At 31.0% G+C, this 71143-nt stretch overlaps 8 protein-coding genes and 1 long non-coding RNA gene across 13 annotated transcripts in view; 2 read left to right on the forward strand and 7 right to left on the reverse strand.

The window, feature by feature from the left end:
- Window positions 1–12108: 12108 nt before the first annotated feature.
- Window positions 12109–14139, reverse strand: LOC106760335 (IRK-interacting protein). Its single transcript, XM_014643793.2, has 2 exons — window positions 13867–14139; window positions 12109–13790 (listed from the first exon to the last, which is right to left on the reverse strand). Exons 1-2 carry the CDS (start codon window positions 13900–13902, stop codon window positions 12378–12380), a joined length of 1449 nt encoding a protein of 482 aa, XP_014499279.1. The 5' UTR covers window positions 13903–14139; the 3' UTR covers window positions 12109–12377.
- Window positions 14140–17023: 2884 nt separating this feature from the next.
- Window positions 17024–21238, reverse strand: LOC106773665 (protein SUPPRESSOR OF FRI 4). Of its 3 annotated transcripts, XM_022782173.1 has the most exons (9): window positions 20890–21237; window positions 20385–20485; window positions 19234–19360; window positions 18675–19090; window positions 18344–18498; window positions 18207–18260; window positions 17793–17851; window positions 17617–17665; window positions 17024–17497 (listed from the first exon to the last, which is right to left on the reverse strand). In XM_022782173.1, the coding sequence occupies exons 1-9, from the start codon at window positions 21081–21083 to the stop codon at window positions 17426–17428; spliced, it is 1227 nt and encodes a 408-aa protein (XP_022637894.1). In that variant the 5' UTR covers window positions 21084–21237; the 3' UTR covers window positions 17024–17425. The 3 variants fall into 3 exon arrangements, with proteins under 3 accessions (XP_022637894.1, XP_022637891.1, XP_014515897.1); XM_022782170.1 differs by having other exon boundaries at window positions 17024–17665; window positions 20890–21238; XM_014660411.2 differs by lacking the exons at window positions 17617–17665; window positions 17793–17851 and having other exon boundaries at window positions 20890–21234.
- Window positions 21239–25474: 4236 nt separating this feature from the next.
- On the forward strand, window positions 25475–29066 carry LOC106774794. Its single transcript, XM_014661832.2, has 5 exons — window positions 25475–26240; window positions 27198–27347; window positions 28058–28156; window positions 28264–28410; window positions 28647–29066. Exons 1-5 carry the CDS (start codon window positions 25644–25646, stop codon window positions 28779–28781), a joined length of 1128 nt encoding a protein of 375 aa, XP_014517318.1. The 5' UTR covers window positions 25475–25643; the 3' UTR covers window positions 28782–29066.
- Window positions 29067–29300: 234 nt separating this feature from the next.
- LOC106766845 (UDP-N-acetylglucosamine--N-acetylmuramyl-(pentapeptide) pyrophosphoryl-undecaprenol N-acetylglucosamine transferase) lies at window positions 29301–33709 on the reverse strand. Its single transcript, XM_014651615.2, has 4 exons — window positions 32668–33709; window positions 31284–31392; window positions 30955–31090; window positions 29301–29950 (listed from the first exon to the last, which is right to left on the reverse strand). Exons 1-4 carry the CDS (start codon window positions 33543–33545, stop codon window positions 29805–29807), a joined length of 1269 nt encoding a protein of 422 aa, XP_014507101.1. The 5' UTR covers window positions 33546–33709; the 3' UTR covers window positions 29301–29804.
- Window positions 33710–44925: 11216 nt separating this feature from the next.
- Window positions 44926–45447, reverse strand: LOC106756146 (dirigent protein 6). Its single transcript, XM_014638440.1, has one exon. It carries the CDS (start codon window positions 45445–45447, stop codon window positions 44926–44928), a length of 522 nt encoding a protein of 173 aa, XP_014493926.1.
- Window positions 45448–54328: 8881 nt separating this feature from the next.
- On the forward strand, window positions 54329–55924 carry LOC106766592. Its single transcript, XR_001376109.2, has 2 exons — window positions 54329–54863; window positions 54967–55924. It is a non-coding gene; the product is annotated as an uncharacterized LOC106766592 (long non-coding RNA).
- A 3959-nt stretch (window positions 55925–59883) lies between these two features.
- Window positions 59884–62812, reverse strand: LOC106766149. The gene is made up of 2 exons (XM_014650904.2): window positions 62290–62812; window positions 59884–60884 (listed from the first exon to the last, which is right to left on the reverse strand). The coding sequence occupies exons 1-2, from the start codon at window positions 62449–62451 to the stop codon at window positions 60348–60350; spliced, it is 699 nt and encodes a 232-aa protein (XP_014506390.1). The 5' UTR covers window positions 62452–62812; the 3' UTR covers window positions 59884–60347.
- Window positions 62813–63819: 1007 nt separating this feature from the next.
- On the reverse strand, window positions 63820–66720 carry LOC106763837. 2 transcript variants are annotated; one of them, XM_022782181.1, is made up of 3 exons: window positions 66703–66720; window positions 66236–66436; window positions 63820–64984 (listed from the first exon to the last, which is right to left on the reverse strand). In XM_022782181.1, exons 2-3 carry the CDS (start codon window positions 66395–66397, stop codon window positions 64388–64390), a joined length of 759 nt encoding a protein of 252 aa, XP_022637902.1. In that variant the 5' UTR covers window positions 66398–66436; window positions 66703–66720; the 3' UTR covers window positions 63820–64387. The 2 variants fall into 2 exon arrangements, with proteins under 2 accessions (XP_022637902.1, XP_014503493.1); XM_014648007.2 differs by lacking the exon at window positions 66703–66720 and adding an exon at window positions 66557–66622.
- Window positions 66721–67725: 1005 nt separating this feature from the next.
- Window positions 67726–71143, reverse strand: part of LOC106765547 (nuclear poly(A) polymerase 1) — a 4574-nt gene continuing 1156 nt past the window's right edge. Inside the window, exons 4-13 of one of the 2 annotated variants that reach the window (XM_014650215.2) lie at window positions 71009–71071; window positions 70756–70917; window positions 70545–70658; window positions 70406–70468; window positions 69965–70294; window positions 69708–69872; window positions 69261–69633; window positions 68644–69122; window positions 68068–68138; window positions 67726–67866 (exon numbers count right to left, since the gene is read on the reverse strand). In XM_014650215.2, the coding sequence (XP_014505701.1) occupies window positions 67827–67866; window positions 68068–68138; window positions 68644–69122; window positions 69261–69633; window positions 69708–69872; window positions 69965–70294; window positions 70406–70468; window positions 70545–70658; window positions 70756–70917; window positions 71009–71071 (1860 nt within the window). In that variant the 3' untranslated portion in view covers window positions 67726–67826. Of the gene's footprint in view, window positions 67867–68067; window positions 68139–68370; window positions 69123–69260; window positions 69634–69707; window positions 69873–69964; window positions 70295–70405; window positions 70469–70544; window positions 70659–70755; window positions 70918–71008; window positions 71072–71143 lie in introns of those variants that run through there. The other variant, XM_022782182.1, reaches the window with a different exon arrangement.

Consider the following 71143-nt stretch of genomic DNA (forward strand, 5'->3'; position numbering starts at 1 on the left):
TAGATACGTTCAAAAGGAAAATGAAAGAAGAATATGAAATGTCTGACCTAGGTAACCTGAGCTATTTTCTTGGACTTGAATTCATTGCTACCACAGAGGGAGTCTTCCTACATCAAGCAAAATACATCAATGAGGTCCTAAAACGCTTCAACATGAGCAACTGTAATTGTGTTCCAACACCAATCATTGCAAATTTAAAACTGGTTGAACAAATTGAAGAGGAACCTGTGGATGCCTCCCTTTATAAGCAAATTGTGGGTTCTTTGAGGTATATCTGCAACAGCAGGCCCGAGATTAACTATGGAGTCGGTTTACTAAGTAGATTTATGCATGATCCTAGGACATCCCATTTGCAAGCAGCTAAACATGTTCTCAGATACTTAAAAGGAACAACAAACCTTGGTCTTCTGTTTCCCAGAGATTCCTACAGCACGAAAGGGAAAATGGAAGTCTGGTGTGACTCAGACTGGAGTGGAGACTCTATGGATAGAAGAAGCACATTTGGATATTTTGTTCAATATGGCGGAGCGCCCATATCATGGTGTTCCAAGAAACAAAGCGTTGTAGCACTTTCAACATGTGAAGCAGAATATATCTCATCTGCTGAGACAGCTTGTCAATGCATTTGGCTAGAATCACTCCTCGAAGATTTGAAACTCAGCTGCAGAAAACCCATACAGTTGATGGTTGACAATAAATCTGCGATAAGCTTGTCTAAAAATCCTGTGTTCCACGGCAGGAGTAAACACATTGATACTAAGTTTCACTTTCTAAGAGATTTAGTAAGTCAAGGTAGAATTGAACTGCTACACTGCTCAACTGAATCTCAAAAGGCTGACATCTTCACTAAAGCACTCAGACCATCCAGGTTTCATCAACTTAGAGATCTGTTAGGTGTAAAAGCTTTAGATAGATAGTTATGTTTAGGGGGGTATGTTGTTATAAACATAACTACTAAACTGACTTAAAGTCAGTCATCCTGTACTCTTTAAATACTCTGATTTGTATCACCTCTTAATAATATTACAATACTCAGTTTTCACTTTCATCTCTCTCTCTCACTCACTCTCATTCTCTGATTTACACGTTTACCCCTCTGCACCTTCTCATCACAGCTGCGCTAACATGCCTTGCTTTATAACATTTTTAAATTTTATAATTTGAGAATAAATTATTAAAACATGTTCTAAAAGATACCGATGAGTTGATTAAGAAGAAAGTTTATTCAAAAGATATAATACTGATAAAATTTGAGTCTGATTGTATAAGAAATTAATATCACTTTTTATTCAGTGTATAAGATTAAGATTAAGTCACAATTTAGTCGATTTAGATATTTTTAAAACGTTCGGTCTATTTAAGTATTATCTTTAGAAAATATTTTAACACTCAAATTACCGTTTTTTAATAGTTTCATAATGAATGTGTAGTGAAAGTAATTAATTAACTAAATATCAAATTTGTATTTATAAACTGTGGTAATGAATTATTCATTAAAGTTAGTTCAATTAGAGTTTATGTACCTATAACTTGATTTAAGGTTAATCTAAATATTTTTTATAATTAATCTTGTTAATATTTTGACTAATCAATGGAGTATCAACAAGTGTTATGTCAAACGAGATCCGAGGTTTACATCTAGGTTTTGACAAACGTTTCAGGAAGTTTTGGGTACAAAAATGAGTTTTACTTATCATCCTCAAACTGATGGACAATTGAAGAGAACAATTCAGTATTGAAAGATCGGTTGAGGACCTGCGTGTTAGATCATATAGGGAATTGGAATGAGATATTACCATTAGTGGAATTTACATACAATAAGCGTTATCATTCGAGTATTGATATGACTCCTTTCGAAGCTTTATATGGAAGGAGGTGTAGAATATCTTTGTGTTGATTCCAGGATGGAAAACAGTGTTAATAGGACCTGATTTGATTAAACAAACTACGGAAAAGATGAAGTTGATACAAGATCGTATGCGAACTACTCAAAATCAACAGAAATCTCATGTAGATAAAAGAAGGAGGCCTTTGAAATTTGAAGGAGATCATGTATTTCTGCGAATGACTCCAACCACGGGAATGGAGAATTGGGAGAGCTATAAAAACTAGAAAATTGACACCAAAATTTATCGCACGATATTTTTCGAAAGATTGAACCGATGACATATGAGTTGGCCTTACCCCAGTTTAGCCAATTTGCATGTAACTAAGCAAACCATTATATAATATACTATCCAAAAATTTGAAGACAATAAATTAATAAATTTTTAACTTATACTCTTTTTCTTTTCTTTTTTATTTCTATCCCATAAAACTGTAACCGTTGAAAAACATTATTGACGACTATAATAATATTTGGTATGCGAAATTATCCGAATCTGATATAAGAAAAGATGATGACAGAGAAGTTGGTGGGAATAACAATAATCACTCAGCGGTGATCTTTTGTAAGTGACTGTATGGTTCTGAAAAGGACAAATATAGTGGTGACATTCAGCCTTAAAAAAAAAATTGTGTCTAAGAAAGAAAGAAAGAAAAAAATAATTGATGTTATGTTTGATTGATTGAAAGGAAGCTGACTTGTTGACGTACAGAGTATTGTCTTTTATATTTTCTTCGTTGGGTGCATACACATCTCCACCATTGCTTCACATCCACTGCAACAAATAATGTGCTAAAAGGTTCAAACAAAAGGGTCAACTTTAACATAATCATGCAAAAGTAATTAATCAATAAATACTATATCCAAATTTTCAAAATTTAAGTAGGTTGAAAAATATAAAAATGAAAAAATATTTGTATATAAATAAATTAAAATTAAAATCATATAAATTTGGTCATTTTAATATTTGAAAAAACCCTTAACTTTCAATAAAAATTAAAGTTAATTTAGTTTTGAAATTTTAAATTAATTTAATCTATTATTTTTAAAATTGTGTTAATTTATTAATTTTAATCGATTTATTTGAGATTTTAAATGTATTTTCTAATTAATATTTTAAAAAAATATTAAATTACATAAACAACTGGAATGTTATAATAAAATACATAAGAAACATTAAATAAATTTAACAAAAATTTGTTAAAAAGCTAAATCTATATATTTATATAAAGTTAAAAGATTAAATTTAAATAAAGATACATAAACTTATTAGGTTGAGATTTTATATAAAAGTGATATTCTTCTGGATTTGTTCACAGATTACTAATATTAAATTTTTTGATATTCTTTTAAAAGAAAAAAACTTTGCAATGATATCATAAATAACAATACAAAGAAATATCATTATTTATCTTAAGATTTTAAATTAAAATTAATGTTATAATATTGTATATGAATTTATCACAATTTGTCAGTGTCAAATTTTCTACTATCTCTCTTACAAAACCTTCACAAACTATGTTGTTTATACAGAAAAAAATCTAATTAAGTTGTATACACAGAAAGAAGGCATGAAGGTGAAGTGAGGAAAAGAGAAAGGAGAAGAGATAAAAGGTATAAGAGTAGAAGAAGATTTTGTGTTCATTTACCTGAAGTGGAAAAGGAGGAGGAAGGACAAGTACGTAAGAGAAGAAGATGTTGAAATTGCAACAAAAGTGTCTGTCCAACAAAACCCAAACCCCTTTTAATTTGAGGAGTTTATATAATTACATGAATGCAATTAGATTTGAAATAAATAGTTTGGTACATGCAAAAAAGAATTAATATCTTGAGAGGGAAGATTGCATTGCATGGGGACCATTCTTTTTCATCCTTAAAAACTAAATTATTAGAAGTATATTGATTTAAGCATCAAGCATGTGTTTTTCTAATACAATGAATGAATAGTTTTGACGTTCATGTTAAAATTTCAAGCACGGTTTAAAATTTATATTGAATAGAAATGAAAAAGTATAATGAATTAGATGAACTATTCGATCAATGTTCACTGATCAGTTAGTTGTATAAGAAAATAACATTAAGAAAACATATAAATGTATATATTGAATGATTGAAATACTTATTTTTGAGACTGTTTAATGCATTTTTCTCATTGCGGTAAATTAGGCATATAAAAACGTCTTTAAACGATATTAGATTATAATTGGATCAGTTTTGGTCAAACATCCATTACGAAACTTATAAATACAAAAATAAAATAAAAAGATAAATAATTATATTTATTGAATTTAAGATTTAATTGTAATAATCAATCAATAATCTACACCTGAATTGAACTGACAGAATCCAAAAAGAAAAAATATTAGATAAAATTGCAAAAAGTATTTCTCAACTCTATATAATAAAACATAAAACATTATATAAAATTAAAGATCTATTAATTTATTATCTAATTCCTTTATATATAATTAGATTGATGTTATATTTCTGAATTCATTGATATATATTTGTAATGTGTTTTAGTTATTTATAAAGTTTAGTAATGTGAAAGAAAGCAGAAGGTATCTGAAAAGGAAGATAGAAGAGAAGGAAAGAGTGGAAAGGTACGATAATTTGTTTGGTTTGGATGGTTGTCCTGTAGTAAAAATGGGCTATATAGTTTTGGTGGCAGTGAAAGTGTGTGAAATGTGGGGTTGTCGGCCATGTGGTGTGCTATTAAAATAGGCAAACTTAGGAGCACTTTCCCAAACAAAAGTCTATGTTTTGTGAGTTAATAAATGAAGATGATGATGTTGTGTGGGACAGGTGTCTCTGTGTCTATCACCTTATTATTATTATTATTATTATTATTATTATTATTATTATTATTATTATTATTATTATTGATGAGTTTTAGGAGTTCTTTTGTAGGTAGCTAGATTAGGTTCCCTCCGTAAAAAGGGCACTGCCCTTACATTTTTGCATGCGTGATGCCCTCCAAATGCCTTCCTTCTCCCTCTCTTTTCTGTGGTCCCATCACTCTCCTGTCCTTCGCTCTTTCGTTCACCTTCTTTTTTCTTCTCTTCTAATTCAAATCTATATACATCAATAATCACTCACATCTTATCACACATTGCCTTCGTGTTGGATCATCTTTCATTCCACGAAATTTACTGTGTTTAAGATATCACTTTTATATTAATAACACATATTTTCTATATCTTTATAATTTTCTTGGAGGATGATTGTATTTTCCATGTATGCCTTATTTTTAATTTTTATATCGTTTTTCTTAATCATGATAATTTTTATTGTATAATGAACTAGAAAAAAGTTAAGACCAATAATAGTAGTTTTAAAATATTATATTATAGTCAAACTAAAAATACAATTTTTGTATTAATCAGATTTTAATTTATAAGAATAATTATCATTTTTCTATATTTTTTATATATTTGACTTTTATTACTAACCTATTTGAATATCGTATGTCATAATATTTTATATGACTTTTGGTGTCAATAGCTTATGACATAAAAGAATTTTTGTTCGATTCAGATTGTTATGATATATTTTGATTGTGGATCAAAACTTACTGTATATAGGTAATGTTAGGAAAATCTCCCTTTCACACCCACACAAATGATTTCACTCTTCGATGCATTGTGGGTTTAACCCACACAAATAATACTTTCAATTCATGATGGGTTATTTTCATTAAACTTTGGCAATGTGCAAATAGGACATTGGACCAATTACAAATAATAAAAACTGACAATAAAATATCAACTTACCTAAAAATAAAATCTCCTTATTTTATCACAAAATAATATTCTACCTAGATAAACCAAAATCATAGCTACCCATCCTATTTTATTTCAATCAAAATCAAACCCAATATTACTAGACTCAAAACTAACAAAATAATAAATCTCTAAATTTAAGTTTATCCCAACAGGTAAAACAATTTATGGAAGTCAGAGTTTGTAAAACTTGTAAAAGTTTAGCTTGTGTATGAGTGTTTGCCAATATGAGGAGAATTGGATTAAGTTTAAATAATTGTATTAAACTGTAATTTGATTGTGAAAATTATGATTGATATAGTAAGATTGAACTGTTTATATTTTCTTTGCTTTGTTGAAGATGAATTTTAAAGTATTATTTGACATTTATAAGAAAAGAAAGATGAAATCATCCAAAGAGTCAAATTCAATTTGCTTTATTGATGAATTTTTAACTATTGTCTAACATTCATTCGAAGGAAAGATGAAAATCATTTAGAGAATTAAATTAATTAATCTGTTATATAGAAAGACTTGGTGAGTCTTTTTATCCCAATTTTGGTTAATAGATTTGAAGTAGATTCTTATTTTATGTTTCAATTTTTTAGAAACTAATTCAATTATATCCTTGTTAGTAATCTACCAATTATTGATATTACAAAAATGTAATGTGTTTGTTTGTTTTTTTTTTTGGTTTTAAATATCCACATGTCAAATCCAATATGTGCCACGTGTCACATTTAGCACCATATGTAAGTATTAATACTAAGTGTCATTTATTTTAATTTAGTTTTTTATATTTATTTTTTAATTCAATTTTCTCAATTTTTTAAATAAAACAATGTTGTCCTTCTTCCATCTGAGTCCAATTTTTCTTATATATATATTTTAAATATTAATTATATCAATATTTTAACTTTTAGATTTTTAATATATTAATGAAATAAAATAAAATAATTATATATTAAATTATTTTATTGCTATATAAATAAAGTAATAGTAAAGTACAACAAGAGCTTAATGTTCATGACTCAATGTTTAAAATAAGTTAAGAATGTTTTTAGTATTTCAACTTTAATATGAGATTGAAATTTATCTATTTCAAAACTTTGATATATTTTTGTTTTTAAATTAAAAAAATTATTAAATACAGTCATTAATATTGAAATAAAAACGTGTTTTTAAACTTAAAAAATAATAGATATAGTCAGTGATATTGAAATAAAAACGTATCAATAACGTGTATAAACAATTTAAATATTATCATGTTTATTACGTTCAAAAAAATAATTAATATAATAACTATATTCATTTATTATTTAATTGGATTAAAAATACAAAAACACACTTAAAAAAAGTCATTCGTAAAAACTTCAGAGTTTTATTTTATTTTTTTGTCGTTGTTGTCTTTTTTAACTGTTTTTTCTTGGAGTTTTTAGTTCTTTAACAACAAAGATTTAAATATTATATTACTAATTCAGGAAATTATGATAAAAAAAGCGAACTTGAATTTTTTTACTTAAATTGAATGATATTAAGATTTGTTTCGTGAAATTAATTTAATTGACTAAATAGTTTGGTTAATTGTTCAAAATTATATTAGTGCGATAAGAGATTTGTACATATAAAAAATACCAAATACTAAATATAATTTGATAATCAACTTAAACTTTGTTTTATATTGCAAAATTTAAAATACCTTATTATTTTTTATTTTATTAATGAAAAGTCAAAATCACGTTAAGACATCTCTTTCAACACAAAGTTTTAAAACTTAATGTTTGTAAGTTTTATTTTTTATACGATATCAACTTTATTTTATTTAATCCAAAATTTGTAAGATAATAAATTGATATTTTTTTTCTTACATGTGTATCTAATTTTCTTATTCTTACTCAAACTCACACCTGATTCTCTAACCAAACATCCCCTAATGTAAGTCTTAGTTTCTTCTCAAATATTTAACAGAAATAAAATATAAATATCAAGGACACTGGTTTGGGACAAAATATTCTATAGGTGGAATGAAATCATTATGATGAGATTAAAACATAGTATGATAACTCAAGTGGATAAATCACTTTGAATTTGTATATATAATTAGAGAGACATGCAAAATGTTTATTTTTAAAAGTTGTTGACATTATTCTTTTCAATTATAGGCAATGTTTTAATTTCTTTTTTAATCTCATAAAAGTCCGTGATGGCAGTTGTGTATATTTAGGGTTCATTTAGAACTTTCAACCAATTAAGTCCTAATCATATCTTCAATGCAATCTAAATCAACTGTTTTAATATTGCAAATTTTAATGATGTTTTTCTTTATCTTAAAACTATGAAAAAAATAAAGTATTCCAATGATCGATCCATTGAATTTATATATACGAATATGGTTATGATGTATTCCATTTCCATATGTCCGCGAGAAGACCTTCACCAATGCTAAATCTATTTTGGAAAAGTTTATTTAGATAAATTTTCTATAGATAAGTATATTTTTATCGTTGTTAAAATACTTAAAAAAAATTTATACCGTAATTTTTGAAACGTGTACTAAGAATTTATCCGTGACATATTGTGCAAGTCTCCCAAAATATAACATAAACGTCTTAAAATGTTATTTTCTTTTGAATAAAATTAATATTAAAGAAAATCCTTATATTTTAGAAAGTAAATCCTAACCCATGAGAAAAAAAAAGTGTATGGTTTAATTGATTAGGTTGAGAAAGAAATTATTGGAGTGATAATGATTACATGAAAGAGAAAATGTGACCTTCCAAGTTCCAATTGGGTCATATTCTCTAATGCCTAAGTCAAGATTCATTCTAACACTATCCTTCCAACATATCTTCTCACACCACCCAAAAAGCAAAAAGATATACTTACATTTAATATATTATTTTCCAATAAATATCTACCTATGCTGCTTTTCATCACTTTATTTTTAATTCTTTTCTCTTTTTAATAATCCAAAGTCACTAAAATTAGGGTAAATCTCTCAAATTAAGTTTCAACAATTTTTGAAAAGGGTCAATCTTCCAGTTGGATAGGGTTAATGCTTAAAACATAATGAGTTTGAATGATAGATTGAGTAAACCACTAAAAGACTAATTATTATGACATAAAAGTAATAAAGATGTTTAGAAAATGTTATCATAAAAGAAAGCAAAAGTCTAAATGGTGATGGTTTTGTAAAATGACATTTAGATTATGTTGACTGCTCATATCATACCCATGCCACTCACTTTATTCTTCTTTTAATACATTTAATGTTTATAGATTTAAACAAATATAATCCACTTTTAATTCATCCAACAAATCACAACAATATTAAAATTTTATGGTTTTTAATAATTTCTTTCGAATATATCTTGATTTTCATACTTAAAAGATCAATATTCATTATTCAAATCCAAGTTAGCAGTAGTTGAGTTTCATAATATTTATAATCTTAATATTTTATTTTGATATTCAGAACTTTAAAGTATTATGATTGTGATATTATAATATATTAGTATAATCACTTTTGATTTTAAGAAAGATAAAGATGGATAAGAACTACAAAAACAACTCTTGTGAAAAAAAAATAAAATATAAAATTAGAGTTTACGATTAAGATTATAATTTCAAAAGTTAAATAATGTTATAAAATTTTCTTCACTACTACAATAATAATATTATATATATTTTAAAAGTGCTTGTTTAGTTCAAAGATTTCATTTATATGAGTGATAATTACAAATAGTTTGTGAGACCCACTTTGATATCGAATTCCTATAGTCAAATACCTAATTACATATTGTTTTACAATGTTTAGAGAGTGGCAAAAGATAAAATAAAATAAAAATATATAAAATAAAAGCCAAATTTTGAAAAATAAAATAAAAAATAAATTTAAAATTTAAGAAGCAAAAGATATATTTAATATCAAAATATAAATATATTGATAGTGAGGTGTAAGCTGTGAGTAGGGTATCAAAATGACTCTCTGAGCTAAAAGGCAGTGGGCCCATTATAGAATTGACGAGTTCAGATACCACTCTCAATTTTACTTTTCATTTTTCAACGTTCTTTCTAAATTAAATAAATTTAAAATTTTTATATAGATTATATATATATATATATATATATATATACATATAAATAAATTTTGATTACGAAATAGGGATCTTGTGATACATAAACATATTATTACAACAATTGTCTTTAATTTAATACATTTATTTTAAATAAAATAAATTTTAGTAGTTTTGAAAATTAAGATAAAATTGGTGTAAAGTTGTGATCCAAACGCGGCTTTAGCGTTGAGATTTATTAGTAGCGTATTGCCATAATATATGTAAGACAGAAAGTGAGTTGAAAAGAAAACGATAAAGAGTGAGAATCCGAATTATGGTTTGAAACTTGAAACTACATAAAGTGTTGGCAATAGAGATTATATGCTTAATTCCACAAGGTACCAATATAGATTGAAAGATTCCATAACATACCAAATTTGTCGCCAAACAAAACCATTCTTGGCATCATCTTTTTCATCTATACTTCATAAAAAGCATTTTAATTTTTCGTGTCAAGAATCAGAATATTTTGCAGAGATTATCTACTGTGTTTTTGTTGATTCCAATCCAAACACCTCTAAAAAAAAATTGATAATTAAGTGAATCAGGTTAATCTACTAACTTATAGTGAGTCGGGTTAGATTTAAATTTTTTTGACTTGCTGATAAGTGAGTCATGTTAAATTGACTTAATGAATAACGAATCTGTGATGAGTCAAGTCGAGTTTAGTCGAATAGTTCGTTTCCACCGTACTAAAGTAATGTTTATTTTGACAAGATGACAAAACTTAAAGTAGTTTAATTTGGAAGAATGATTTAACAATAGTGTTGTGTTTAATGCACTAATCTCACACCTAAAGTTACTTATATTCCCTAACAAGAACAAAAATAAATCACTTGGGATTAGTTAGAAACAAACAAAACTAGAATGAAAAAGTTCCGCAGTTGTAGGCAAAATTAAGTTATGCACTTAACTTTTTAAACTCCTCAAACAAACACTTTTTGTTTCATAATTAAAGACATAATTCACTAGCTAAAGTTATGTGCTTTAACTGTCTTTACAAGTTACTAAACAAGTGGGTCCTTGCTCTACATGGAAAATGAGTCATAATTTTTTATTATTAATTAAAATTTAAAAGTAATTGAATAATTGATTATATTTAATTAGTCCATTCTCGGAAAAATAGTCAAAACTGCTGGTATTTGTAAAGGTTTAACCCATAACTTCAGTTTTAACATTTTTTTAATATTTATAAGTGCGTGAAAGTGAAGTAAGCGTGGAACAAAAATTGACTCAGAAAAGAATTAGATGATTGATGAAAACGAAGTTTCATAGGTGAAAAGTGAATCGTACTCAAAAGGATTATCCAAAAAAAAAAAAGTGTTTGAACTTTTTAATTTCTGCAGTAAGCCCAGTTATGTAGCCCAGTTGTATGGCCCATTACGAGTGCAGAGTAAGTTTCAACCACAAACAAAGTCCAATAGTCCGATTAGTTACGAGAAATAATGATGGGCTCGTTTCGGTAAATTGGGCCCGACATCGTTTGCTAAGAGAACACCCATGCATGCGAAATTCCATTGGAGGAAATTTGCTTTCGTATTAGGTATGATTCACAATAATTTCTGCGAGGAATTAATTTGATTTGTTGTTGAAATGTCATTCTTTGTAAAGGATGGCTTCAATAATTGAACAGCGGTATTGTTGGCATTGATGTTTTTCATTGATATGATTGGAAAAGTCAAAATTAAAAGACACGGTTGAAATAACAACAAAATGCACATTAAAAGCAATTAACATGCCTATAAATACGATTTCAAAAATTCCGACCAACACCAATAAAACAGGTGAATACCATCACGTTAACTTTTTTTCAAGTAATCATCATCTTGTAGAGAGTCATTCAAATCATTTGAAAAGCAGGCAATAAGAAACATTAGCGTTGATATGGATATAGTTTTTGCAAGCATCACCTTCGCTATTTTGGACATTTATACTTTTGTACGATTCCCGATGACGTTGTGCCCGTGAGCACAGTATTCGGTTTAAAATTTGTTCACAAGAGATATAATATGAGCATCGTGTTCTTCTAGTTTAATCGTGTTTTATATACGAAAGAACTTATGTTGTTGTGGATTTGACTGTCACAGCAACACAGCCACACGTGATTGAATCGATTCCATGATTGTGAAAACTGATCCCTTCTTTCGAAGAAGTTGATAATTATCTGTGAGCAGAATCCACATGGTAAGGACCCATTGGAACGTGAAAATCAAAACACTTATCTATCCCAATCCCATCAAAGTATAAAGTTCTCAAAAGGTTAAATTTTCAGACAGATATGTTAGAAACAAAAACAAAATGATAAAAAAGTCCGAATGGACTAGACAGAGGATAAAACAAAGGAAAACCAGAAAATGCCAAAGTTGTTCATTTTGACCCAAAAATCTGCATATTCATTCCACCATTCCAACCCACCACAAACCATCATCAGCAGCAGCAGACACTGGCTAACCCCAATTGAATGATAGTACTAATAATAATATAATATACATAATCTTTAACAGTATAGGGTAGCAGAAAAAAAAAAGAAAGAAAACTGATGGATCGAAATTCCAGCACCAAAGTTACAAAAGAGAACAAAGCATTGATTGATTGTTTGTTTGTGTCTAAAAGTCAAGAGGTTTGTGTTAAACCTTTGTCTTCCTCCTTGTTACTATTATTACCGTGGAAGATGTGGTTGGTGTCGTTGTTGGTGTTGTTACTAATACTACTACTACTCAAGTACCTGCAGAGGACCTTACATTTCACTGCACTGCCATAGACATAAAACCCTGGCGTAACCATTATTCTGACCACACTAGGGACCAACTTTGAAGCCTTGTCCCCACCCATATCTTCCATGTAAACGGAATCAAAGGTAACCCCTTTGTCCACTCTGAAGATTGGCAGACTAGGGTGCACCGAGTTTGCCAGCAAGTGCACCATCCACACGCTCTTCGAGGCCCCAAAGAAGGCCTGCAACAGGGGTTCGGGCCAGGCACGGTTCCAACCCAACATCGCAACAATCTCGCTCATTTTCCTATCACAGAACCTGCTGAACTCTTCGCTGAAGTGCCTCGTTCCCTTGCTCAGAACCTCCTCCCACGTCAACCCCTGAAGCATGTTGAAGCACCGGAAACTCTCCTCGCACCGTTCCACCGGGTTCAGCACCGCGTTGCAGGCGTTCTTCTGGAACCCTATGGTTTCGAAGTCCTCGAAGAACGTTCTGTTGAGGAGGGCCTCCAGGTAGAAAAGCAGGCTTCTGGGGTTCTTTGAGAAGGAGATTTTCACGTCGTAAGGTTGGAGCAAAAACGAGACTTTCTCGTACACCTTGCTTCCCATGTGCCTCAGTTGCATGGTCAATGAACGAGAGAGAAGCTTAACGGACGATCTCGCTTCGGAAATCGCCACCAAGAAGTGTTGAATCACCGCGTCCTGGTGAAGGGTTTGACTCTGTTTGAAGGGCGTGGGAGAAGAGACGGCGTTGGCGTTGGCGTTGGCGCATTGTTCGAGACCGGATTTCAAGCTGTGGCAATAGAGTTCGAGCTTGTTGAGCTTCTTCTCGAGCTCCCCCATGGAATGCATGAGTCTGGAAGCTTCGAGAAGGGCCTCGTCCCGTTTCCTGGTGGCGTGGAGGAGCTTGTGAGAGAGTTCGGCCACCGCCATTTTCCACTGTTCCTCTCTGGAAGCCGGAAGAGGGTTGTGGTGCGACGACGACATGGGGCTCTTGCGGGTGAGTTTGGAGACGAGGGACCTGAAAATGCCATTTGGGCTGGCGAGGAGAGAGGAGGATTGTTTCGTGTGGGAGGCATTGTTGTTGGCGGCGTGATCGAAGGGAAGTATGAAGATTTTGTCTCTGGAGTGTGGCCTGCACTTGTTGCAAGACACGGAGGAATCTTCCTCGGATTCGGATCTCTTTTTCTTGTGGGTGTTGGATTTAGTGTTGATAATGGGCGTGGGAGGATGGTGGTGGTGAGATGGTGTGCTTCTGGTGTGCCTTGTTGTTTCTTCTCCGGCGAGTTCGTCGAATTCACGGTCCTCTTGTATCTGCAAGAAGAAAAAGGAATTTAGAAAATGAGAAGAAGAAGGAAGAAGGAGGAAGAAGAGAGAAGAAGGCACAGACGGGAGTGAAATGAGGTGATTTGGAGGTGGAAGCCATTAGAGTTTGTAAGAGAAAGAAAAGAGTGAGAGATTGAGCTAAGGTTGAAGAAGAAGAAGAAGAAGAATGTGGTGGTCCATGATATGAGAAACGAGTGAGAGATTAAAGATAACAATAATAAATAAGGGGTAATGAATGGAGTGAAGAGATTCAACTACTGCTATTTATTGAGAGTGCGGTGGATCACGAAACCACCAACCACGTCTCTGTCTTCATGAGAGAGATAGCCTCAGTGCATGTGAACCTATTTATGACCTTCTTCTTCGTATCAAAATTCTACTATATAACTAAACTAAAAATAAAAGAATATATATATATGTATGGTGAAAATGTGAGGTATATTTAATGAGAGTGTGAGTGATGGCTCTCTCAAATAAATTCCATTACCAAATTCACTCTGCTCACTATAAATACTTACACTGTTCATTTATTTCTGAAATTCTCATTCACTTCTCTTGATTCATGTGAGATATGTATATCACTCAATATGAAACAAAAACTCTTAATCTCAGTAACAATGGAGTCTCTGCAGGGAGGGAAGTACACAACATTTTTGCATTTAATATTCCTACAGCAATCCTTAAATCAACAACCATGTCCCATGAAAAACATAAAGCAATTACAAAAACACTGCATGGTTTTGTATTTCATTGTTCGTCTAATTAATACCATTTTAATTGAAGATAAAGTTCTTGTTAAAGATAAAAGAGTATGACTTCTAGTTTTTATTTTATTTTTTCTGCTATTTTGAGTCAAGCAAATCTTGCTTCTACCTTTGTATTTTCTCTTTTCTTTTGTACTGAGAATTTGGTACGAAACAAACGCACCATAAAAGAAGGATAGTTAAGATTGTTGGTGGTGAAGTGTGTGTACAGATATTTTCACGAATCCATTTTTATTTTATTTTTTGAACATTTTTTTTTTGTTTCTATTTATTATGTTCTCTCACAAAAAGCAGAAAAACATGTCTGTCCCAATAGAGACAAATGACAACCATTAGAAGAAGGCAAGGGCATCATATATTAAGCACTGTAGCCAAAAACCCAAGCCAACCAATTTCAAATCCCAAGACTTCACCTTTTGGTTTCAACACTGCTTTCAAACCAACCCAAAACAACTTCAATCAAAAGGGTAACAGTATGGAGGAGATTGGATGCCATTGCCATATCATGGGAGCATTTTTTTGTACTTTTACAAACACTTATATTTTAGGTAACCATTCATCACGTGAGCTAAGAATTTGAATTTCTCTTCCGACAAAAACTAATGTATATATTAACGTCAAAATCACGACCCTTTATGGTTTCTACACAGAAAGTTTGAGCTTTTTTATCTAATTAATCGGAGATTTACTTGCCCATATGAAATGAAAAAGAAAATACAAGTGTAATGAATCATACTAAACTCAAGTATAAAACTCAGAGCCATTGGTACTGTAAAAGGGATCTTACTTGTACAGTCTGGTAGAAGTTTAATGAGCAGGAAAAGCTTAGCAAGGACTCTATATATCTCTATGTAGCTAATCTACATTAGTGAGATATAGTGTATGTGTAACGAACATGTAGCTAGGTATTGGTGATATATCACTCGCTGCATGTACATGCCTAATTCAATAATCAGCCTACGGTTTAACAATAAGGATGAAAGTGATGGTTAGGATTTAGGAGTAATGTGTAGATACTACTAAAAGAGAAACTAGTTGAAGTTGTGAACATGTAAGACTTTTCCCGTTGTGGTCGTAATATAAAGTATTATATTTGGATGTGATGGAGTGAAGGGCAAATTCCAAAGTTAAGGCATATAATAGATTCATAGGTTCACAGAAGCTACCTTCAACTGAAAGAAAAGGTACTAAAAGCCAAAGGAAAGTGGCATTAAGTTGATAACTGTGACTTCGGTGTGTCGTTTTTACACGAGGATAGACAACTGTGCATGAAAGCAATAGATTGTGTCGTGACTACTTCTATCCTTATTATCACCATCAAGTGTAAGCATATCTAACACCCTCACCTTTTTTTTTTTGGATTTTTATTTTACACACTCAATCAGCTTTACACAGCTGTATTTGTTCTAAATATCTATATAAAGTCGTATCCTTCATTTTACGCCAAAAATGGATCAGCTTTCTAATATGCACAAATATATCTTCTACTTTGTATCATATTGTAGTACATTAATTGAAAGTAAACGATGTTTTCCCATTGGTTAGTCTGTTTGCCTCACTACAAAAACTCCCTACAATCTGAAATCTTTCTTTTGATTGTTGTGAAACCCTGAAAACTTTCGTCAAAGAAATCTGTAACAGACAAAAAAGCCGACATTCCCTTTTGCATATTTTTTCTCCAATGATGTGTAAGATGGTTTAAATGTATATCAATGGTCATAATCAGTAGTCTTTTTCCTTATATTAGACTTGCGATATACATCCAGTTACAAGCTAATAGTAGTATTTCTTTTATGCATCTTGTTAATGACAGCATCTTCAGAATTCAAACATTACACACGGCAAAGGGTATTATAGTAAAGTTTGAATCATTCCAGTGTTCGACCAGAAGTGTTGATGCACATAAAAAAGCATACAAACAGGACACGAGTCTCCTTATGGCGTGCATTGACCTGCAGCAACGGGAACGGAAAATCGTGACTCGGGAACTCATGCTTCAGTACCATCCAAAATTCTCAATTTTGACTTTTTATTTTATTTTAAGGCGGATTTCTGATGCTTTTATTTATTTTGTCCATTTTTGAAATCAATTCCATCTACTCTTAACCAGAGAAGTTGAGACCAGAGGTCATGGTTATTTAACTTTTATTTAGTTTAGATGGACAGTTTTTGTAAGACCTCTTTGTTTTAAATCAGTGACATTAACTTCAATAGAATTACTTTTAGATCCTTCGGCGGTTATCAAAACTATTTTCAACAAAAGCACCAGGAACACGATCTACATTGTTTTGAGATCATTTCAGCACTGATGGATGTCGAATACTTGGAAATCTACTCTCTTTTTTTTCTCTCCACTAAAGTATGCGTCTTGTTGTCTTGCTATGAATGGTACGTTATGGGTTTTTCTCTCCTTAGAGATTGTTTCTTTTAAACACAATAATAGAGAGAAAAGCTAAATTTGAAGCATATAACCAATATAATAACCAATAATTACCGTCAAATTTCCACCCAGCACATTTAATCTAGATTACACAAATATGCAGTACTCTTTTAAGTATCATGTCCTACAGGTTGACTACAAATATCAAAGGGAGAAAAAGGTGTGAAATAAGAAACAAACAAAAGTTTTGCAACTTCCTAAGAAGTTAGAAATGAGACCAATTTCAATCTTTTCCTTTGATTCCACTGTGACAGCAGGGCCCATTCCCCTTTTTGGCAAAAGAATCGCACCGATAACAGTATTACTTGTTGGATCTTAAGGAAAGGAATCTTGAACACACGCTTTCGAGCTTATTAAAATGCCGTTTTGAGCCCATATCACTGAAGAAAATTGACAAGAATTTATGTATCAGGATTGACCTAAAATGCCATTCGACCAGCCAGCCTGCTTTCTAGTATCCTCTTGTCTATAGCTGCGTCAATTGAGCTCATCTGAAAAAAAATGATAATAATGATCAGCATGTAATCATAGACCCCAAATACAACAATAAACTGAATATTCTACAGCATGGTCTTATGCAAGAGATCCAAACTCTGCGAAAGAAGCTGACCTGTGCCAAGTCTGAATTCACTTGTTCCATAAAATAAATTGTAATGATGCTACGAATGGGCAAAAATCTGATGGGTAAGACCATTTTCCACCCAAAACCCCAAACTTTGGAATCAAGCAGGGAGGAGAAAGAATAGCATTGGTAAAACTAAACCCAATAAAATCATATATACATACTCTTTTATGGTGTACATATGCTGGGATGAAAGATCACGAAGTTGAGTGTTTGCAGCAAGCTTCACAAATTATTTGGTGGTAATTATAATTAATTACGAAAAGAAAATAATACAGCACCTACTTGAATATTTAGATGCCCACAAGAATTGGAGCATAGCTTGTATTGCAGCCATTCAAAATAAAACAGCATGCACTACCCATTCAGTTTGGAAACAAGCGAGGACTGTCAAAACGATCCTATTTACTTTTCCATTTATTTTACTTTTAAAAAGGATTATAAATTTATTCAGAATGTACCTTTTTAAATAGGAAACAATGTCTAAACAACTGAATCTGAAAACAGGAAGCATAAAGCCTACTCATCTGGTTAGATGTGAAAGCAACTCCGTCTATTACAGAGGTAGTATGACTTACCTGGCTACTTTCATCATGCACCTGATATTTTGGCAAAGACATTCTTCTTTCCTCCTACAGTAACCAAACGTCACATCATTACCAACCAAGAAAATATTAAAACGAAACACAAAGATTTTATCAAGAACATAGCTTACCATGGACATTGCCTCGTCATCCCAAACTAAGTAGACTTCGTTGGTGGCAGGTTGAGAAGCAGGAGCTTTGTTTGCAATTACTGGGGGAGGCCCAATTGAAGGACCACCAGTATTTGGACCAGAAGCATAAGAGTGTGAATTACTTGCTGCTGCACCTATATAAGAAACAAATAGTGAGAAGGAAATGAAATCACTAGAATCACATAGGATTGATTAATCTCTAGAGAGAAAAACTAAATCTCAATAAAAAAAATTGTCATAAAACCCCCCTGCAGTTCTGAATCAAGGTATCGGTCATAATTGTTCAAAGGAGAGAAAATACAAAGGTTACCTGGAACTCCTATAGGCTGGTAACTACTTGTTACAGAAGAGTGGGTACTCAAATGTGTATCAACAGGGACATTTGTAGACATCACTGGAGTAACTGATGGAACACTTGAGGGCAGAGGTGGAGCAGAATATGTTGAACCTTGAGTCGTTGTATGGTTGTTTCCAACAACAGGGAACAAAGGTTGTGAAACTGGGACCGGTGCAGATGTAAGCAATCCAGGAGGAGCAATCTGAGTTTGCAGTGCTGCTGGAGCAGTTGCTGGCAGTGGAGGCCTGACATTCTGCACAGGAAATAATGGCTGCTGTGTGTATGGGGCAGGAGGAGGAACTGAAACAGCTGGAGGTTGTGAAAACCATGGCTGTGGTCGAGGCGGAACCACCCAAGCATTTGGTGGCAGGGGTACAGCTGGATTATAACTATATCACAGGAATTAAGCGTGTGAGCAATTTTTGTGCCTCTGATAATTTTAAATAAGTAAAATATGTAAGATTTACAACTTCCTCCTTGCGTCAAAGAGGATGAATACAAATAGAGACATTGACATAAAGTAGTAACATACACTGGTGGAATTGCAGGCATGGCTGATCGTGGAGGATATCCTGTACCCAGAGGAGGTGGCCTCATTCCACCTACAAGCTGAGTTGGTGGAATATCAACCTTGGCTGCCTTTGATGGAACATCATCCTCTGCATTAAAACCAAAATACAAACAATTGTGAGAAAGGAGATTAAACATTTTTTGTTTCTTCCTGCTAACACTAACAATATTCATAGAATGTTGTGGCCTGAGTCTAGGAGAAATACTCCCATGACAGCAAAACACAATCAAGAAACAAGAGATAGATACAGCAGTCACAATATATATCTGGCATGATCTTACAACAAATTAAGCAAAACACGCTTTTATAAAAAATAGGGGTATCAAAGTGAGTGAACCTGGCTCACAAATTTTGACTCATTACATTTTGGGCTAAAAGTGAGTCAACGTATCTAGTGAGCCAGAAATTTTGTAACCTGACTTAATTCACCATGAGTCGACTTACTTAAACATATGTTCTCACAACTAAATTAGGTTCATTTTTTGGTGAGCTAAAACTTTCATAACACAGCTCAATCCACCTTAGGTTGGTAAGTCGACTCATATTATGTTGTCTCAAGTTATTTTATATAGTTATAGTTATTGCAATACAATCAAATGGATTGACTCGACTAATCTATTTCTAATAGTAGATTTAAAGTGTTCACCTATTTTAGCCAGCATCGGCATCATTATAAAGATAGTAAGGGAAAATAAAAGTGTCAACCTATATAATTGGGCAAACAAACAAATTAAGCTTCCAAACCATTCAAACATTATTGAATATCATTCTAGTCTTCAAAAATATCAAAATGACAATCTACGTAATTAGAAGTAGTAAATAAAAAGGTGATTGAAAAATAACAGAAGGTTGTTGCTGGTGACTTCCGGGTCAACCATAAAAAATAGTATTTATTTTTTCCAACCAAACCCAGCTCGATCCACGGCTGAGGGTTTTTGACAGCTCTAATCCAAAAGGATTAGTGGAAAAATAACACCCACTTCTCCGGCAAACACAAAAGGATTTGGCAGAACTGGTAGCTAATAAGTCATATCGTAAGCCAGGTATGAGTGAAAAATACAAAAACCAAAAACAGCTATTCGCTGATGACAGAAGCCATCAGACGATATTACCTTCTTCACCATAATGTGCAGCCAGAATATCTGGTGGAATCCCTTGCATTCCATATATTTCAATATCTGTACTCTCTCTGCCAGGTTTTGCATTGGGCACCCTGAGAAAGAATAAAAAAGGAAAATCAAAACAACAAATAACAACGAGCAGAACAGCAGTATTTTCTGAAAGCGCATAAAATTTACCATCACCCACACTTTAAGAAGCAAATCCTCTTGGCTAAAGTACCCCCCTATCTTACCACCAAAAAATCTATTCAGGGATAGATCATTAGAATTCAGCCGAAATCAAACCACCATACAGCCAATTAATCCCTCACATTCCTTAAACATAATCACAATCATAACACCTACTGCATTTCTAGCAACGCATAGGATGTAACAACAAGGCGACTGTTAGGGACACAAATTACATTAACTCTCTTTCTTCCTTAAAGTTTCACTTACGTTGTTATTAAAAAAAAATGCAAAGCGGGAAAGAAAAAAGAGGGAAATAGGGATATACTTGGTGACGGATTCCTTGTGGACCTGGAGAACGTGGATGGCCATGCCGCTGGCGGTTGAGAGCTTCTTGTGGCAGACGTGACACTTAAAGTGCTTCGCTTTCTGATGCTGCACCAGGATCTTCTCGTCGTCGAATTCGCGATCGCAGTAGTAACACCACACCTTGGAGGAAACCCTCTTCTTCTTCTTCCCCATGATAGTGATTCCGATCACTCGATAATTGAGTTTGTGGCGAAGGTTGCAGCCCGAGGTCTGTGCCCTGCAATGGCAGGGAAGAGGAAGAAGAAGCTAGGGCACGGATTCACAAGCCTAAACTTTCAATTGCGGCCCGGTTTGAAGATGGAAGCTCACATAAGAAACAATCAAAATCAATGTGAGAGAGTCTTCAGTGGCCCAATGGCAAGTGGCCCAAAAGTAATCTTATTCATTCACCACCTTTTCTTATTCCACCCCATACTACTATGTGTACCATCATACTAATAAAAAATAGGTTTAATACCCATCTTTGTCTCTAGTTTGGTTGACAAATCTCAATTTAGTCTCTCTTTAGAAAAGTGTTTGAAATTGGTCCTTACTTTTAAATTTTTGAGTCAAAATAGTCCATTCCATTAAATAATGACAAACGGTGTTAAATTCTTTTTCTCTCTCTTCTCATTTTCTATGCATTGCAGGTTTTTGTCAGCATTTGCAGTATTTAATGATTATTGTACTTTTTCCAATAAAATTTAATATGATTAAATAAAAAATTTAATTTTTTAATGATTTTTTTGTTTTTGTTTAAATTTTATGATGTATAACTAAATAATATTTTGTTTTTATGATGTATATAACTAAATAAAAAATAAAATTTAAACAAAAACAAAAAAATCAAAAAAATTTAGTTGGAATGCCTTTCTACTTCTTTATAAATGTGATTCTCTTTAAAAAAGTATTTTTATTTAGTTATTATTTTTACGGTACATTTTTTTTTAATTTTGAAAAATTGATTAAAAATAAATCTAAATATATATTTTTAATTCCTGTAAAATAAGTGAGTTTATAATTTTTTTAAAAGTATTTATTTCTTAATTACTCTAAAATTAAAAATAAAAAATTTAATTTTTTAATGATTTTTTTGTTTTTGTTTAAATTTTATTTTTTATTTAGTTATATACATCATAAAAACAAAATATTATTTAGTTATATACATCATAAAATTTAAACAAAAACAAAAAAATCATTAAAAAATTAAATTTTTTATTTAATCATATTAATTTTTTTATGGGGAAAAGTACAATAATCATTAATACTGTAAATGTTGACAAAAACCTGCAATACACAGAAAATGAGGAGAGAGAAAAAAAAAATTTAACACCGTTTGTCATTATTTAACGGAAGGGACTATTTTGACTCAAAAATTTAAAAGTAAGGACCAATTTCAAACACTTTTCTAAAGAGGGACTAAATTGAGATTTGCCAACCAAACTAGAGACAAAATTGGGTATTAAACCTAAAAAATATATAACTTTAATAGCTTGTTCTACTTGCAAACCCAATGTAGACAATCTACTTGGGCAGTTTCTTTTTACACCCCATACTTTTGTTTTCTGCACCTTCATAAGTGTGAAGAAATTCAAATCGTTTATGGTTTAGAAAGATTGTAGATTACATAAATTTAAGTTTGGAAAATACTTTTGAATCTAAAAATATAACTATTAAGAAAGAAAACATTGATTAATATCGATTGATAATTAATATTAACCTATATTAATAAGTAAATAGCGTTGTTGATATTGTTAAAAAAAATAATCGATTTTGGCTGAAAAGGAAGACCATCAATGGTTGAAAAAAAGTGCATCGACATCTAATGATATTGTTCTGTCTTTAATAGTTCTCATCATAAAAGATATGAAGATCATTCTCCAACTTTCGGCACAATTAATGGCCACCATAATCTTATTAGAGCTTATGATTAATCATTAATCAGATTTTGTGTGCTAAACCATCATGTTCACTAATTTCCCTATTTTTTTTTTAGAAAATGTTATCAAGATAGTTGAGTCAAACTAATGCAAAGGCAAAAATTAAATTTTGGTTTAAATTTGTCTTTATTCTTTGAATCTTGAGTTCTGCTATTATTTCTTAAAATTTAAAATTATTTTAAAAAGGATTATAGAAATGATTTGTTTTCTGATATGATAGAACATTCTGGTTTTAGTTTTGTTTAATAAGGGAGTACAGTTAAACATTAACAGGAATCATCACGTGACTCCTACATATGATGAAGAGATAAAGCAAATTCATTGTCAATAAATACTGATTAGAAACCTCTAACCATGCTGACAGCAAGGCCTAAATGCTAATTATTCTTTTTCTGTGCCATTGATTATTGTTTGCCATCACTTTCTGATTCGTCCAAAATGGAAATTGCTTAGATGTAGAGTTTGTTAATTTAGAAATTTATCCGAATGTTAAACATGTTTTTAATCTATAAATTTAGATATAAGATTGTAACTTCCCGGCAACTTACAGGGATTGTTGACTGCCCCTACAAATCATCACAAGAGTTTCCAGTGTGCTTTGTCCTCACTCGCACACTTTCTGAGAAAACTTCCCGGAAGGTTACCCATCCCAGAATTACTCCAGTCTAAGCACGTTTAACCATGAAGTTTTTAAGGGTTAGACTACAGAAAAGTAAATGCATTTTGGTGATATGGGTAGCCAAATCAATTCCTTTAAGCTATCTTTCAACTGTATAGTCCCATACCTATACAGTCTCCAGATCTCTCTCATTCCGGTGTATGTTCGATTCGTCCATGTGCCCCTTCCACTCGAAGCTTGCCAGGAGCCGCTCCTTGTCCGTGCCCCTGCACCATGCCTCTTGCACCGGCGATCACTCCCCATCCTCGTCAGTGCCCGGGTGTCACAAGATTCATTTTCTTAAACTTAATATATGGTATTTGAACTTATACTTATGAAATGATGAAAAAGAAAAGTCAAATTCTGAAATACTAATTGATTCGAGTTTCAAGTGAAACGATAATGATACTTAGACAATATTTTTTTATCATTTATGTGTCATTCTGTGATTGATCCAAAATTATTCTATAATCAATAATAATAATCATAAACACCTATCATGAACCAATTACAGAATGACACGTAAACGATATTCAAATATTGTGAAAATAATATTGTTAAAATATCATTGTTTCAAGTGAAAAGATATGTAACTCCTCTTTCGGTTAATGAAAAAGAAGTGACTGTAGTTTGTAAGAGAGAGGTTGAATTTGGTGTAAAAGTTCTTATTGTGCTGTGCAGACAATTAATGATAATCTTAAAAATATGTTTTTTTTTACATCACAAGGCAATCAAGCATATAGAAATAGCAAGCGGAGCCTAGGCATTAATAACAAAAATTACATATCCAGGGAAATTTATGTCACTGTGTAGCTGTATGGCCCAGATATTCTTTTGTTTTGCATAACCCAAGACGTGGTCCAAAACAGGGGAGAGAGTGAAAAAATGTCTAAGAATCATTTTCATTTGTCTCTTAGCTTTTGTTCATTCCCTCTTTCAAATCCCATTTTCTCATGCATTTTGCATATTTCAAGGTCATTTATAATCTCTACATCGCCTTTTGGAAACTTTTCACAGATAATAAAGTAATACAAGGTCTTTCGTTCGAAGGAGAACACACCATCATGTGGGTCAAAGGTCATTTTTTTGGAACTAACATGGGTCGTTTTATTTTAAGACATAGAGGTTTAGTCTAATACACTCATGAAAGGGGAAAAAAATACCAAAGAGGAAAGTGGCTGCAATATCATGTTGTTTGCACCAAGAATGGTGATGTATCACAGATACCAAGTTTTAGTTTCCTTCAAACATAATACAGAGCCATTTGCTGTCATTTTGAAATTCTGCACAGAACATTTCACAATGAATAGAAAATAAGAAAGACTCTTAGCTCAAATTATTGGTATATTCTCCACTGAAGTTTTTCTAGGAACAAACAAACAAACAATTTCTCTGACCTTGAGAATTTGAAAAACTATAAAAACAAGAATGCAGTACTGATCTGCAGGGACTTACAGCTAGGAAGCTTTACAAGGAAGACATTCTTTGGGTCAAAATTCAAGACTCCTCACATGATCAATCAGAATGCCTACACATCTATATGAAAGGCAAACAAACATATGCATGCTATAATCCCAATACACCTATGGTTTTGGACCTGTTGATTTTTGTGTTGGGGAGTGGGAACCTATTTAATGGTAATGAAAATTCATTTATTAATTAATAAAATAAATTTAACTTTTGTGTCAGTAGTACTGTAGACTAGTCTGACTTTGTGTAGCATGAAAGATATTTCATATTTGATTAAACTAAAGCATGGTAATCTGATTAGTAACATTTTCCCATTTGGCCCCAACTAGACTCCAAATGGAGTGAGAGAGAGGGGAAAGGATTTTCAACTTTTCTTTTGATAAGTAGCATCAGTTTAGCTTGAAAAGCACAAAAAGAAACAAAAGCAGGTCACAGATTCCATTGTGTGGCATGAGGGCTGAGGCTACTGATTGAAAAATGTAGCATATGCCCACAATTGCAGCAAGACAAAGCAGAGCCCACCTAACAACCCAAGAAGAAAAGGGCACCCCACAAATTAAAATTCATTATTTCAAACCAATAAATAATAATCATTCAAAACACATTCTCACACAACCCCCCTTCAAGTTTCATTCTATTCCCTCTTTCTCTCTCTCTCTCTGAACCATGCCTGTTGTTACAAACAGAACAACACCTACAGTAGCAGAGCACATCAAATGGAGAAGACCCAGAAACCAATTCAACCATCATCACCATCACCCCATTCCAGAATCAGATCCAAACCCTCAAATCCCTTCCATAATCCAATCAACTAGGGGCAAGTCCACCATATCCTCCCTGCTCCTCTCCACTTTCTCCAACAATACTCCCTCCTCCAATAATGACACCCCCATCATCAATGCCACTGCCCAAAGCAAGAAAAAAAACAACTTTTCCGCTGCAACCTTCAGAGGGTTGGGGTGCACCGCCGGCGCGTCACAGCAGGTGTCGGTGCCGGCGGTGATTCGCTCCTCCGCCGATTGGCAAGGGAAGAAAACAAGAAAGAAGAAGCACAAGAGAACCACCAGCGGCGGCAAGAACAAGACTTTCCATGGCGGGATTCTGGAAGGTTCCAATCCTGGGTGTGTGGATTTTCAAGATGTTTGGTGTGGCCCTGGCATTGGGTTCTCAGCAGATACTGCTGCCTCCGTTGATTGTGTTGTGGCCCGGAAGAATGTATCTGCCAGAGGGAAAATTGATGTGGATAAGATTACTCACAGGGAGGTATTCTCCGCAATGTCTGATTTTTTTTCAGTGATTTGGTGCCTAAATCTGTTGAAAACTTTAGCCTTTTCTTTCATCTGCCCCTTCTTGATGTTGCTCTTCAACTCAGAACAATGTTTGTTTTCTATGAACAACCTGCATTAATGTTTATTTTTCCGTTTTTAACCCCAACAAAATGATCTTTTGCAAGCATTAACAATTTCTTTCTTGATTGGTAATTTCTTTAGGTTCTGTTTATCAATGAAATAATAGCAAGAAAGTAGAAAAAAAAAAATCATTGCTTTGTGCATTGATGAACATCTTTCTACCAGCCCTTCGAAATCCCGTGCCACTTTTTTTTGTTGCTATGTTTAAATTTCCATGAAATATATACAAGACAGTATAAAAAAAGTATTTTGTGTATGGGCCTGAAGTCTTTGATCGTTTTCATGTAGGGCTGTTTTTTTGTTTTCTTTTTGCAGTGCATGTGATCTCTGATCATCTTATCTATACTTTTATTCCTTCAATATTAAAACAATTCTTTATAGTACAAACTAACTCATTTAAAGCTTTTAAAATTATGAAATTATACATAACTATCCTTTGACCCTATTATTAATCCATTAATGTTTCTTTCCTTACATGTTTCATGCGGAGATAACAAGAAATAATGATCATGGGCAACCAAGAAAATGGCTTCTTATTTTTACAAATAATTATTTTGGTTATTAATAGGTATTGGTACCCTTTGAGAACGCGTGGTAGTTAAGTTACAGATGGAAGAAAGAGCAGTGGATTGATTATTGGATTGGTGTTGAGTGGGAAACAACGATCCGTAATTTATGCGTTTAGATAGACACGTGAATATTAGTTGGGATTTTCCTTTGAGTTCTGTTTCGTCATAATTTTTGTTTCACAATGTTTTGACGTGATTTCGAACTAACGAACACTGCCTCATCATTAAATATATTTTGACAGCGATCATCGTATGTGGGAAGGCGCACAGAAACCTTCACTTTTCTGGACACTGATTCTGACATTTTCACGCCACGCTCTGCCTCTGACTCTTATGGAACTGCAACATACTATCGTCATGTTAGAGATCCTTCCTCTGATGGTTTTGCTGAGGTTGCCTCTAATATATACATATACCATTTTTCCTATCTTTCTGTCACTAATCATGAGTTCATGCTTAGTATGGTTGAATGTGTTCCATACCATTTATATAATTTGTTCTTGTAAAAAGATCGTGATTTATTCTTTTCTTTTAATAACCTGTTTAAATATGAAAGTAGTAATTCAAATTGTTTACTCTGTGGATAGGACTTGCATGTGCTGGCTGGCTGCAAAGTTATAAAACTGAATTTTGACTTACCTTGAAGTGAGCGTGTCATGCTTTTAACTGTAAATAAATAAATAAACTTGTTGTTTTTGCTGCCAAGAATGAAGTTCTTTTGTATTTAATCTGGGGACTTAGAATCTGATGGTATTTTTTGTGTTAGGCTGCTTGATTATTTCGAGTACAGTGAGATGGTGAAAAATTGCTCTTTAAATGGTATGGTGTGCATAGTGATTGTTTTGTGTTGGTAGAAAGTTAAGACAGCACATTTCACTCAAATTAAACGATAAATGATTATACATGCATTTGTGACACTTGTTTTAATGTCTATCACTCTTTTATGTTTGTATTATCAGATAGTTAGGGGAAGTCGTTATTTTATAAAGAATGCATGTGTGTAGGAGCCTTGTGTTATACCCAGTCATGTCTTTGCATAGATTTTTACTTTTTTGTAGTCGAGCTAATATTGAATATCTTGATTTTTACTGGCAATTTGAAGATAATGATGCTTCAAGGGAGTCTACTAATGGGTGGACAACTAAATTCACACGATCAATTTAGAGACTGGAGACTTGATGTTGATAATATGTCATATGAGGTTAGTTATTTCTCAATCATAGCTGTCCATTTCCTTTTGCAATATTCTATTTTCAAGCTATGGACATTGTTTTATGTTGGTCAATACATGCTGTTTGTGTTTGATAGCAATTGCTTGAGCTTGGTGAGAGAATTGGTCATGTGAACACTGGACTTAAGGAAGATGAGATGGGACGGAACATAAGGAAGGCCAGACTTCAATTTTGGAATGATACATCAAAGCATCAAATAGATAAAGAGTGCAGCATTTGTCAGGTAAGTTTGTGAAATTGAGTTAAATTTCTGATTGTGTGCAAAATAGATATCTTTTTAAGTTTTGTTTGAATGAAGTAATGGATTGAATATTTTACTGTTGTCCAATCACAACAAATTGTCATGTATGATAGAGTTGTTGACTTTTGTAATAACTGTTTTAGTAATCATACCAACAATGACTTCTGATTAGTTGATAACATAAATTTTTTACATTGAGAGTGTGCATTCTTGTTCAGGAGGAGTATGAAGCAGGTGATGAGCTGGGGAGGCTAAATTGTGAACACAGTTATCACTTTCAGTGTATAAAACAATGGGTTTCACAGAAAAACTTCTGCCCAGTATGTAAGCAGCAAGTTGCAGCACGACATTGAGTGACACAATCCTACTGTTTTTTTTGGAAAGCTTCCATCTATAGATTTGTGTATAGTTTTTCATATCCAATACAAGCAAGAATTTTCATTCTTTGCTGTCATTTATCATTTCATATTTCAAAACTTAAGCATATCTTATCCTCTGTGAGGAGGCGGCGATTATATGTTATTGAGTAAAGGTTTTTTAATTGGGTTGAGAGTTGAGACCTTTGCATATTAGAGGCAAGAGTGGCCTTGCCTAAGTGCACTTTTCTTTTGGTTTTCAATGGAGTTGTGTCTGTTACAAATTAGGATGTTTCTATTTCGAATGCTTGTCCTCAACTATACCCCTTTGGATCATGTGGTGATAGATTTTGTTGTTAGTGGTTGTATCTTTAATCTCTATTAAAATTTTTAAAAAGTGTTCAATCTCTATAAACATTTTTACATGTTTACTTTGCATGAAATAATATTCTCCACCCCCTAACTAAGCAAAAGATGTTAACATTGTTAGTATGAAAAAGAAAAAAAAATGCATAGAAGTGAGCCAGAAATGTTGTGAAAAGATTTGTTTTTCATTTTCTTCTGAGAGTTTCGAGAACCTTGGACAGTTGAATGTTACTTTGCATTACGTTATTCACCATCAAGAAGGACAAGGGCATCATGAAAACTCAAACACTTTTCTTAGTGACAAGGATGTCTCCCATGTGAACCACCAAAAGTAGACCACTCCATGAATCACGGTTCACAAAAGGAAATAAATAAAACAATAATAAATGGACCACTCCCACGTCAGATCACAATCCTGCATGAGCAATTAAAGCCTCCATGCTTGGTCTCTTACTCGTCAAAGTGCCAGTGATATGTGAGCTCTCAAACTTGTTACCTTTATCATATATCACATTCCTAACACTATGCTGTCACGTCTCAAGAACAGTGGAATACTTCTTCTTGGAGTTGGAGTTTCCATCGGTGTTATTGGCCCACAAGACAAACTTACAGTTGTATTGTAAGCATGAATTTATTTCAATTTCTATCGCCATGCTAAGATTCTACTCTGTAGCCATCTCTTTTCTTTTTGGTTGATTCATTTACAAGAGAGAGAATGTGCTTTGCAATCTCAGCTGAGGCATTGGGGTTTGCAGCTTTCAGAGCCCTCTCAGACATGTCCTCCATCTTCTTCTGGTCCCCTGTCATGCATATTTTCAATGCCCAAAATTCAAATCAACAAACATGCAAGAGAAAAAAAAGAAAAGAAAAGAAAAGGAGATGCATGTTGCTTAACTCAAACAGGTAAGTCCTGAATTTTGAAAATACAACAAACATGGTGAATTCATCATACAACAGCAACCAGTCAAAGTGTTGATCAGTGACAGATTATATTAATGGGAGAATTTGTAATTTCAAAATTAAGGGTGTACTATAGTAGTCATTGCTACCTGTGATGCAGATCTGAAAGTGGAGGGAAAAAGGACAGACAACAAAAAATGAAATTACTAGTGCAGCTTTTTAGGTTACTAAAATTTGGAGTAAGAAACAAGGAATGTCAGAAGATTGTTAGGTTTCACTTTACAGAAACGGTGAGACAGAAGGTTGGGACTTGGGGGCAAAGAATGCTTGAACTTGCTCTGAAAGATAAAAGATAGTGAATTATTATTTACTCTTTAAGGCTTTAACCCTTTCCCAAACTTCAAGTTTCGATTCTGGTAGCCAGTTATTGCACTATGCTCAGAGTCTACAATTTAAAAGGCCATCATTAGTTGAAATATTGCCCCAACTCTGAGAACCTTAAACCTTTTAGAAATATAGTCATAGAACAAGAATTTTTCTAAGCACAAGTCTTACAAGATTATTACCATTGGTATTGTTGTTTTTTGACATCAGTACAAGACTTAAGGAATAAGCTTGTTTACCCTTGAATATGTTCAACACTGAGCAATATAACAGGTCGTTGTTGAAGATACTAACAAATATTACCAGTTAAACCTTTAATTCTCTTGTGTTTGCACTCCAAACTTGGGTTGAGATCTTCTATATTACTAATGTAAATGCATCTTTATCTTTCTGATTTCCCATAAAAAAGGATCTGATTTCTTGATTTGTGGTTTTTTTATTAAAGATTGATGAAAAATTGTGGCATGATTTTCAAACCAGAAAATTTTCAAGACAAGTTTTGAAGATGAAGGTTACATACTTAAAATCTTTTCAATTGCAATGGCGAGTGTACTCGAGTCTAGCTCATCCTCAGTTATAACAGTCACACCAGCTAAGTCTGCCATCAAGGACGCGTTTCTGAATTGATTCCCCTCAGAGAAATATGGCGAAGGTATCTGCAAATAATCATTCAGCAAAAATGTCATCGTTTTCCTTTGTTATGAGCTGCAGATCCAACTTAAAAGGACAAGTATATATGCTTTTGCACAGTATAATTGTTCCGCACAATGCTGCTGAACTATTATTACATTCATTTTTAAATAAGAATTGGAATGAATAAAACAAACGAGTAAAACAAAATTTAACTACCAGGATTGATGGTTTTCCAGTTGCCAATATTTCATAGCAAGTCATTGCACCAGCTCTAGAAACAATCAAGTCTGCTGCTGCATATGCCAAATCCATACAATGCATGAACCTTCATAAAAGGGGATATGTTAAATAAGTTATCACTAAACCAAACCTCAGTTGCAAGTGAGATATAAAAGAATGCAGAAAAAAATAGTGCTTACTTTTCATTTGAAAATGATGTCCATGATGACGACTAATTTTAAGGACTTTCATTGATACTTTGTAAAATGTGGATCCTAATAACAGAAATCCTATATAAAGTATCCATTATATTGAATCAAGGAATTTTGAACTGTTCTACATAAACACATTAAAACAGAAATCCCATTCATGTCAATTTCAAAATGCACTATGCACTGAGCAGAGTGGTCTCGCACCAGGAAGCGCACTAACGATAATTGATTGGACTTTTTGATCATGAAGTGGGTTTCAGTTTTGTAAAGTATTCAAGCAAAGAAACGATTTTCACATCATCACCTCCAAAAAAATCCTTTTTCCCTGTATTTCCGCAGCCATAGTCACAACACTTGAAAAAGAACAATTCCATGTAAAGATGTCACTTTAGAAAATTTAATAATCAATTTTCGCGGAATTGTTATATAATATGTCAGATCACGTTCAATATTACCACACAATGGAATAGGGTAATCATGATTAGTTTCTCTATGCAGAAGATAGTTTGGCGGGAATTGGTCTCTCCTTTCATTTCTTTCTTTGCTCTTGTACTAATACAATATTGACCGATCAGTGTGATTGGATATTTTCTGAGTTTTCTATAGACAGTTTTATTGAACTCAAAGGTAGTGATTGTTGGAAGTCCATGAGAGAAAAAAAGGAGGAAGTAACATAACTGAGAAAGCTAAAATCGATGTGTAGTCACAAAAGAAAGGATAAGGTATGAAACAAATGTGCTATGTGAGAAGATGTAGGTGAAGTAGTGATTGAGACAGATGACATAAATTTGGTTAACACAGTAAAGTGCAACATGATTGCTAGTACAAAAAGGATAATTGGGAAAGTTGTTAGATTTCATGAATCAATTGGCAGTATGTGATTCATAAAACCAGTGGACCTCACTAACAGGTTTATCATACTCCAAGATTGGTGAGTATGTCACCAAAGTAAAGGAGCAAGTGAGCAATTTGATAAGTTCTACCCGTATTGCAACTAAACAGGGTCTGTTGCATGATCAAATAATGCTACTGTGATCTATCAAAAAAATAAAACCATCCAATGCAATGTAAAATAGAAAATCAATCTCCCTCTTGTGAATAAATCTGCATAGTTCCATGCAGTATTACAGAAAAGGCAAACGCAGTTACGAGTTTTGAGAAGCACTCACGGTGTCATATACAAGCGTGGATGACTCTTGACAAGGCTATCCATTTCATCAAAGGCTTCAACCCCAGTTTGCCATATAATACGCAAACCGCTATCCCGTCTCAGCATCTGATAGTACAAATTCAGCATCGCAATGTTAACTGAATTGGCGCCATAGGAGCCAGCAAGCACCAACAAAACCCTGCCCCCACAATCCAAACCCGGAAAAAAATGACAGGTAGCGGTTTCCTTGGAGACGAGGTTCCTAACAGAGAACCTAACGGGGTTGCCACACACGAAACACTTGTTCCTGGGAAAACTGTCGAGGGTGGAGTTGAAAGCAACGAAGATGGCGTCCGCGAGGGGGGAGAGGAGGGTGTTGGAGAAGCCGGGGACGGAGTTGGGCTCGTGGATGACAACGTTGGTGCCTCGGAGCTTGGCAGCGAGGCAGGCGGGGAAAGAGACGTAGCCGCCAGTGCTGACGAGGACGTGGGGTTGGAAGCCTCGGAGGTGGCAGAGGCATTGGAGAAGAGAGTTGAAGAAACGGTGAGGGAAGAAGAAAGGGTTGGTGTCGGGCGGTGCGGGGACAGAGGCGAAGTCGTAGCCGGCGGAGGAGATTGCGGCGCTTTCCACGCTGTTGGGGGCGCCGAGGAAGAGAAACTGGCCCGTGGGGTTCAGGGATTTGAGCTCCTCCGCGATTGCCACAGCAGGGTAGATGTTGCTGCCGGTGCCGCCGCCGGCGAAGGCCACACGGAGAGGGTCGTTGGAGGTAGGTGATGAAGAGTGGCATGTGATGGAGAGCCTTGTGGGGTGGGGTGATGGTGGTGTTTGGAATCGGAAACTGCGAAAGGGCGTGGAGAAGAAGGAGAAGGAGAAGGAAACAGTGGTGGTGGCAGCCATTGACGCATGTGCTTGATCAAGTTGAAGATGACAGCACTACATCCATTCTACCATGTTTCAACTCTTTGTACTAGGAAAGTTTCAACTACTTTTTCTTTTAAGGAAAAGTTTTAACTACCTAGTCATTATTTACATGGTTAGAAGTTACAGTTATGTACCGTTATATGGAGTGAAGATTATTATAGTATAATTTTGACTTATAATATTACATGTTTATGATTAGGAAAATGTTATTTTCTCTAAACAATAATAAGATATTGAATTAAGTTATTTATTATAAAATTAATAAAATGAGTTATGATATAAGTTAGTGGTATGACATTATAAGATTATCAATCACATGGGTTGGGGAGGAAACTAATATTTTAGTTAAATGTTTAGGAAGATGTGGTAGATATACATTTTGTCATATACTAATTAAAAAAATTGTCGGCGCATTATCGATAACATTATTTTAATTTTAAAGTATTATTCAAACAAATATTAGCAATTTTTTTTTTTGAAAAAGATTAAATAATTTATAAGGTAAGATATAATAAATTTAATTTCTTTAATAATAACTATAATTCTTTAAATGTAACTAAAATACGTGGAACTTCACAATATTAATTAAATTTAAATACATTATCATTTACAAATAATTTTTAATTTTCCTTAAAATGTTGAAAAAATATTAAAACTACGTGTACATGAATTGCAATGGTAATTTAGTCAACGAAAGGTGACGTATGCAGTGTTTTTTAATGTGTGTGACTTTGACTTGTGAAAACGACACTTCTGAATAATGTGTTTTGGGTTTAATTTATTAAAACTTATGAAATGACTATTATGTTTGTTTATTGAATAATTGAAGTTAGAAAAAAAAAAGTAATTCAAAGAAATCAAAGTGATGATGGAAACGATACCAATGAAATATATCAATATATATCGTTATTCTAAAACTTTAAAATAATAAATTTATAAAAATAAAATAAAATTTATTTAAAGTGAAAATATTATAGATTTATATTTGAATTCTCAATAAAAATACATCAATTTTAATGAGTGTGTATAGTGTGTTTGTTTTTATGTTGAAATCTACATTAAAACTGATTCTTACTACAATTTGTTTCAATTATAAGTTGTCAAAAATGTCATTCTTTATATGGATTTGAAATTTTATATTTTTTTAAACATTTAAATATATTAAATTTATATTTTTCTCATCTCGAATTATTTTATATCTTATTTAAGTAAGGTAATTACTTTTTATTTGATAAAGTATTTAAATTGTTATTAAATGTAAAAAGTTATCAAATATAAAGAATGTTAATAGTTAAAAAAATATCTATATTTGATAATATTTTATAGTGAATATTAATTGATATTATTTTTGAGTCAAAGTTTGTCAAGTTAATCATAAATGATATTGACTAAACTTTTCTCCATTAATGTCAGTCAATATTATTTTCAGTTAATGGTGAAAATAATTTTAAGTTGACATGAATTAAGTATTTTTTTATTATATTGTTAATAGTGAATTTTTACCAACTTTTGTTTTATCAAGGTTAGGTTGAATTTTTTTTCTAATCAATATTATAAAAATGAAATTCTAACAAACTATTGATAAATAAATTAACGGTGAAAAAGATCTAATTGATATGTAAATTAGGTTCTCTAAATTAACGGTGAAAACAGTAATTAACAACGAGAGAAAACCAATATTAAATCTACAACAAAAATAAAATCCTAACAATTAAAAAAAAAAACTCCTATCAACTTAATAATATAAAAAACTCAGTCAACATTAAAAGAAAGTAATATAGTCATTCCAATGTTTCAATTTTAGTCAAAATGATAAGGTTCCAATTAAAATTAAGTTAAAAAAATAAAACATAAAAACAGAAGTTAAAAAAATATAAACTATATAAAAAATTCTTATTTATTAGTCAAAATTTAAAACAATTTAATTTAAATAATTAAATTACTCATAAAATTATGAATTTTAAATTTCTTAGGGTTAAATATGTTTTTAATCCCTATACTTTGGGGCGATTTTGGTTTTAGTCCCTCTTTCAAACTATGGTACAATTTAGTCCTTCAACTTTAGAAAACTCTGGTTTTAGTCCTTTTTACCAAATTTTTTTAACTTTATTTTTTGTTTCAAGCACGTTTCATTGTAGCATTTAGATTGTTTACACTGTTTGACACATTTTTGCTTCAATGTTAACTGAGAAACGCGTTTGAAACAAAAAAATAAAGTTAAAAAAATTTGGTAAAAAGGACTAAAACCAGAGTTTTCTAAAGTTGAAGGACTAAATTGTAACCTAGTTTGAAAGAGGGACTAAAACCAAAATCGCTCCAAAGTACAGGGACTAAAAACATATTTAACCCAATTTCTTAAATATGTCTTTTGTTCTAATTAATGAAAATCTATAAAAACGTATTATTATTATTTTTAAAAATTTATCATCGAAATGTACTGAGTAGGTAGTCAAAATAAATGTTAAATATAAAAAATTATAAAATATTAATTTATTTTTTAAGTGGCAAATAAATGGTAAGATAAAGTCGTACCAAAGTCAACGCAAATGTTAATGTTTCTGCTTATAAATTTCACAGCATGCATTGTTTTGAAATCTGGCTTTTAAAAATGGGTTTGCGTTCTTTCTATTATCTTCTCATTTTTCTTGCTTTAATCACATCCTTTTCCTTCACTCAAGTCAATGCAGGTTCGTCTTCATTCCTTATTTTCATACTGTTTTTCTTTTTTATAAAAGTAAATCTAAATAAAATTTGTTTAATAATAATTTGCAAAAACGTTAAAATATTGGAAATGTCACATATTTGAGCAATAACAAGCAAAATCATTAACAATAAAGAAATGATATTTTAACACTATTTTTTGACACCATTTTGACACTGCACACGTGTTAAAATGTGATTGAACGATTTCAAATTAAAAAAAGGTGTGTTTGAGAAAAAAAACAAAAGTTTTCTTTTTTAATTTGAAATCGTCCAACCACATTTTCACGTGTCAAAATGGTGTTAAAATATCATTTTCCTTAACAATATTAATGATTTGGCACATTTAATAATTCTTACAGTTTATAAATCGAGATCGATAATAATTTAAATATTTTTTAAACATTTAAGATATTTTTTAAAAATAAATTATTGTTTCTATTAATAGTTTTATATAGTTTAAAAGGATTTTTAGATAAAGTTTAAATATTTATTTCTTCTTTATTTTTGATACGTGTTTTATTTTTTTATTTTTTAACAGAGTTGAAAATTAAAAGAAAGCTTGAGAAGTTACCACCAAGGCCACCTCCACCTCCGATTGCAGCTTTGGGTCCCGGCCCCTTCTCTATTTCCCGACGACACTTCTTCAAAGCACAAGATCAATTTTGATAAATAAGGATTATATTTTATTTATATATTATGATAATTTATATATGGAATTTAAATATTTTTTCATAGAATAAAATTTATATATTATAATAATTCATAGAGTAAAATATCCATTTCTTCCGTAAGTTTCACCGTTTCTCCTAAAAACTTCTTAAAATAACAAGTTCATGTTATATATTATTTTTTATATTGTTCCTATAACGTACTTTTAAAGTATAATGATTTTAATATGTTTTAGAACATAAAAATCAATACATATCAGTATATTTTAACGGCATTTAATCAGTTTAACTTATTTTAACAAAATAAATAAGTCATGGTTTTAATAAACAAACAATATAGTTTTATTTTAATTTTAAATGTTCTCAGAAGATGAAGAAATTGTCTACTTAACAATTATTTGTTTTTTTTTTTCAAGAGTGCGATGAAATTTTTTCTAATTAACTTGCAAATAGGGCTATAAATATAATTGAAATTTTTCATTTTTATAAACCATACATGTTAATCCAATTGATCTTTAATAACTAATGAAAAACAAGTGTTCATCTTGACTTTAATTTTTCATTGGTTTTCTCCAAGTTTGACTTTGCTGAATGCAAATTTTCTTTGTTTTTCGACAGAGTCAGAGGTTTCAAGGAAGCTTGTGAAATTACTATTCTCACCTCCTCCACCTTGCCAAATGTAGGGCAATTGATAAAAAAAAAAAAAAAAAAAAAACTTATTTGGTTCTTCGGAATGCTATGGTTGCATTATGATACAACTATAAATCAGTATTATCAATTGATATAAGCAATTTTTTTTCTTAATTTTTTTATAAGTGAAATTATGTTGTTTCAAACGTGGATTTAGCAATTTAAGTAGAGGTGTTAATATTAGTTAATCCCAATGTGTTTGCAAGTTCAGATTGTAAAAATTATGGTTTGAATGAATCGATTTGGTTTGATTGCCAAATAATACATACCAGACGAGTAATTTTCTGGTTCAAACATATACAATCTAATTGAGTTGATATATATATATATATATATATATATATATATATATATATATATATATATATATATATATATATATATATATATATATTTTATATTTTTCTTTTAAAATTAATATAGATTAAAAATGAGTTAATTTTACGTTGGACTAACAAATTAAGTCCGAAAAAATGACATCAAATCCATTTAATTAACAACATCCGATTTAAAAGATTGAAAAAGATATATTTCGTTTTCAACATAAAATAATAATAATAATAAAATGATGACGAGAATGATAATAAAGTGTTGTTACTTGTTATTTTAGTTCAAAAATACCAATTGACTAGGTCGAAGACTTAAATTTGTTGAAATTGAATCGTAATAATTGTTTTTCAAGGATTTAAATTCAATATTTACTAATTTAATAATATTTTTTAGTTTGATTAAAAGTGTTTAAGTGTTTTATGCATTTATATATACTGAAAATAAAATTTTATAAATAATTAGCTTATGTCGTGAATCAGGTCTCAAAGATTTTTAATTTACTGTATTCTTGTTGACTATAAGCAATATATTATGCATTTCTTTTGTTCTGGGTCGTCGGAAAACTGAAACAGATCACATATATAGTTTGATTTCTTTGCAAAAGTTTATAAAATTTTCAAAATTGTCATAATTGTGTTTTTTTTTTCTTAAAATCCGTGTGGACGTGATACTCGTAACCTTGACACGCTAATTTGAATATATATATATATTAATAATTTTTTCATAGTAGACTATATTTTACTTATTTTATTAGTTGATATATTTTTAAAGGATTAATTACGAACTATTACATATGTTAAATTTTTTTTTTCCTGTATATATATATGCCACGCGTATTCGTAGTTGCTGTGAAATTCAAAGCTTTCGAGTGAAACTAAGAAGATGTGTGATGTTCCAATGAAAACGGTACGAAAAGTTTGACAGAAATAATAAAAAATAAATGTTAGATATATTTTTGTGGATATAAATATCTGCGAGGCTGGATCATTTTCTATATCTGGCTTTTAAAGATAGAGATGGGTCTGCATTACTTGTTCTACTACCTTCTCATTGTGCTTGCTTTGATAGCATCCTTTTCGTCCACTCATATCAATGCAGGTTTGTCTTCATTCCTCTTTTTCATATCAGTGTTTTTCTTTTCTTCAAAGTGAAAACCTTAAAATCCATATGTTACACACCAACCATGTAACACAACATCATTAATGCAAAAACTCACCATAACCTTCTTTTTCTGTTGTTGTTGTGAACAGAGTTGGAGATTAAGAGAAAGCTTGGCTTCCTACCAACTCCACCAAAATCTCCTATGGTCGCTCCTCCTCACGGCATTAATGAATTTTAATTTATCTCAATTCTAAGTGTTAGAAAAATGTGTTAAGTTTGTGATGCATTTTATTTAGTGGCTTATTTATAGGAATACATTGTTAGTGGATGATTTTTTTTTTAAGTTTTATAAATTATAATGTTTTCTGATTTAATAAAATAAGTTTTCATTATTCTCTTTTAATATTTTTTTTTCTTTTGTTTCTGTTCATTTTTATTTTCGTTTTCTTATAAAATATGAACAACTGGTATTTAGATCTTTTTTTACGAGATATGAATTTTGAAACAAGTTTTTTCCAAACAGTTCTTCTAATTTTTTCCAAGAACAACGAAGATTGATGAGAGAATAGATTATACTACCGAAGGTGTTTTACTAGCTAAGAGCCAATAAGCAAAGAACTACAAGAAGAATCATACGACCAATTGTCAAAGCAGTGCAAATAATTACAACAAAGGAAAGGGTTAAAAGAAAAATTACCCTCCTTGAGATGTTGGAAGAGACCAATGCATAAAGTGCAAAGGAGGAGGAAGATCAACTATTTGTGGCCACCTGTTTTGCAAGCAGTGAAGAAAATGAGAGTTGATTGATTGACAGTGGTTGCGCAAACCATATGACCAATGACAAGTAGCTTTTCAAAGATTTAAAACCAACCAACATCACCAAAGTCAAAATAGGAAATGGTGATTATATTTCAGTCAAATGAAAGGGAATTTTTGCAATAACAAGTTGCTCAGGTACAAAGTTCATTTATGTCCTTTTTGTACCAGAAATTCAACGAAATTTGTTGAGTGTTGGCCAATTTATTGAAAGAGGCTTCAAAGCTGCTTTTGAAAACAATTTTTGTTTGATTAGAGACATAACTAGTTAAAAAATTTTCAAAATCCAAATGAATATCCATTGGAAGAAGAGCAAGCTGCCTTTCCCGTCAAGGAGAACATCACAAAAGTTTGGCACAAGAGGATTGGGCATTATCATGACCAAGAACTGTTGAAAATGCAGTCTAAGAAAATGGCAGTTGATCTTTCAGAACTTGATGATCAAATACCAACATGCAAGACTTGTTTATTTGGAAAGCAAAATAGGAAGCCATTTTCAAAGTCAGCAAGAGGAGCCACTTGTAAATTGTAGTTAGTCCACACAGATATATCTGGACCTCAAAGAACTCCTTCATTAACAGGTAATCGATATTATGCTGCCTTTATTGATGACTTCACAAGAATGTGTTGGATTTTTTTTCTTAAAATTCAAGTCAAAAGTAACCGGTGTTTTTTTGAAGTTCAAAAAATTAGTAGAAAATCAGAGTCGCAAGCAAATTCAGATTCTAAGATTTGATAATGGCAAGGAATACACATAAGAAAACTTTAATAGTTTTTGTGAGGAAGCTGGCATTGAGAATCAATTAATCATACCCTATACTCACAACAAAATGGAGTAAGTGAAAGAAAAAACAAATACATCTTAGAGATGACTTGATGCATGTTGCATGAAAAAAATCTACTCAAAATGTTTTGGGCAAGAGTCACTTATAGCGTTGTTTTCTTGTAAAGTAGACTCTTTACAAAAGCAGTCAATGATCAAACACCTTATAAGGCTTGGTATGACTATAAACCATCTCTACATTTTCTCAAAGTATTTGGATGTTTGTGTTTCACTCATGTTCCACAAAATAAGCGTGACAAGCTTTCAACCACAAACATGAAGCATTGTTGTTAGTAGAGATGTCCACTCCCTAGAAGATGAAGAGTGGAACTAGGATAAAAGAAAAAAAAGGAGTATCAAACTGTAGCAGACCTACAATTTAAAGGTCTCTTGCTTCAAGAATAGAGGAGGAAGAAGAGGATTGACAAAATGAATTGATAGATGATGCTTCTGTGAGAGGTACAAGATCACTCTCTGATATTTATGAGAGGTGTAATATTGTTGTTTGGAAACCTGAAAATTTTGGAGCAACAAAAGAAAATCAAAATTGGTTAATACAATGAAAGTGAAAATTCTATGATTGAAAAAAAAAATAAAACATGGGAGTTGGTTGATCGACCTCAAGATAGGAAAATCATTGAAGTTAAATAGGTGTACAAAAAATAAATTACTGAGAATCCTTTTGTTTGTTTGGACACCATAAGGATTTTGTCTTATAAATTTTATCAATTATCTTATATTTACTCCTAAGATAGAATTTTACCATTCATGATAAAAGGAAGAGTGTAAAAAAAAAAAGCAAAGACGTGGACAAAGAAAGACTAAGGAAATGATTTGATTAATTTCCATATATTATATTATATAATATGACAGCGATTTTATATTGATTAAAAATAAAATAAATTTATGATATATAAATAAATATAAATATTATATTTTAAGTGAACTCTTTATCATAGTATGAGAATAATGTCGAATCTATATCTAAAGAAATTTATTATTTGTTAAATATGATGTTTGATATGTTGATTTCTATATTAAATAAATAATAATAAATATAATATTAAATAGGAAAGAGGTATTAAAGATTCTACATTAAATAAATATAGGAAAATGATATTTTAACACCAATTTTTTGACACCATTTTGACATTTCATACGTGTCAAAATGTGGTTGGATGATTTCAAATTAAAAAAAGCTGAGGTAAGGGCATATTTGGAAAGAAAAAACCAAAGTTTTTTTTTTTTTAATTTGAAATCATCCAACCACATTATTTTGATAGGTGTGAAATGTTAAAATGGTGTCAAAATTTTGGTGATAAAATATCATTTTTCATAAATATAAGATAAATATTAAAGTTGATTTCTATGTTATAAGCACTTGCTTGTGTTTAAAAAGAAAAAGATTAAAATAGTAAACAAGTTGAAACGGAAGAACAAAAGGAGCATCAGATTTATCAGTCAATAGTAAGATCAGAGAATCACTAAGCGGTAATGCAGGGTCTGCCAGCTTTTATCAGTTGAAGATTTTATTTTAAGTTTATCAGATTTTATTTTTGAAAATTGATGAGTTTTCACACGAGTTTTCCAGTCTAATTTTACGAAACGTTGGTCTCCGTTATTATGCCATTACAGACATAGCCACGCGTTTTTGTAGTTACTGTGAAATTCAAACCTTTCCTATGAAACTAAGAAGAAGATGTGTGGAATGGTCCAACCAAAACGGTATGATAAAAAATCTAGTGTTCATATTATTTTTGTGGTTATAAATATATTTGAGCATGGATCATTTTCTATATCTGGCTTTTAAAGATAAAGATGGGTCTGAATTCCTTCTTCTATTACCTTCTCATTCTTCTTGCTGTAATAGCATCCTTTTCTTCCACTCAAATTAATGGAGGTTTGTCTTCTTCATTCCTCTTTTTCATATCAGTGTTTTTCTTTTTTTGGAAAATGATATTTTAACACCATTTTTTACACCATTTTGACACTGCACACGTGTCAAAATGTGGTTGGACGATTTCAAATTAAAAAAACAAACTTTGGTTTTTNTCTTCCAAATATACTCCTGCCTCAACTTTTTTAATTTGAAATCGTTCAATCACATCTTGACACGTGTGCAGTGTCAAAATGGTGTAAAAAATGGTGTTAAAAATATCATTTTCCTTTTCTTTTCTTCAAAGTGAAAACCTTAAAATCCATATGTTACACATCAACCATGTAATACAACATCATTAATGCAAAAACTACCACAAAATCACCATAACCTTTTTGTTGTTGTTCTTGTGAACAGAGCTGGAGATTAAGAGAAAGCTTGGCATCCAAACAACTGGACCACCATCTCCCATGGCCGCTTCTAATCCAGGTGCCGGTCATTAAATTTTAAATTTACCTCACTACTTAATTTATTTGAAAAATAAAATTTAAATTTTATTGGTAGATTAGCTTTAAACTCGTACCAATGAATGTTGTTGACGCTCGTACAACGTGCATTGATAAATTCGTGTAAGTGTATTGTAAGAGTTATTTAAATAATTAGTGAACAAATAAATTAGAGTTGTTTAATCAATCTATGTTTAGTCTTTTAAAGTGTTTTATAAAACTTATCTAAGAGTTATACTCGTTTAATAAGTGTATGGATAAACTCATTTAATTAGTATTTTTAAACTCGTCTAATCAATGCATGAAATGATTCGTATAATCTTTTTTCTATACTCATCTAGTCAATGTATGAATAGATTAATCTAATATATATTACTAGACTTGTCTAATTGATATATTGACAAACATGTTTAATATTTTTTTGTTATGCTCGCTTAATCAACATATTTTTAGACCGGTATAATCAACTTATAAAATAACTCATTATCTAATATTTTTTGGTGCATTCAAATAGTTAGTGTATGGACATGTATTATTATATTTTTTTTCTATAATTGTCTAACCATTCTGTCACCAAATTTGTTTAATGTGTATTATTAGACTTAATCTATTAGTTTTCTTATACTAGGTCAACAATGATGATAGTTTTGTCTAATTAATTATTTGTTATTTTACCCTTTATTTTGATATTAGCAAAGCACAAGCTCGTACATTTAGAAACTAAAAATAGTAAAATATGAATTAAAAGGTTATAAAACAAAACGAAATTTACAATATTAAAAATTATGATTTTCTTTTTGCTAAAAATGTATATTTTAAAAATTGAAATGAAGTACAATATTTCAATTTAATTTTTTACAAATATAATTATTTAAAATCTTATATAAACATCTATGTACATATGATTAATATTAATATTTTGTTAAATAATCTCATTTTACTTTCACATCCTAAATATATTCAAAAGTAAGAATATCTATAATATAATTTAATATAAAAATTATATAGTTTTGTATTAATAATTTTTTTGTAAGACAAAATTATTATATCACATCTTTTTCTATATGGCACCGTAAAAAAGTTGTATTATCAATAAATATGTATAATTTTTTACATATTATTATGGTAAGAAATAAAAGTACAATATATATTTTTAATTAATATAAGAAATGATTAGTCTAATTTTTTTTTTAATATTAATCTAATTAATATACGAAAAAACTTATTAAATATGATTTTATATAATTGTTTAATTATGTGTCGATAAATTTATTTAATGTAGATGACTTAACTTGTCTAATATTTTTTATTATATTTTTATATTGATAATGTAAATCTAATATATATTCTTAAACCTGTTTAATAATAATATAAATATATTTGAGATATATTTTAAAATAATTAATTTATTAAATTGTATCTTTTCTATTTCGATCTTAATAAAGTTATAAATTTTGATGTTTATAGAAGCTTATGAATAGTAAACTTTTGACAGTAAAATATTTCAATTTATTATAGTACTAATATAATTATTTAAACAAAAGTTTTAAGTCGATATAATTAATGCTAAATTTTTATTAAATAATATCATTTTAACTTTTAATTTTATTAAATTTATAAGAAATCATAAACGGATATTATAGAATTATTAAGATATTTATTGTATCTAATATGGGAATGTTTTATATTTATGATAGTGATTTCAAAATCCTTAAAAATATCATAAGACATCCTAAGATTAGAGTATAAGCGTGAATGAGCAGAATGAAAGTAACGATGTAGTTTTGAGTTTGATGGAAGAAAAAGGGAATGAGCAGAACGAAAGTAGAAGTGCGTGCGTGCATCATGGTGGTAATGAGTTTGGGTAATGGTTGGGGAATTGAAGCTGAAGTTTGAGATGGTAAGTAGCAGCAGCTTCATCAGCTATGGTGAAAAAAGCAAGACCACGAGCAAAGGCAAAAGAACCAGTGCCTCCGATGACCTTGAGCTGTTGTTTGTCTTCATCAGCCTGCACGCTCAGCGTACCCTTATGATCTGGGGTGTCGATGCTCAGATACATCACGTTAAACGCCGATTGCTGAAACATGTCGCCGAGAATCACGAACCCCTGTGCTTTTCCAACCTCACGTGAACTCTTCTCCGGTCCCTCTGTCAGGACGCGCGGAAAGATCAAAGCGCCGCCATCTTCCCTTGGTACGAGGTCACTCTTTAAGGTTGGTATCTGAGGCTGTTGGATGTACAAGGATAGATCCAACCACGGTCTTCCATGGTTCTTATTGTGCGACACAGGTGATAGCACAGCCAAAACAATAACTGCTATTGTTGCAAGGGAAACCGCAACGCAGAATATGATTCCTGCTGACATTTTGCTCCTTCTTCTGATCAGATTATATGGCTACTCCGTTTTCCTTTTAAATTGAACTATCATTATGCTTGAAAAGCAAAAATATTATTGTTCTTGGTAACCTAACCCATTTGCATTTGCTACCTAAACCAATATGAAAAATCCTTCATGCTTGTCTTTTTGCTTCCTGGCTTGCATGGGAATATTTAGGAAAATATTTTTTTAATAATTTTTTTTAGATAATTTTTTTACAATGGTGATTGGTTTGTTTTAAATATTCGGACCAATAAAATATTAATACATAATCTATTATCATAAGATTGTTAAAAAAAGTTGTTCACATATCATAGTCCGAATATTTATGATAGATTATTGATTCTTATAAATAAGAATCATGATATTTTAATAATTTTTTTATAATATAGTATTGTTTTATTAGTTCGTATATTACATAGACGATCGTAAAAAAGTGGAAAAAAAAATTGTTCAAAAGATTTTTTTTTAGACAATAATTTGAAGTTGTTATTTTTTGAAAACAGATCCACGACTGCAAAGTACACAACTTTGTTGTTTATTATGGCTATAGTTCGTTCTATTACAACAATTCCTCCTCGCATTTTCATTACTATACCAGCACATCAAACTTGGCATCGACTACTATTATATACAGTAATATATTGATATTAGTTTCTCTAACATTTTTTCCGCTTGTTTTGTAGTCCCTCTCATTAAAATAATTTCTCAAAATTAAAACTAACATAATTTATATCATTATCTTACACTCATATATTCAAGTTTTTTTTTTCCAAAAAACTTATTTTAACTAACATATAATTTATTAATTAATTAAAAATTAAAACTCTTTTGTTCAACCTTTTTCTTTTTGCTTTTGCTATTTTATCTTTTCAAAATACCAAAACATATAATTAACTTGTTCAAATTGTTTGGGATGTTTGAAAGTCTAATTAATTCCACTATACATATTATTTCTTTCAAGACGATTTATTGGAATAGATAACTATGGATGAAATTTATCCAAAGATAAATAATGCTGGATGAAATTCAACCAAATAAATAATGCTTATTTAGATAGAGCACGAAAATAATTTTGTTTCACTGTTAAATATGTTTAATTCTTAAATTTTAATGTAAAATTAGAATTAGCTTATATTTTAAATTTTGATAAAGTTTGGTTATGAAACTTTAAAAATAAATAAATGCACTCATCATAACCTAATTATGTTAAATTTTTTAATGTTTCAAACAAGTTTCAAAATGACATTTTAATAGTTTTGATGAAATATTAATTCAAAAGTCAATCTATAACTCCAAATTAATATTGTTTTTTTAAAATAACTATATTTATTCACTTTTAAAAATTGGGAATCAGCAAAATTTAAAACAAAAACAAATTTTAATTTTTTATTTAAACTTAAAAATTAAAAATATATTTAACCTCTTTTTTTATTAATAGTTTTGAAATCAAATAGTCTCTTTCAAAAATTAAGTTTACACTTATGTAAATTAATCTTTACGTGAGATTTGAAGTACTAATTAATGAAAAATGATATTTTGATAGACATAAATTTTTTACATTCATTTGAAATTATTATTTTTTACTTTTTATTTTCTTTTTTCTTAAAAAAAATATAAAACTTTATATTTTAATGACCATTTTATCCTTATTATTATGTATTACATGAATGTAAAAAGTGTGTTAATCTTAATAAATCACGTAGCTGAATGTTAGCCATTAGTTGAGAAAGCATGGAAGCCATATAAACCAAAAACAGAAGGAGAATTTGATGAAGGAATGAGGCAGTCAAAGATCATATAAAGAAGTGAAAGCAGAAAGCAAATTGGAGAGAAGAATCTGGTAAACTAATCTTAAACCATATCTCTTTTTCTTCCTGAATATGGGTAGATTTACGGTTGTGATGAGGGTAAAGTCAGAAGTAGATATGTTTGCAGAAGGATGATTGATTGCATGTTGTTTTAAAAATGGAACCATATTCTACCTGGCATATATATATTGAATACACTGATCATCAATGCAATGTAAGATGATTTGCCATGACAGAAGTGGTCTGAGTCAGTTCATCATAGAATCAATTCCCTTATCTCTCTTCTACAATATACCAATAGTTACCTATACCTAGCTTTGTTTCTCAATTAATTCACCCCACATGCATATATATTATACTTATATTCACTTCCCACTGCACAACTGCATATGCATATGTTCTGTTATCTGCTAGCTAGCTATATCATTATTGCATGCATGCTTCGTGCTCTAAACGCTACCCCTTTTCAATTTCAAAGATACCATTATACCAACCATAATTCAAAGATATATGAAATTCTTCATTCTTCATTCTTCATTGACCATTTAGCAGTAAGCACGTAGGCTTCCAGAATGGTTCTAAACCCAAAAAGGGAAAATGGAAAAGGTTGGAATTACAGAGAGCATGGTGTCAATGTTCTGAGGTGGGCCTGCTGAGGCCAAATGAGGAAAGAAGGTATGGGGTTTTGACAGGTGTTCCACATAAACCTACCTTTCCTTCTTCCTTTAATCACCACTAAATTTCTTTCTACTTCTTTCCACACACATTTATTACTTCCTCCCATCAAACTTATTTACCATTTATTACTTCTACTTATAGTTACTTCTATCAATTTCCACACATTTTTTAATATATCATCATACCAAAACCAAATAAAATGAGTTTAATCTACTTATAAGTTAAGAGTTTAACTTCATATACTCTCCAAATTTGATTTTTTGAAAATAATAATTTTAGAATGATAAAAAAAATTGTATAAAAATAAAATAAGTTGTTTCGAGTACGAGGTCGAGATCAACTGTGTAAGATTTTATAGATTGCGAAGAAGTCCGAATGTTAAGTCTAACAGTTGGTCTTTATTATATCGTTGATTTATATTGTTCGTCCGTTATGTTTGGAGGTTATCTGTATAATATATTCCGATATTAAAATAATAAAGATTCGACAACTCAAGCATTGATGGTGCAATAAATACAAAATCACTTGCCTCCTTACTTTATATTTATATTTATAGATTTGAACCTTTGATTAGTCCTAGTTTAATTACAGTTTAATTAGAAATAGTCATATTTTACTTTAAATTGTTCACATTAGAAATAATTTATGTTCAATAGAATAACTCGCTTGAAACATCTGATTAACCATTGACCGGTCGATCGATCACAATCATACAAGATAAGAGTAAAATATATTTTGATATTAAATGTTTCTACAAGTAAAATTTCATAATAAACTAAAATATAACCTTCATATCATTTATTGAAAATAATATTTTATGTCAACTTTTATAAATTACGATAAAACTAAGTATTTTATAATTTAATTTATAAACTATACATAATTTTTCATAAGAAAATATATTTACTTTATAAAAAAATTATTAATTTATTTTTAAAATATAAAGAAAAGGAAAAAAAAACAAAAGGTGTATAGATAAGAAATGTGTGTCGTTGAGGGATGTTCTCTCGTTTCCATGCTTTGGGGGCAAGATGCCGCATTCTTGACTCGTTGCCATCCATGCACTTACGTCTTTTTCACACTCCTCAACCGCACATCTCTAACTTCAAATTATTATACCTATTAAACAAATATACTTTCTTTCTTCTCCTCCACAAAAATATCACAAATAATCATTCACATAACTCAAAAGTATAAATTCTTCTAAATTTTATAATTAACTTGGAAAATATTTGTAATGTTGTGTTGGGTATATTTCGAAAATAGATAATGATACTATGATAACATTTTAACATCATCTACATGTCATTATGTGATTGGTCCAAAATTACTCATAATTAATAATAATAATCATAAACACCAACATGAACCAATGGCAGAATGATAGTAAATAGTGTTACAATGTTGTCAAAAAAAATGTTCTCAAAAATATCATTATCCTTCAAAAATTTAACTATTTTAAAAGGAATAATTTCCTAAAACATTTTAGAAGATCGCCTTTTCTTTTTTTAAATTTGGAGGCCAAAGTGTTCACTTTATATTTATAATGAACTTGACAAAACAATTGTTATAGTAAGTGAAATCCTCACCGTCCACTCTCACATTTTTCGTAGCCAATAATAATATTCTACAGACGATACTTTTTATCCCTATCTAATCACCATTCTTGGATAAGTTTAGATAAGTAAGTATATAGTTTATTGATTTTTATAATCCAAAATTTATTCTATTCATTAATTTTTCATCTTTTGCAACCAATGGTATTTCATATCTAATAAATAAATTGCTCAAACAGATTAAAAATATTTTAAAGGTTAATTAGATAACATCAATTCAATCCACATAAGAAATTATAATCCATTTTTAACTTAAAACTTCAAGACTTTAGGTTTATATGTTTTTTTTCTTATATGATATTTAACTTTATTATTTTTGTCTAATGTGAGACTTACACTTATAATTATATTATAATTATTATATTATTTCTAACAATAAAACAAGTTTTTTTAATATATATTATTAACGTCTTCTTAGTATTTTCAAACTTAGTTAACATATACATGAGTAATTATAAAAACATTGTTAAATTATACACTCATATATATTAATAATAAATAAGCAATTGAACAATTTAATTCATTGAGAAATACTCAATATCCCATAAAATAGTAAGCGAAAGCAATTCTAGAGATTGGAATAAGTTTTTTAGACTAACTAATAAATTATAAATCTTTTAGCAGTTATAAAGAGGCATATGAGCACGTAGTGAATATATACATTCTTATCAATCATAGTCATTAAAAAATCAAATATTATTTATTTTCAGTAGAAATTTTCTGATAAAATCGTGATGTGCTGAGATGTTACATGCAAATATAGATTCATTCTTGACACGTATATAAATATAAATGAAGACTAATATTAATTTTAAGGGTTAAATATATATTTTTTTCTTAAATTTGAACACAAAACTAAAATTTATCCATATTCGAAACTTTCAAACCATTTCGATCCCAATTTTAAAAATAAATAAATATAATCTTTTAAATCCAACAATGTAATATATTTTTTTCATGTTAAATGATTTTTCGAATACAGCTTAATAATTCAAACAATGACCTAAGTATGGCTTAACACGTCAAAAAGATTAATACAATTATATTAGAAGAAATATATATATATATACACTTCATAACCAAATTATATCAAAATTTTGGATCAAAAGCAAATTCTAATGTTGTTTTATAGTTTAGGAAGTAACAACATATTTAATTTTAAGTTTAATTCAAAAGTAAAATAATTGTAAAAAAAAAAGACGGAGATAATTTATCATTAAAACTCAAAATAAGAGGTTTGAAAGTAAAATGTTTAATATATAATTGAAGATATCACCACAAATATTTTTAATTTATTTAAAATATAAAACATTTGAAAGAAATATAAAAAGATGTATTGATAAGAGCAACTTCTCCCGTGTATGTTCAAAATACAATCGATTAAAAATTACATATAACAAAAATACATGTAGCAGCCTACATATTTTTTACTGTTATTTTTTTAATTATTTTTTATCAATTGATGTCATTCTTAATCTATTGTAGCAAGTAAAAAACAAATGTAACACAAAATATGTTTATTTTGTTCCTCCATTTATATTTGACATGCAAAAATCAGATGTGAAAAATGCAAAATAACATTTTTGTAATTTGTTAAAGTCTTCGTCTGTTTACTTAAAAATTGTTTTTACGTCCAACCTTATATATAGGCTTCATGTATAATGATTAAATGTAAATTATATAATTTATCATACCTTAGAAATTTATTTGATATACTTATACTGTTTAAAAAATTTCTTTTAAGTTTTTGTAGTGTTTTTTTGTTGTAGAGATTTTTCATGTTTTCATATCTTAGGTTTTTCAAACATTTATGTGTACAAATTTTCTCTATATATCTCTTACAATTGGATAACTCTAGAGTTCAGTGGATGACATGATGCCAAATCGATGAACAGTATATAGCAGAATAAGAATTTATATGCCTAGTTTAATTTAACTTTGTATAATTTTCTAGCAAATATTTTAAAAAAGTCTGTTTAACTAAATAATTAATTTATAAAAAGAGATAAAGAAAAATTAATATCATGTAATTTTATCGTAATTTAAATCGTTATCATATCTATATATTTATTAAGATGGATTATTTGGGTGCATTATAGAAATGACTTTATTTTAGTACTGTTAAATATTTTTTTTATTGTGCTAATTAAACTTAAAACATAGGGTAGAGAAATCAATCAAACGACTCGATGGAGTAGCCCAAATCATGGCAAGACATGTTTTTACAGAACTTGTTTAATAAATAAAAATAATTATATAATTAATTTATCAAATTATTTTAAAACAAATACACTCTTATTTATTTGCGTATACTATTTATCCTTTACTTGATGCCATCCATCCAGAACCAAGATGCATTTGTTCGTAGAATAGAGTTCTAAAAGTTAAAGCTAAACTTTCCCGTTACAAAAATATTTAATAACAAATTATATATATATATATATGATCTTATTTCAATAATAATTTAAAATTAACTATTTTTAAACTTGTCTAATTAACATGATTTTATATAATTAATAATATATTATTTTGTTTATGAATTAAGAGTTCAATTTTTAGGACTGTATATATTTTAAAAAATTATTTATTAACGAAATCAAGAAATTAAAATATGTTGTTTTTCACATCCATAAATCTCTGCGATAAGAAAAACTAAATATATAAGAAATAAGATACATAAATCTATTTTAAATTTATAAATTCATTATATTAAGATTTTTTAGCTTAGTTTCATGTATGGGTTTTACTCATTCTTGAATTTCTCTTAAAGATTCAAATAATTATATCAAAGTCAATCTTTCATACAAAAGATATAATCACAATAGACGTTAATCATTTTAAAAAATGAGTTTATATAGTAAATTATGATGTGGCTAAATAAAAGTATTACAGCAACAACTTGGGTGGACATGGAAGTTTTGCACAAAAAGATATCAAATCCCTTTCTTCATTTGTCATGGTGCACTTCTGCATTCGCAATTCGTCATCATTCAATTAAAGATGACTTTGATTTAGACCTTTATAAAAATTAGTTAAGAACACTGATAAAAACTCTACCTTTTTCCTCATCATACAAAATATTGTTTAATACAAGTATGAAGCAAAATTATATACGTCTTATCCTTAAGAGTAGCATGATTTGTAAGTTTTATTTTACTTATTTGTATCTTTTTCCTTTAGAAACTTAACTAAAATAAATTTAAAAGAGATTTTTTATACCGATTCTAAAAATAATATAAAATCGGTATAAAAGTGAGACTGTTTATATCTCGATTTCTCTAATAATCAAGACTGTGTTTCTGTTTCAGAAAATGTGTCAAGTAGGGATGGCAAAAAATCCGCGTCCGCGGATATCCGCAGATAAAATTCGCAATGGATAGTTAGTATCTGCGGATATTTACTACCCGCTATCCACGGGTAGTGGATATTTTAATACCCGCTTATAATCGGGTCGGGTTCGGGTATTACACTATCCGACCCATGGATACCCGTTACCCGCTAAAAAAGTTGAAAATACATTTTTATCCTTCCTTATGTTATTTTTAAGAAGGTTGGTTTTAATTTTTATTAATTTGAATTTATGTTTTAACTTTTATTTACTTATCCATTGAATTTATTTGGATATATGTTTTAAATATTATTTGTATTTTTTTTTTACAATTTAATTTGGATTTCATTTAAAAACTTAAAAAATATCCAACGGATATTCGCGGGTTGAAAAAAATCCACGGATTTTTTTTAGATGGATATCCGGCGGGTAACTGGTCGGGTTTCGGATATAGTTTTATCTGGTAGGTCGGGTTCGGGTATCACACTATCCGATCCGAACCCGACCCGTTGTCATCCCTAGTGTCAAGTTGATTGTGCAGGATATTATGTCTCGGTTGTCTATATAACCGAGACAATAGAACTTTTATACCTCAGTTCTCAAAACAACCGAGACATATAACTTTGTTTTACTTACGAAATTGTCACCGAGTTTTTATATGTTTTGATTTTTACGAAATCGAATTGTACATGACACGTTAAAATAAAATACCTTTTTTATTAGTGAAAATCAATATAAAAAATCAAATATTTTATATTTTTATTTTTATACTTATTCCAAAAAACTAGTATAAAAAACCTATTTTTAAACAGAAGTTTTTTGTCATAGCAAACAGTGATGAGTTCCACTACACTGTATTTTGATAGTGACTTCCCAACCATGCAATGCTGAAGTGAGTTTTCACCATGTTTCTCATTAGTATGGTTTTATACGTATCCCTCTAAATATGGTAAGGTAATCCTCACATATTAGAATTGCTAGCTTTCACATTTCTAATTAAAGAAACAGAAAACAGATTTTAACATTAATTTGTGTGAGTGTATTGGAAATTAGCAAGAGTTTCTGAAGCAGCATGAAACTAAAGGTCCCTACTATCCAGTGGATGGACCCCACATACCACTCACAGTAAGTGATGGAAGAAGATAGATGAGAATCACAACAACTATGTGTAGTAGCATCACAGAACTATTAACATTAGGAAATAATATGATGATCTCACACGATTTACTCAAATCCTATTGCACATGGGTGCAAATCAATACCATATCAGTGACTGTTGCATGAGGGATCTTGTAGTTAGTGCATGCTAGCTGCACTGTATGTTTTTGAATTAATTCATGTATATATATAAATTAAGTATGGGAGTTTGGATTATATTATTAGCATGCATGGTTTTACAGCAAGTACGTACGTGAATGGTTGTTAGGATGTTACATAAGCTGTGTGTCCTTTTGAGGATGTTTTAATTATCTCGTGAGAAGCGGTTAGAAAATGGAGAGTGTCACTGCATTGTGGTACCACCACTAGCTATAGCTTACTAATCCAGTGGAATATTTTGAGGCCCTTTTACCCATTCTTTTACATTTTTTCCTATAAATAGCTGCTACTGGCTGGAGAGCAATCTAACATCCCACACGATTCTCTTCTTCTCTCTTTCATTATCATTATCATTATCATCATCCCCTTCCCTTTCTTATACTCTCTTTTTTCTTTCAGGCTGAGGTAGAACAAGAGCCTGAGAAGGAGGCACTGGTTTTCTAAGGTTGTTGACAGAAGATAGAGAGCACTGATGATGATATGCATATATATATTATACTATATATATATATATATAGAGAGAGAGAGAGAGAGAGAGAGAGAGAGAGAGAAGGAACTGATCAATTGTGCATCTCACTCCTTTGTGCTCTCTATACTTCTGTCATCACCTTCAGCCTCCATTTCTCATTCCTCCTCTCTCTACACCAACTGTTGGTATATATATATATATACACCTCCTTTTATCAACCACCAAGTTCATATATAATTTGAAGTTCTTCCTGGAATCTAACTAGCCACTTTTCTCTACTGATTGCAGATGTTACAATTACACAATACAAGGTTTTGGCCGCATCAATGGATAGTGATTCTAGTGATGGCATCAACTGTATTATTTATCTTTAATTTCTTGCAATATCATAAAATGATGAAATGAATATAGATATCTAGGCCAACATACGATTGCTGTATTAATTAACCTTTATGTTTTTGCAGTTAGACGCGTGTGGCTGTTGGACACTAGGAATTATCTGTCTGTTGATGGCATGAGAGAGTAAGAATGAGAAACTGATAAAGGATTTAGCTTTTTTTGTAATTTTCTACACCCTTTTGTTCTTTTTCCTGCTGATTTCCTTCAGTGTGCTAGTGTGTATAAACATTTGATTTGGGCATAGTAGATCTGTATTTTGTGCTTCAAAGAAAAATCTGACTTCCTTTCAACAAGAAGAATGTAGTACAAGTTGCTTTATGGAAGAAGGACCACATGCAATTGGAATTTGTGGCAAGGGATTGCGAAGAAAATGTATGGGGTCCAATTCAAAACTGACTATGACATATTGTAGGGCACATACATACTTGATTTCTCAGGATTCTTCCAGTCAGTACCCCACACTCTTGTCAATGATTTCCAAGGTGATCTAGCCAATAACAAAGGGTCAAGAACAAAACCAAGATCAAATAACTTTATATATACTGTAAATAATATCTGGTTATGGTGAATGAACAAAAGGTTAAAACTAAAAAGATAAAAAGGAGAAAGGCACTTTTGACTTGGATGAAGATGACCCCACTATTACTATTCATGTGACGTATTTGAAGTGAGAAAGTGATAGGAAATTGATGTATAGTAGTAGTATTAGTGAGAAAGTGGTATTGCAATCCAAGATAGAACCCTTATATCTGATAAACAATGTGAAGAAGATACAGTGAAATATCACTTGTCTTGCCTGCAATGCAAGAAACATGAAATTAATGAAAGTATTCTTCCATTTTCTAGACCTACTGCTTTAAAGCCATAGCTCATTACGAAGGAAATTTGTTATTTTCAGATGACAGAGACCCTTTCCAAATTTGTAGATGCATACTCATTCTGATGTGACTTACATGCTCATTACTATTTAAAGACCACTTTCATATCATCAAATATAAAACCAGTAATTCAAAACCATAATTATAACTAATAATAATTTTCTTCTTCTTCATTGATTCTATACAAGTTAATTACGTGCATATATAGTTTTCACCAGTTTTTCCTCCTGTCATGCATATAAACCAGTATTTTTGAAATCAAAAGCTACTGCCAAAACATACTAAGATTGCATAGTTCAACAGAAATCAAAGGGGTTTTAATAAATTTCTTTTAATGACTGAAAATATATAATAAAATAATTTTAAAAGGTATATATAATATCATACTTTTGTAATATCACAAATAAAAATAGATTTATAGGCTTTTAATATTTAAAATATAAATATAGAAGTTTAACTAATTTTTTTTATCACATTTAAATTCAAAGTTCAATCACACACATTAATGTTTATTAACGTAGAATAAAAAAATACTAATATTTTAAGCTATGTTTATATTTTTTAAGAAAAGTATTAAAATTTAATTTCTTAATATTTTTTTTTTGTTAAATTGACTTTTATCGATCAAATTGATATAAACACAAAAAAAATTAATTTCATAAAATTAAATTAAAAGATGAAATTTATACTTATTTTTATATTATGTCTATATAATTCTACCATCAAGGATATACCTTACCTTTTTACTATTTTTTTAGTAGGCAAAGAAAATTATGGAGATGATGTATTATTATCATAATTAGTACACCATAATACACACATATGTATACCACACAAAATAATTAATTGGTATATCGTATAATGTTTGTCAAGGAATTAGTCTTTCTATTTGGTTAACACACTTTAACTACTATTTTCCAATGACAAATTCTCAAAAAAAATCATTTAATTTATTGCATAACTATTTTTAACTTATGCAAAAGGGTAAAAATTAAAATACAAAATTAAGTTTTCAAATAATAGAGCATATATAATTAATTAAAATATGATTTTACTTTTTTAAAATAGTTGTGGCTAAGATTTTTTTCTTTAAATTTTGCCAATATAGAAAAGATTAAAATGTCAGAAATCCAAAATAAGTTAAAATTTTCACATTAATTAAAAATAAGTAAAATAAATAATATTTATAGATAGAAAGATATATAAATCTATTGTTTTAATGTATTTTTTTTCGTTGAACGTAGTTTGATGTTGTCTTATATGATTTGTTCGTATTTTATGAAACAAAATCCTACAATTAAAGAGAAAAAATCCCACAAACCTTTAAAACATAAAAATATAATGATAATTAGAAAATATAAAAGTATATAATAAGATTTAATAATATAAGTGTTGGGAAAATCTTCCGATACACACTCAAATATTTTTTCAAAAATTGAGTCTTGTTGAAATCTAAGTATGTATCGGAAGATTTTTCCAACTATAAGAAGGTGGTCTAGATCTTCTATGATGTTGTTTTGTAGTCTATTATTATCATTCTTGAGATCAAATCCCACCATAACAAAAAGTGGAGTGGCGTTTTACTTTGTTGCATTCGAGTAATGAGCTAGAATCTAGTGTCGTAATATGCTTTGCATGTTTAGTCGAATCGCATGCAGTTTTTGGTCTAAAGAATATTTAGTTTCTGATGGCTGATAAGGACCAAGATTCCTTTTGACATTGTTCCATATGTAACTATACATCGCTCACCAACGTTGCTTAGACCAATATTATTATAAACAAAACTGTGTCTGAAAAGTTTAAATCTAAAACACTTTCGTAGGTTTCATAGACACCTAATCTAATGTTCAAACTTTTATGTTGATTTCAATGACAGAAAGAAAAATCACATGTCGATTAAAATTAAAACTAATTTAAAATATATATCGTTAATTAACGTGATTGAAACCAATGTTAAGATAAACAAAACTATGTTTGAAAAGTTTAAATTTAAAATAATTTCGTAGGTTTCATTGATACTTAATTTAGTGTTTCATTTAGTATAATTTGTATTCTCACACCGATTAGAAATAAGATATATAAGTAAATATAAATTTTTTTTACAAATTGCGTAAGATTCAAGACAATTCAATAGATGTTTAGACAATAAGAATTTGTCCCTCCACATTGCACACAATTAGTGTTTAAACATTCTTTGATACGTCTGACATGTTTATGTCAAAACGAACGTAGAATCTCATACCAAATCAATGTCGGATAATACTACTGTATTAGAAAAATTAGCATCAATAAGAATAAATTAATACTAAAATATAAAATTACTTTCTTAACTTTACGGATTTCATGTAACTTTTATCATAATTATTATAGTCAATCATTCAATGTAAATAAACAATCGCTAAAAAAAGAAAAGCAACGATCATTCGCAACAAGGTTCACATAATGAAGCATCATTTTGAAAATTCGTTTGAAAAATTGACACAAGAACAAAACATGGTTCGTTCTTTTCTATATGAGTAGAAAGTCACTAAAAAGTACAAAACAAACACAGAAACATGCATCTTACTGTGGAATTTGCAAGCTTTCGGCTACGGATTGGCTGGTCCATGTTATCATCTGCATGCTTGCCAACCCAAGTTGCTATTAATTGATATATGATGTTCAGGGTAATCTTCTTCACAGTAACTAGTTATCCAACCATTCTCAAAGTTTTGAATATCCATGCAGGAATATGTCCTTTTTCATGTAACCATATCCACCACCGGTAATTTGCTCTAATATTCTAACAGCTACTCAGGTTTATCACATCAAATAATGCTAAAAAACATTTACGTGTTGAAAACATTCTACTTAAATTCTTAAAGTTATTCAATTTTGAATATAATCATTGTTTGAGGTAGCAGTTTCCTGCTAAACGAATCGACTCACACACTTCTTTAATCCTAAAAAGTAATTTGAAATATACCCTTTTACATTTTGGAATTTTGGGAATGAAAAAAAGTGAGCAGATTTTTTAAAAGTGGATGAAAAAAGAATACCTTTCAAAAGAAGGTTAGTCTTAGTATGGTAAGAAAGATTTGGCATACCATAGTGTTGATAAGGGTATCTGATATGTTGAAATTCCCACTACCAGAATTGGTAGCAGATATTTTTCTGCCATTATGTTCATCATCTACTGCTTCTGTTATGCATGTCCCATCCTACAGAAAAATGAAGTGATTAATGAGTCTTTTTCGAGAGAGAATTTAATTAACAGACTAAATAAAAACCAATAAAACGTAAGTCCAACGTATATAGTGATTGATATCACTTTCAACTTAAAATTTGAATAGATTTATGAATCTTCTATTTTATACAGTGTTCAACTTTCTTCTTTTTACACAGTGTTTAACTTTGTTATCTCTACTCGATATGGAACTCAAACTCATACTTCGACTTCCAACCATGATTTACTTAGAAGCCAATCAAACAAGATAAAATATATGATTTTGATCCTGCTTGTCCAAATATTATCACTTCCTCCGATCATTGACCTCCCTTGCATATATATATTTCTCATCAATCTTTTCACATTTTGACAATTAATTAAGCTAGCCCCACGTTGCTTGGAGAGCATGTTATGTTCGTTTCATTGACCTGACATGACATACCATGCCTTAATCTGATGTAAACAACCAAATATATACTCCAATCAAATCTGATTTGGTTTTTCAAAGCTATGCCATCCATTTATACATGTTTGGTCATGCAATGAAAGGACATTTCTGAAATGATTCGAGGGAGTAATAATAACGGTATTATGGGTAAACCAGCACCATCCATTACATGCTTGCCACTAATAAAGTTCATGTTCTTTATTCACCCAGCATAAGATTGATATTAGGTGTTCAAACACGAACTAGATCATTGTAAAAGTTGTTAGACCGAAACAAATGAACAGGGGGAAAATTACTTCAAGATACAACACATACTTCTCAGTCAATAGTATAAATAATTCACCAGTAACAATAATAAAACAGAGATGGTTTTAGGAAATATACAATTGAACTTCAGTTTTGTTGTCATTAACTAGTTTGGTATCTGAGTCACTGTTTACAAAAACGCCTATAAGTGAACTAAGAGTGATTGCTGTTGCATCAAGAAGAGTCGATGGCATGATATTGTTGCTGATTTTTGAACTCCCACAACCCCAATTATTTTCACTTTCTCCAATCATTGAATCATTCACTCAAAAAACAACTTTTCTCTTCAATATACTACAAATACTTTTCAATGAAGATTGTACTATAATTAACCAATAATGGTATCATTACATGAATATAGAAAGCCTACTATTGAACTTTACCAAGAGCTAAAAGACTATCAAGTTCAAGGACAGTTAGAATTATGAAACTAGGATGCTTCTGTGTCCCCCCCAGTTTCCCTCTTATTGAATGACTTAGTGTGAAGATCTCGTGTTATTTGAGTGGTTGTGTCCAAGAAGTACAATATAAATGATGTGAAGCAGGAACAGGCAAGCATAGGTATTGGCCCATAAATCCAAAGGACAAGAGGAAATGAAAAGTAGAAGGCACGCAGCCCCAGAGACCAAGCATAACTCCCCCGGTTTAAGGATCTTGCAGCATATTCTATAAAATCCCTCTGGCCTTTCAGTGCATGTGTGGTGATCAAGAAGCTCACTTGTGCATAGTATCTGATAGATTGCACATTACATAGAAACGCAACGAGGAAGCATAGTGAGATGGAGAGGCGTTTGATTGAAGAATTAAGGGAAGTTTTGTTGCCATAAACTAGTTTGGTATCTGATTCATTGCTTGCAAAAACGCCAATAAGTGAACTAAGAGTTATTGCTGTTGTAGCTAGAAGGGTAGATGCCATGATATTGTTGCGGATTGTTTGAACTCCCAAAATCCCATTTTTCAGAGGATCCTGAAAACAATGCAAAGGTAGTTTGTTGAGAAAACTATTGTCTCAGTGAATAAAATTATACTAACCAAAAAGACTAACAAGTAAGCTTTAAATCTAACTCAATTCAACAAAATCTATTTGTAAGATAAGGTTTACATTCAGTTATATACTATATATTGATCTTATATCTAGTCGAGGTGAGACTTCTATCATCATTTTATAACAATTTCATTGGTTTATGTTTTTATATAAGGGGTGTCATTAGGGGGAGTAAATGACAAAAAGTTCCAAACTAAAATTCTATTAACAGTTAGATACCAAAAGACAAATATTTAAAATTGTTTTTCTACAGTATTTATGAATAAGAACAACACATGCACAATTGCACATATCAGAGTGAGAGACAACATCTTAGTAGTTGGGTTTTAACACAACTCTATTCTAAAGGTAGATACCCAGAAATTCTATTAACAGGTAGTTTCCTAAAGACAAATATTCAAAACTGATATTGCACAAGATAAACAGTCTATATGAGTAAGAACAACACATGTGCGTCTGCACATCTCAGTAAGAGACAACATCATAGAATTTAGGCTTGGACCTAACTCAATTCAAAAGTTAGCTGAAGTTCTATTTACAGGTAGTTTCCTAAAGACAAATGTTCAAAACTGTTATTGTACAAGATAATAGACAGTCTTTGAGAAATAACACGTGAAGTTGCACATCTCGGTAAGAGAGACAACATCTTAGCACTTAGCCTTGGACCTAACTCAATTTCAAAAGTTAGCCTAAAGTTCTATCCACAGGTAGTTTCCTAAAGACATTCAAAAATGTTATTTTACAAGACAAACTATCTTTATGAACAAAAACAACACATTCACAGTTTCACATCTCCGAGTGAGAAACAGCCTCTTCATATTTGTGTTTGAGTCTAATTCAACACCAAAAGCTAGTAAACAATTCTATTGACAGATAGTTATGCAGAGAAAAATATTCAAAATGGTTATTGTAGAATATAAATGATCTTCATGAAAAAGAATAGCAAATGTCCAGTAACACATCTGAGAGACAATATACAGTACTTTTGTCAAAAGGTAATAGTTACCTCTACTTTATATACACTACTTTTGTCATATTACTGAATAATAAGAGATTTTTAACAGACTCTCTCAGATCCATAATTGAATGTCTATAAATATACCAGGTAACTAGATAAGTCTAGTAACGACTATTAAGATATGTTTTCTGATGCCATCTTGGAATCTAAGTTCGGTTCTAACTCAGTCCTAAAACTAGCTAAAGAATTCAAGGTTATTCACCATTTATATAAACTATTTAGTAATATCAGTTAGTGAATGGAAAATCTCAGCATATGTGCCAAGTGTAAAGTGAAAAATAGAGAAAATGAGAGAAACAGAGTACTGACTGCCATGATGGAAAGAACCCATTGGTAACGAGACTGAGCATTCAAGCCAATGACAGTGTGAGATGGGTAACGAATTATAGTGCAGAGAAGCCAAACGTGATAGATTCCCAACACCAACACACCCAGAGGCACCAACACGTAGTCCAGTTCATCTACTTCCATGCTGCCTCTTCAAATTTCAAACTTTACTTTTCATATATCACTTACCTCACAACATAACCAACACCCAACACCAAAACTTTATAATCTTAGCGAATTCAAATTGGTTCTCCTTTCCTTTCACTCATACCTACCCTTGTCTTTATCCAGCCCACCTTGACCTTTCCACTCACAAAACCTTCTCTTTTCCTCCATGGCTCTTCTAACTCGTAAAGACTGCAAAAACTATAATTAAATCCATTTTTTCTGATTGAATAAAAATTGGGAAATGGAAATTAATACCGACACTATTAGTATAATTAGTATATGCTTTCCACCATGTTTCCCAATTATGATTTGATTTGACTAAATTTAGCTGAAGAATCTAAAAAAGAACTGATATTGAGATGGAGATAACATGTTCTTCCATGTGGTCGTTTTTCTTTATTCTTGTCAGGTCCCATGGAGAAATGCTTACACATGCCACTAGCTCAAATCACGTGCCATTTTGTTTTTCAGTGGATTAATCTCACAAAACTAAATCGTAAGAAAAAAATTACAGTTATTTATATATTCTAAATTAATTTTATCTATAGTCGAGATAAGGCTTATGACTCTTGAAACTGTTTAGAACTGTTCCTTATGTGCTTTTTAGGCAAAAAGAACGTCGGCCAAAATTATGTTGTCGTTTATCCTTTCAACTAAGTTATTACAAACAAGATTGGTTGGTAATAATAGTGTTTACATAATTGTGTTGTCGATAACTACATTGTTACTATTAAATAATCCCTCAATGATGCATGAATCATCATAAACATAATATTACAAATTACTATTAAGTAATTGACAGCTGTCTTGTGTAGGTCATCTTAGATGGCTTCCATTAAAGTTCAATCAAAGGAAAATCAAGTGCTTTCTTCTATAACAACCCACACATCTTGCATACATGTCAATCAAAGCATTTTCAACAAACAACTTACCCTTAAACCCATCACTTTCAGCATAAACATACACCCATTTCAGCATATATATATATATATATATATATATATATATATATACACACACACAAACGTACATATATATCTTCTCTTTAAGAAAATGTGGGTGAGGTTCTCTCTTTCTTCCCCTCTCTCCAAGCAAAAATGATGTGCCTCACAGGAAGAAAAATTTGTTCTTAACTTCCTCAAGTGTAAGGAAATTTACAGTAAAATGTAATCAGAAATCATTGACCTTTATAATTTATAATTAGATTGTAGCATAAAAAATTAAATATCTATGATTAGATTGCTGCTGATGTTTACTCCACCTTTTAGTTTAATTCCTGCCCATGTAGTATTTGAATTTATCTAAAATGCTCTTAGTGTGTGGATCACACGTAGCCCTCAGTGATGCATGAATCATCATAATATAATATTACAAATTATAATTAAGTAATTAACAGATCTTAGATAAGCTTCCAACACAGGAACAGATGGACTGTTCTAGTTGTTTGTCTTCTAAAAAAAAGACATCAACATCTATTCTTCAATTGTTGTCTTACTTCTTGTTTGGTCTTCTTTCTATTAGCTCTGGTTTTCAATCTGATCTTCCATCGATCTTTTACAGGATACGATTTGGTAAGGGAGGAAACTCAAGAATATATGACTGCTTCTACGGTTTGCTGTCATATGGTCGATGTGGCGACAACTTGACCGAATTCCATAAGTCTAGCTATCCAAACATGCAGAAATGTAACTAACATACCAATGAAGAGTGAGAGATTGAATGGTACAGCAAAAATGATTGGGACGATTGTAAGTAAGTTCATCCCAATGAAGTGAAATGCAACTAACATACCAGTATATAAAAATGACTACCTAGTACTCTCATTGAATCCTTCTATAACACCCCCGGAACATGTTCATACTTCTCAATTGGAAAGTACAAATTTGTTACATTTATAATTGCTCATACATGATCATACATGATTGACGTCTGAGTTTTGATACAAATTGTTAGCAGGCAAAGGATGATAATCAGGTTCCACAACAGACTCTACATCATTGGTTCCCCTATCTTTCCTGAATGAGTTACTATGAAGATTCCGCGTGATTTTTGCTGTTGTATCCAAGAAGAACAAAACAAGTGACGTCAAGCAGCAGCATGCAAACATGGGTATTGGCCCATAAATCCAGAGGAAGAATGCAAATGACAGGTAAAATGCTCGAAGTCCAATAGACCAAGCATGACTCCCACGATTCAAAGTCACGGCAATGTATTCCATATACTCCCTTTTGTCTCTGAGTGTTGGTGCAGTGATCAAGAAACTGACATGGCAATAGTATCTTATGGACTGCACATTGCATAAGAATGCAATGAGGAAGCAAATGGTGACAGAAATATGTTTGATTGAACTATCACCGAAAGGTATGATAGGCTCGTCATTACTCCAGGTACTGCTCGCAAAAATGCCAATAAGTGAACTGAGTGTGATGGCTGTTGTAGATAGAAGAGTAGATGCCATGATATTGTTGCGAATAGTTTGCACTGCCAGAACCCCATTCTTCATCGGTTCCTGAAAATATACCAGCACAATCAATTCCATAGCTTTTTTTCATACCTTCTAAGACAGTAGATGTGGCATGAAATTAGAGCCTCAAAAGGCTATGCATCTCAATCAAACATACATCAGCAGCAACAGTCCATGATAACATAGTCAGCATGGATATTCAATCTAAGACCATACCAGTGAACAGTAACTACTATGCTGGTTGATGCGTAAAAGTGAGCAGTAACTACTATGCGTAATTAAGTCGAGTTTTCTTCTGAGCTGTTTTTTTTTTTTTTACACTATCTATCACTACAATTAAATGTTGTAAGAGAGTTGTATAAAAACAAGTGGTAGCAGTTCTTTGATGATTATATTATTATCACCTTTCAGCCATCTCTTACAGTTTCACAACTTGGTGCTTTGACCATTTCAAACTAAGAGTAGTGTAGTCAAACAAGGAAGCTTTGTAACCTTTAAAGATAACAAGAGAGAATTGAGAAAAACAAGAACAAAAAGAACCAAATGGGAAGGAAATGAAAAAGCCAAGAAACCGTATGTTGGCTCTATTTTTCTGAATACCTTATCACTCCGGCCTCAACTATTTGCCGTAATTGGATTCAATGAATTACAACTTGCCACATGCTGCCATTAATAAAGTCAATAATTGCCAAACATACAGCAAGAAGTTGAGTTCCCCTGTAAATCCTATGTAAGAAACCCATCACTTTTGTGATTCATCCAACAATCAAACACTCTAAACAGACAATGAAAGAATACAGAAATGGGAAATATGCTGCTGCACTTTACTCGATGACCTCACGAAATAGGAAAAATCTCCTGCTTTTTTTTTTTTTCTTTATTTACCCCTTACTGTAAGAATCATCATAAAATAACTAGTAATAAGAAGGAAACAGTGAACTCGAAGTGCGATTGTCAATTTCATATCAAACTACAAAAGCCTAACCACAAAATGAGGACACTAATTCAAACACAAAAGTTCTTTTTTTTTTTCTGAACACTTCATCTTCAGAAACAATCCTGTTCTAAAAGTTGTTAAGCTTGTAAGTGTTTACATATTTTCCAGTAAATATCCGAACTATAGTTCTCCATAGTCATATACGCCAAGGGAGGGTTGATGAACACGAAGGACAACACTGATTTTATCCAAAAGAAACATTTTTTCCAAAAACTATCAATGACCCACCTGTGTTCCCCATCCTTTTGTAATCAAAATTTTCATGAATTGAAAGAGAGAGAGAGATAGAGACAACTCACACTCATCATGGCAAGAACCCACTGATGACGAGACTCAGCATTAAGGCCAATAACAGTTCGAAGAGGGTTGTGAACGATGGAATAGACAAGCCAGATATGGTACATGAGGAACACCAACAGACCCAACGGCACCAGAACAAAATCAAGCTGCTCCTTCTCCATGCCGCCAACAACACTTGCTCTGGTACGAGGAATTTGGAACTTAAAAGGTTTTTGATAATGAATGATTCATTAGTATATCCAACTTGTCTGGTCTTAAACCGAAATTTAAAGGATGAAAGCACACATAATCATCTCATTACAAAATTAATTTATTCTCACCAAACAAAAAGGATGAAAGTAAAAAGTAACAGTCTTTCATTCAGTGGCCATGGATGGATCTGAATCAAACATATCAGATCAAATGTGATATAAAGTATGTATGTATGTGTGGCCAAATGAATCATGATGCTGTTGTCGTCACTTACCTGTGTCCACTGACACCTGTTCACGCTTCACAAGTAGATTGAGATGTTCATTCACTCAGAAAAATTGTTAAAAGTTGCAAACTAAAGTTATATGGAATTTTTTTAATTTAAAATTTTAATATATTTTTTTCTTCAAACCTAGAAATAAAAAATATTATAAATTTGTTTTTAATGTGTCAAGTTTCATCTTAATATTTAAATTGTTTAATATTTGACACATTAGAAATTTAACGAATGATTATATCTATTTATTTTGAAAATTAAGAATTAAATATATCAAAATTCACACAAAAACTAATTTTAATTTCATGTCAAGTAACATTTTGGATTTTTATTTTTAGCATAGTTCAAAAAGAAAAATCTTGTGACATGAAGAAAATAAATAACATATTAATTATCTATATGTATAACTAATTATATGGTTTTTTTATATTTTTAATTAAAATAATTTGTTTAATAATTATCTATGTGTTAAATATATTTGTTTCTCTGACAATTAAAATATAATTCAAGAACACTCAACAAATTTGAGTTGTAAAAGAAGGGTCTTTATAAGAGTTAATCAAATATAATAATATTTTTATCAAGAAAAATACTGAATAAAAAATTAGGTAACTGCACAAATATATTTAACACATCATTGACCTTATTCTTGAATTAAATAGTATAGAATAATAAAATTGGAAAGATATTGTGAATTGTGGTAAGTGACATAGGGAATAAATTAATTTGGTCCCTATGAATGATCTAAAGGACAGCCTTAACGATTGGTATAAAATATTGAGTTCTTAGTAAACAAAATGTGCCTTCTTTTTAAAACAGTGCATTTCTACTATTTTATTTGGATAACAATTCTCTAAAGTGAATGACTCAATCAATAAAATATAAACATTCCATAAATATACACAAGGAAAAACTTATTTTAACAACACTTTTTTAACAATTTTTTGACAACGCATACGTGACAGCTTGTGATTGGTCCGTTTTAAATATTTTTTAAACATAAATTTAAATAGACCAATAAAATGATGACTTGTTAAAAAAATTGTCAAAAAAGTATTGTCAAAATATCATTTTCCTGTACATAATAACACTATATATTCAAATTCAAGTGTGTCATCACTTCAATCATCAGCAGCTTTTCCCAAGGAGGTGAACTTCAACCTGTGAATAACAAGAAGGGATGGTTAACCAGCTAAACCTGACACAGTTTAGAAAAACTTAGCATGCTTAGAAAACAAAAACAAAAAATGATTATAATTAGCTTATACACAATTTAAAATTATATTTTGGAGAATTTCATAACATGACAATCTCACAAAAACAATTTCTTCAACCATTGATCATATTGTTTTTACAGTTTACCTGATAAGAGGCTTCCGCTGTGGCACAGGTGCAGGGATCCCACTAAATAATGCCACCGTCAGCTCCGCCGACTTGGCACAATAAAGGAATAGTCAGAACAATTTAACGTGTGATCTTTTCATTGAATTTACCGTCAGTACAGTAAAAAATAAACACTAAATGAGTAAAGAAAGGATATATATTGTATTAAAATCTTGTTAAAATATCTTACTCCATTTCTTAATGCTATTCAACGGTACAAAAATCATGTAATTTTCACACAAGTAACAGAAAATAATTACCAATGAAGAGATTCTGCAAAACATATGCAGAAAAATGTAAGGTATCAACTTAGTATGAAGTGTAAACTCACAATGAGTTAACAATATAGTCTAAATGATAAATCTACATGGACATCAGATAATTAATTTCATCATTTACTTATGGTCAATTTCTTAACATTTCTAATATCATCCAGATTCAATGTAATATAATTTGATGAAGAAGAGCAATAAGGAAGAGCATGCATGTGTATGATCCATGATTGTTACACAATGATTGCAAATGTTTTATATTTATGATATACGAAAAGTTAACCTCGAGGTCTTCTGAACCACCGTTTGAGTATAAACAAGTTGCAGAAGCAGTTTCCTTCTGAGGAATAATCGGTTCTTGTGAGTTTGAAGAGTCTAAGTTGCTGCTGTTTTTCATATTCTCACCAAAATCTTTGAATTGATTTCTGTACTCAAACTCATCTTCAAGCTCGTCGGGTTCCTCTGAAAAGACACGGTATGCATCATTTGGATCACACATAATCTTCTCAACAGCTAGCTTTTCAGCATCTTTTGAAGTAGATGATCCATTGGCATCCCTTGTAGATTCCAAATCAGGCTTCTCACTCTGTTCTTCACTGGTACTAATGATTTCCGAGTCATTACATTTCTCATAGCAACAACTAGCAATGATAACAGGTTGAACTTCCCTGGTGGAGGGAGACAAAGATGCAAGGGACTTGGAATTTCTCAAGCTATCCGCACCATCTTCAGCTAGTTTTCTCTTCCTGCCATGGTTGGCTCCTGTTGAAAATAATTCATGTATGAATTTAAGTTCTACCATTAAATTAATATATGATATTCTACTTTCTCATCGACATAGACTCATACTTGAAATTTTTAACAGTTTTCACAACAATAACATAACCACGAACACTCTACCTTCTTGAGAGTGTTGTAGTGGAGCATGGCCAGAAATACTTTGTTCTGAACCCCGCTTACTCTCCCAAGCTAGTTTAGATGGGTGTGCAGGTCGAAGGCCACCAGGAAATACGAAGGTGGGTATACTACGACGTTTCACATGAAAGACATGGATATCCATTCCAGGTTTCCATAGAGTGTACATGTTGACAGAATGCTTAAATTCTTCAACACTTAGTCTTATATCAAACTGTGAAACATCAGCACCACTGACAGGAACACCTTGCATACGTTGCAATCCCGTGAAGTAGGAGCAGTGGAAAGGTCTGGATTTGTCAGGATACTCACCAGGATGTGGATGACACTGAAGCATGCCATAGGTGTGCCTCTCCACCTACATGTTTAGACAATGTTACATGGAAGCAAAGAGACCTGAGAAAAGAAAAACTACGTTGAACAATGTCATACTTTCAATGTCAACTGGCGCAGGCGAGACTCAACCCACCCTTTCCATTTTCTAAGATCGTCACCACTCTCCGCTGATATCTCTATCTGCAAATAATTCTTATAAGCCTCAAAGAAGGGAAAAGGCTCAAAAAGAGTGTTCCAATCGGCCTTCTTGGCCTCCATAGCCTGATACAAATATCAGAGACATGAAACTAAGCAACTCAAATATCTTAAATTGTCAAATGCAAACACCATGCATGGCTCACTGTTACCAATACCTCGCATATTTCATTTCCCCTCTGAAATTCCTTCATCATAATACGCAATGTACTTGACGACACATTGTAGCTAGAATTCATGCAAGGATAAGAAGGAGTAATTATTGGCATTAGATGAGATCTATCTTTGGGATATCTTCTGGGATCCCAAACTTGAAGTCCAAGTGATCCCTCTTCAATACCACAAAGCATTACTGGATTTGGCCAACGCCACTTTGTATATACTCTGAAGAATCGAGACACTAACATATTCGGCAGTGCATTTGGAAATAACTGGCATATTCTTGCAACAAGCAACGCCCAGTTTATACCACCAAGAAAACCTGTAACCTGCATGCCCATTATGTAATTGTGTAACATTACAAATAATAGTCAAGAAGTTGGAGCCAAAACAGATAAACAACACCAAACAAGTAAACTAGAGTAAGATCTCTGTCTCACATTCGAATAAACACCACGATGCTTTGCCCAAAACTTCATGCACTTCAATGTTGTTCGAAAATTCTGCACTTCAGAAACAAAAACAATCAATGATTGGGAAGCCACAAAATAAAAATTCTTTAAAATTTATATGCACCACCTGAATATTTGGAACCAAACGCAAGACTTGATCGGTCACTCTACAACCATTAAGACTACGGACAGTTTGCTCATCTGCATTTTGTAATATTGACTCCTGTGATATATCTAAGTTCTGTCCCACAAACAGCAGCCAGTTTACTGAGAATCAATGAAAATGTAAAAAGACATTTTAAACAGCTTCAACCTATTAATCTTGCTTAATCACTTACTTCAGGAATGACCCACAAAGATAATTTTGCATAAAGAAGATCTATTGAAACGCCATTGAAGTTGAGCCCCATCACTGGTACATGAGCATCAGGCACAGGGTGCAACTCTGTTACTTCTGGCATCTCAGATAGCATCTTATGCAGCTCGCCAAAGAAATCTTCCTAAGGCCAATTCAAATAACAGTTTAGCCAGCTAGAAGATATAGCCTGAAAAAACTATACTTAAACCAAAAACTGGTACAAATTATCGTACATCTCTTGATGCATATCTTGGCCCCACACAAAGAACGTCTATATCTGCTCCAGGACCATGTACCTGGTAAAATAATATTAAAAAAACAAGCGATCGGCAGTAAGTAAATGACATAGAATAAGATACAAATACAAC

Source organism: Vigna radiata, chromosome 1, assembly GCF_000741045.1.
Source record: "Vigna radiata var. radiata cultivar VC1973A chromosome 1, Vradiata_ver6, whole genome shotgun sequence".
In the NCBI taxonomy this organism is placed as follows: domain Eukaryota; kingdom Viridiplantae; phylum Streptophyta; class Magnoliopsida; order Fabales; family Fabaceae; genus Vigna; species Vigna radiata.

What these genes read in the sequence shown, in the direction of transcription:
- LOC106763837 (XM_022782181.1), bottom strand. Translation starts at nt 66,397, where the DNA reads ATGGAGAAGGAGCAGCTTGATTTTGTTCTGGTGCCGTTGGGTCTGTTG. An exon ending in GGGTTCTTGCCATGATGAGT is followed by an intron (nt 64,985 to 66,235) that starts GTGAGTTGTCTC and finishes GTATATTTTCAG; the next exon opens with GAACCGATGAAGAATGGGGT.
- LOC106773665 (XM_022782170.1), bottom strand. Translation starts at nt 21,083, where the DNA reads ATGGGGAAGAAGAAGAAGAGGGTTTCCTCCAAGGTGTGGTGTTACTAC. An exon ending in TGCACATTATGGTGAAGAAG is followed by an intron (nt 19,361 to 20,384) that starts GTAATATCGTCT and finishes GTTTTAATGCAG; the next exon opens with AGGATGATGTTCCATCAAAG. An exon ending in TGCATGATGAAAGTAGCCAG is followed by an intron (nt 17,852 to 18,206) that starts GTAAGTCATACT and finishes TAATTTGTGAAG; the next exon opens with CTTGCTGCAAACACTCAACT.
- LOC106756146 (XM_014638440.1), bottom strand. Translation starts at nt 45,447, where the DNA reads ATGTCAGCAGGAATCATATTCTGCGTTGCGGTTTCCCTTGCAACAATA.
- LOC106766845 (XM_014651615.2), bottom strand. Translation starts at nt 33,545, where the DNA reads ATGGCTGCCACCACCACTGTTTCCTTCTCCTTCTCCTTCTTCTCCACG. An exon ending in CCACGCTTGTATATGACACC is followed by an intron (nt 31,393 to 32,667) that starts GTGAGTGCTTCT and finishes CCTTTTATGAAG; the next exon opens with GTTCATGCATTGTATGGATT. An exon ending in CTGGAAAACCATCAATCCTG is followed by an intron (nt 31,091 to 31,283) that starts GTAGTTAAATTT and finishes GATTATTTGCAG; the next exon opens with ATACCTTCGCCATATTTCTC.
- LOC106760335 (XM_014643793.2), bottom strand. Translation starts at nt 13,902, where the DNA reads ATGGCTTCCACCTCCAAATCACCTCATTTCACTCCC. An exon ending in AATCACCTCATTTCACTCCC is followed by an intron (nt 13,791 to 13,866) that starts GTCTGTGCCTTC and finishes TTCTTCTTGCAG; the next exon opens with ATACAAGAGGACCGTGAATT.
- LOC106774794 (XM_014661832.2), top strand. Translation starts at nt 25,644, where the DNA reads ATGCCTGTTGTTACAAACAGAACAACACCTACAGTAGCAGAGCACATC. An exon ending in ATAAGATTACTCACAGGGAG is followed by an intron (nt 26,241 to 27,197) that starts GTATTCTCCGCA and finishes ATATTTTGACAG; the next exon opens with CGATCATCGTATGTGGGAAG. An exon ending in CCTCTGATGGTTTTGCTGAG is followed by an intron (nt 27,348 to 28,057) that starts GTTGCCTCTAAT and finishes GGCAATTTGAAG; the next exon opens with ATAATGATGCTTCAAGGGAG.
- LOC106766149 (XM_014650904.2), bottom strand. Translation starts at nt 62,451, where the DNA reads ATGGAAGTAGATGAACTGGACTACGTGTTGGTGCCTCTGGGTGTGTTG. An exon ending in GGGTTCTTTCCATCATGGCA is followed by an intron (nt 60,885 to 62,289) that starts GTCAGTACTCTG and finishes CATTGTTTTCAG; the next exon opens with GATCCTCTGAAAAATGGGAT.